This window comes from Cicer arietinum, chromosome 5 (genome assembly GCF_000331145.2).
Source record: "Cicer arietinum cultivar CDC Frontier isolate Library 1 chromosome 5, Cicar.CDCFrontier_v2.0, whole genome shotgun sequence".
Classification (NCBI taxonomy): Eukaryota; Viridiplantae; Streptophyta; class Magnoliopsida; order Fabales; family Fabaceae; genus Cicer; species Cicer arietinum.
Genome location: NC_021164.2, coordinates 57,174,709 through 57,240,589, shown reverse-complemented (window position 1 = coordinate 57,240,589; position 65,881 = coordinate 57,174,709). Strand labels below are relative to the sequence as shown.

Here is a 65,881-nt window from a genome sequence, read left to right as displayed (position 1 = left end):
CCAACTGTGGGGGGAAGGGTGGGGAAGGGGAATTGGAAAAAAAGTTTTTTTTTTTTTTTTTTTACATGTTTTCATATTTTTTTTTTAATTAATTAAAACTGATTTTTTGTATTTAATTAAATCTCAACCGTTGAAATTATAGTTGCCACATATCGTTTATCTAAAAAAACAAATTTGATAAGGAATGCAGACCGTAAAATGGAAGAGATATGAACTCATTTCATTTGGTATACACATTTAATTAATGAAAAATATCTTTGAAGTTAGAAACTATAATAAACATAGAGGTTACAAGTTTAATTAGTCATTAAGCTGTATGATTTATTTAGAGACGTAGTACAATGTGGTACAAAGATGATATTATTTTATTATTGAAGACATGTTATTTGAATGAGTGATAAAATGTATATACGAAATGGAACAATGTTAATAATATTTTTTTTAAATTATTTTTAAGTGATAATTACCCACTAATTGCATATAGTGTTAACTATTGTTAGAAAACAAGAATGCTTTTGGTTTTTAGTGTTAGAAAAACGTAAAATATTGAACGTTCTCCGTATTCAGTTATGTAATTCAAATTAAGTTTGACTGTATGTGATCACCAACTAACCACTTGTTTAGTTAGTTAAGTAAAATTTTGTTAGAAAGAATGTGATAAAAGCTATGTATAAATAGCATATTTATTTCTCAATAAAAAATAACACATTCATATCATTTATTTCTTTTGTGGTTTACTTCCATTGCAAACAGTTTAAAACACTAACAATTGGTATCCAGAGCAAGGTTTCGATATCATAGTGATAAACACGAGTGAAGTGTGAGGATAAACACGAGTGAAGTGTGAGGATCAAACACGAGTGAAGTGAGAATTGGTTCAAGTGCAAAAATTGAAATTTTTCCAGTCCACATGCCACATTTTGATGGAAAAGATTGAGATAGATGGAGAGTGAAGATTCGAGCATTGTTTGAGTTTCAAGAAGTGATGGAAATTATAGAGAAAGGTTTTGAAGATCTGAGAGTCAATCCAATAGAGGAGCATAGGTTGAATTTTAAAGAAACATAAATCATACAGTCTTGTTGACGACTAGCACAAATAGAAAATGTTTTCCGTTTTCAGCCACAAACGGATAACGTTCTCCATTTTCAGATAGTTTTGAGACATGTGTTGATTCAAACAAAGCAAGATTTGAGCATCCTAAATTGGAGGAGTCTTGTGATTCTGCTGAGCAAGACCAAGATATGAAATTTGATGTATCTGAAGAGGTTGCTGATTCGACTGAGGCTGAGATACAAGAGTTGAGGATGGAGCTCGATGAAAAATTCTCTTTACTTGAAAAGCTGAAGAATGTGGTGAGTCATTGCAGAGAATTAGAATCAAATGCTTTGAAAATAGTTGGAAAATGTCAAATGCAATTAAAAGCTGCAAATAAGACAGTGGAATCGCTTTGGTTAGAAGGCGTAGCATTTTTGAAGCTTATCAATCCTTAGTCTTAGAAATGCTCAAGTAAAATCATTGGAGGAACTTGTGAGTAAAGTTTAGGCTAATTTAATTAGTGTAGATAACAAGAATGCACTGGAAGTTGTCAAAAGCGATGAGGCTAATAGTGCAGTTAAAATCCGCATTGGATTTCCCCGAGGGAGATGAAGATGGTTATGGTAATGAAAATGGTGAAGATGCAGATATTCTTCCAGAGAATTCAGCGGCAAATCTGTCTTGGGATGTTCCTGAAGAGAAAAGGGAGAGGAAGTTTGAATTTGAAGTATATACATGTCGTTTGATTGGATGTGAGTTGTGTTCTCATTGGAATCACACAGATTGTGTTATTCGAGAGCAACTTATCTACATGGGTTATTTTGTAAAGAGTGGATCAGGGCCAAACGAAATGATTTTCATGTGTCAAGCATGCAATAGGACTTCAGAACTATTAGGCTGGGTTAAAGACGTCTTCCAACATTGTGCACCATCATGGTATGGGGAAACCTTGATGAGGGAGCTTGATTTTGTTAGTAGGATCTTTCATGGTAGTAAATACCAACGGGGGAGGAATCTTTTTTTAAAGTGTGGTGATCTCAAGAAAAAACTGAAAAGTCAAAAAATGGATTCTAAAGTAGCATGTTGGGCAATATTGATGGCTTTCCAAGAGCTTGACTTGGATTCTCCAAAGAACTCGGGAAATGCAGAAAGTGGAAGATTGATTGCTCCACATGTGGCGTGCAACAGAATTGTTGAAATGGTGCAGGAGGCTATAAGAAAGATGGAATTAGTAGTTGATAAGAAGATGAGAATGTTCAAAAAGGCTTGCTTGGCTTTTGAGGCTTGTGATCGCGAATTATTCGACAATGCCAGAAGAACAGGAGAACTCGGGATGGAGAGACTCCAACAAATGTCACTGATTGAAGCAACTTGAATTATGGGAGAGTGTTGGAAATCAAGAATGTTCTTGGTTTTGAGTGTTAGAAAAACGAAAAATGTTGAACGTTCTCCATATTCGGTTTTGTAATTCAAGTTAAGTCTGATTGTATGTAATCACTAACTAACTAACTACTTGTTTAATTAGTTAATTAGGTAGACTTTAGTTAGAAAAAAACGTGATAAAAGCTATGGATAAATAACATATTCATTTCTCTATAAAAAATAACACATTCATATCATTATTTTCTTTTCTAGTTTACTTTCATTGCAAACAGTTCAAAACACTAACAAGTACCCTAGTAAAGAGAAAGTAGTCTACACATTCTAACTCACTATATTAACAATTGTTCACTTTGAAGTAAAGATCCATTTGGACGTTCTCAATTTTTGTGTAATGGATATAATCTAATCTATATAAAAAGGAGTATAGACATATATTATGGTTTCTTAAATCTAAAGTCTTTTTCAGAAAATTTACATCATCTAAGTATCACCATATAAAGTTTAGAATAGTCTTAATAATATTTTTAATCAATTAACAAGTACTAGAGTTATGAGCTTCAATCACTTTTTCAATTATGAGATATCTCAATATATTTCCATTCTAGATCATTTAGAGTTTCTAACAATTTAGGTATGGCTAATCCTAGTTTTCTTCTTTGAGTTTCGTTGTTCGACTTTAGTATTGATGGTCTTCTTTTGACTTTGTTTTCACGGTGCCAACTTTGTAAACTTTTCCCTTGCCTTGCAATTTATTTTTGGCACACCTTGTATTTTAAATAACTTGTTTTTTTTTTATATATTGAATTGTTTTATATAGTTTGGCTTGTTAAAAAAGTGAAATCAATTTTGGAACGCGAGAAGACGTGTTAATATCTTCTCTATTTGAAGTGATAAGGATGTTTAATAGTTTAGAAAGAATAAAAAGTAAATTTAAGTGATAGAAACTCATACGATCTATTTCAAATTTTAAAATGGAGATAATTTCAATTTATAAGATATAAATTATGGAATGTGGAAATCGTTATAAACTATTTATTTCTTCGATTATTTAGTGATGTAAGATTTTTTTAGTGTAATTAGAATAATAATTATCAGTCGAGGTTAAGAGGATAAATGGTATGTTATTTGTGTGATATAGATTACGTGGATTTATTCCTTAGACTTTAGACACTATCAATGTTCTTTTTGTTTAGAACTCAAGTTAGTAATATTAGTTTCTCAGGTACTATTTTTGGATCTGTTGTGAACCCTTACAATTTTGTTATTTATAAAAAGGTACATCGGTGGTTTGAGTGTAGTTAATAAACTATTCATTCTATCTCACAATAAATATCTCTTTAATAAAATAAAAATATAATTATTCATACGGTTTATTAACTTAATTTCAGATAACACTTAGTTTTTTATCTTTTTTTCTTTTTTAATTTAGCTCTTTATTTAATTTTAAGTAAATAATTTGATATTTTATATTTTAAAATATTATCAATTTATTTTATTTTATATATTTATAAAAATTCATCAAAATTTTTAAAAAAAACTCATAAAATTAACTATCATCTTCAATATAATGCAAATTTCATCAAATTTATAACTCAAATTTTCAAATAAATACATATTTTAATTCTTTATATCTTCAAATTTTTATAATAAAATTAAATAAATGATCAAATAAAAAAATATATATATAAATAAATGAAGTATTATCTAAAATTAAGTTAAAGGGACTACTTGAGCAATTGTGTCTAAAATAAAATTGTTTTAAAATGATTATCATTTTAAATTTTCAATACAACATTAATTTTTTTTATACTACTCTTCAATAATTATTATACGCACAACTTACAAAATATTATTATTATATTTTATAATAATAATAATAATTTAATAAAATAATTTTTTTAACTATTAAATTTTTTAATACTGAACAAAAATCTTAAACAATTACGAAATAACTTTAATCACAAGTATAAAGCTCTGGGATATTTGTACGCAAATATTTAGTAAAATAGAGTCGTTGACGGGTTTTGTAAGATAAGAGTGGATCCATTCCATTCCATTCCTCCGAGTCCGAGGAGTTTATTGTATGATTATGATGAGATTGTGTTGTGTGCGAATGTAGATTGATGGTTCTTATGAAAGCTGCTCATTACCTGAACCCTGTTATACTATTGGTGTAGGCCCCATCACACACATTCAGACTGCCACCCTAGCTTCCATATCCAATACTAATACATGCTTAAAGCTGCTACTCTACCACACAGGCTACTCACTTTTCAATTTTTTTTTTTTTTAGTTTTATTTATTTATTCAAATTAATAGAGTACATACAAATATAAAACGATCTGTACGAGAACTAAGATCATGTAGCGATGCATCCATTTCATGGTTAATTAAGACTTGAACTTGAAATATTTCTTATAAGAAATTATTTCAAATCCACTCACACCGTACACAGTCTTGGTAATAATAGTTTTACCATTTTTGTGATATATTTTTAAAAATATTTGTAATTATTAACTTTGATCAACATCAAAAATTAAAGTATTAACTAGTAAAGGGCATGTGAATCCACACGGGTTCCAATTTTTAGTTTAAAATACATCTCGTGGATAAAATAACTATTTAATTATTATATGAATAATTATGATATATTATTTTAAATAGTTCATTTTATTCGATAATTACATACGCATAAAACAAAAAATAAACAACATTCACTTGACTTTATTATCCTCTAGTAAAAAGTAAAAATACAAAACTGCAATACAGTTTTCACAAAATAAATTAACCAATTCCTTAATTACACAGTTTTGTCATCAGAATCCTTACTAGCAGCATCGACTCCCCCTTTCTTGACAAAAAAAAAAAAAAACAATAGAAAATATAATGGACAAAATATAATTGATTATATAGCATAAAAAACACAAAATTGCAGAAAAAAATATACCTTGATTCAAGAGATTATAGGAGGTCGGTATCGTAAAGATTGTTGTTGATAAGATTTCTGGTCGGCAACGGGGAATGAAGGTTGCAGCAACGGCGGTCGGTGAGGTTGCTCGTTGAAGATTGGAGCGGCGTCAATGGCAAGGTTGCTCGTTTAAGGAAGATTGCTCATTGAAGATTGTAGTGACAACGGTGAGGTTGCGAATGAAGGTTTCGGATGGAGAGGAGGGCTTTCGAAGTAGCTCTTGTACAAATTGAGGGTTTGAGGAATTTTGCGATGAAAAGTTTTAGGACGGAACTATGAAATTTTTTATTTTGAGGAATAATTTTTTTTGGGGTGAGCTGATGTCTATGCTAACTATTCAACTCGTCACTAAATACCTATCTATACTTACAACTTCTTGTTTGATTTTTGTTGATATATTATACCTACGGCATTCGCAATTTTTTGTTTTGTTTAAGTGTTTTTCACAAATATTAAAATAAATTATAAAGTTCACAACTTATAATTGATATAATCAAAATATGATACTATGACGTTGAATCATACACAATCAAATGACTATGCAATAAAGACAAATGTTAAGTTAAATTTAAAAGGAAAGTTGATCAACAATACACAAATAGTTGAAGTCATAATTTTTAATGAAGTTATAAATTCATGGTATGACAAATTTTTTTGCGAATATTTTATCTATCAATAACAAATATTTTTTTTCGTATTTTTTTTAATATTTATCAGTGATAAAAATTTATCATGTATTTTTTTATGTATCAATAATATATATTTGTCATATTTTTTATATTTATTAGTGATAAATTTTTGTTTTGTGTTTTTTATATTTTCAGTGAATATTTGCAATGTGTTTTTTAAATTTTTTTGCATTGTGTTTTTTAAATTTATCTATTATAAATATTTGCCTCATGTTTTTTATATTTATCAGTTATAAGTATTTATCCCGTAATTTTTTTAAATTATCAGTGGCAATTATGTGTCAACTATTTTTTTAGTATTAGTGAAAAATATTGTCCATGTTGTTTTATGTTTATTAGTAGTAAATATTTGTTCAGTGTTTTTTATATTTATTGTTGTTAAATATATCTGCTTATTTTTTTATGTATCAATAATATATATATTTATCCAATTTTTTATATTTATCAATGATAAATATTTATCTCATATTTTTATATATACATATATGACAAATATTTATTTCATGTTGTTTTTATGTATTAATGAAAAATTTGTTCTGTGTATTTTATATTTATCAATTATAAATATTTTTTCTCATATTTTATTAATATCTATCGATGAAAAATAGATGTTCGGTATCTTTTTATGTATCAAAGATAAATAGTTCTTTTGTATTTTTATTTTATTTTTTTATGTTTATTAGTGATAAATATTTATCTCGTATTTCATTTATATTTATCAGTGACAAATATGTATCCCGTATTTTTATGTACCAATAACATATATTTGTCTCGTATTTTTTTATATATTTAACAATGATAAATATATGTGCTGTAATTTTTTAAATGTCAATAAAAAAATATTTGTCCAATTTTTTATATTTACCAATATTTTTATGCATCAATAACAAATCCTTTTATAATAATTTTTATGTATCAATGACAAATATTATTTTAGAATATTTTAATATTAACTTTTATTTTTACAATTTTAACATAGAATTCATGCTTGGTTTTTTCTGGAAGAAAAAACAAAATGATAGAAATATGATGTAGGGGAAAAGTTAATAAGATTTAAAATTTGTAATGGAGAAATGTAATGAAAAAGAGAGGGAGAAAAGACATAAAGCAAAAAAAACCATTGGTCAATTGATAGTGTGATGGATAAACAAGTGTGTCAAAGTGATTAATAGATATTATGATAAATAAAGAAATATGTGTGTCAAAATATATATTAAGGAACAAGTGAGTCATATTTGTCATGTATTTTGTATATATCAATAATCTACATGAGTCTCGTATTTTTGTATATATCAATAACATATATTTATCTTGTGTATTTATATTTATTATTGATAATATTTATGCTATAATTTCTTTTATATTTATCAGTGATAAATATTTATGTCATGTTTTATATATATATATATATATATATATATATATATATATATATATATATATATATTTGCGATAAATATTTTTTTCGTATTTTTTATATTTATCGGTTATAAAAATTTTTTCCAAATATTTTTTTATTTTATATTTAGCAGTAATAAATATATGTCCCGTGTTTTTTTATTTATATCTTTCAATGATAAATATTTACCCATTAGATTTTTGTATATTTATTCGTTATAAATATTTGCCTTGTGTTATTTTTATGTATCAACGACAAATATTAGTCAAATGTTTTTTATTTATTTATATTTATCTGTGATAAGTATTTACCCGTGATTTTTTTAATTTATCAATGACAAATATGTGTTATGATGTAACTAAATATCACTAGAAGGGGTTGAATAGGGATTTTACTGTTTAAAAATATTTTTCACGTGTTTGAAAAGCTATCCTCTCTGAGAGGAAGCAAACTCGAGGATAGTTATTTAAACCTTTGAATTTGTGCTGAGTAAAAGAAAGAGAAAATGAAGAGAATGACACACACAACTTTTATATTGGTTCACTCAATGAAGGTTACGTCAGTCCTTCCACACTTGTGAAATTTAACTAATGATAAAACTGATCAACCTCTCACAGAGGATGATTACACTTTGTGTATTCTTTAGCCTCACCAAACTTACAATCTTGTTTTTAACAAGTTCCAACTATTTCCAAGTGTAACTCACTTGGAAATTACAATGTAATATGAACAACATTGTTTCTCTTTACTTATACACTTTCTCAAAAGATATTTCAAAGATATAGTGTAGGATTATAGAAAGTATAAAGAGATGATGGATATTGCTCTTGATAGCTTTGAGATACTTGATCTTTTTATGCAATGTTGTTGTGTGTTTGATGATGAATAGCTTGCTGCCTTTTATAGAGGTCTTATGATGATCTTTCCATGTGGCAAGCTTTTCATGACCGTTGAAGACTTGATAAAAAAGTCCAAGGTCTTGCATCATATTTACAGAACTGCCATCCAGCTGTCTTTGGGCAGACTCAGTCCATCCTCGAGCACGAGGATCAACTCATTGGAACTTGATCTTGAGTTGTCCTTTTCTTTTCTCATTCTTCAAGATATGTAAAGCTATATCTTTTGACTTTGTGGGCTACAACCTTTTCTGAAGCTTGAAAGGCTAAGTCATTTTTACCTTCTGAGAGTGATGTTGACAAGAGAGAAATATCTTCTAGCACGTGGGTCAAGGCTCCTTCCTTCAAGACATGTGAATGCTTCTATTTTTGGCTTGTTTGTTGTTGCCTTTCTGTAGCTTGACTTCATATAGCTTTTTTCAATCATACAAGAATGATATATAGGTTTGCTAATAGCCTTTGCACATGATAGGATGAGTTGCTTTGAACATTTGTAAATGATGTGGACTTTATAGAACCATCCTCCAACCTAGTACTGCCATCCTCTTACGCAGTACTGGCTATCCTCGTACCTATTATTTTGCCTTCTGACTACTTTATTTCAAATGCTTTATTTATTCATTCTTTAATATTGTTTTACCTTTCTTTAATGAATAAAAAACATTTGTTCTGGTGAGGATGAGTAATATGCAGATTTGAATCTTCATGCTCTTACGAGGACATCCTCTTGAGTTCCAATCCTCCAGATTTAAATCAGATTTTTCTCCTTTTTGTCTTAATGATTAATAACTTGTTTTTTTTTTATATGAATTCACTCAAAAACACAGATTAGTCATTAAACACAATCATAATCTTTTAAACAATTTTGTTATCATTAAAACAATTAGAGATATTTTGTCTCAACATGTTACATATATTTGTATGTATTAATGACAAATATTTATCCTGTGTTGTTTTATGTTTATTCGCGGTAAATATTTGTTCCGTGTTGTTTGTTTATATTTACTATTATTAAATATGCATCCAATATTTTGTTTATATATATATATATGACTAATATATATCTCGTGTTATTTTTATGTATCAATGACAAATATTTGACATATATTTTTTTATATTCATCGATTATAAATATTTTCCCATGTTTTTTTTATATTTATAAGTGGTTAATATTTATCTTGTGAATTTTTTTAAAATTTATTTGTGAAAAGTATGTGTCGTGTATTTTTTTATGTATCAATGACAAATATTTGTCCGTATTTTTTTAAGTTTATTAATAATAAATATTTATCTTTTTATTTTATTTTATAATTATCGGTGATAAATATGTGTCTTGTATTTTTTATCTATCAATAACCTATATGCGCTCCATAACTTTTTTAATATTTATCAATAATAAATATAATTTTGTGTTGTTTTTATGTATCAATAACAAATATTTGTTTCGTGTTTTTTATATTTATCGATTATAAATATTTTTCTTTTTTTTAATTTATTTTTATCATTAAAAATGGATTTCATATTTTTTTATGTTTCAATAACAAATAGTTGTTTAATGGTTTTTTATGTGTATTAGTAATAAATATTTAACTTATGTATTTTTAATATGTATAAGTGATTAATACGTATTCTGTATTTTTTATATATATCATGTCAAACACAATATTGATAATACTGAATTCGTTTTACCATTTTTAAAAAATATTTGTAATTACTAATTTTGATCTACATCAAACGTTAATGGATCAACATATATAATTAATAAATTTTGATATATCAATATAATTTTTGGTCTATCTGTTTTACTGTAATAACGATTTTGATTCTACCATTTTTATTTCACAATTTTGATTTTAGGTTTCTCAATATTCAAATTATACGACTTTTTGACGATATTAACATTTGAGGTTGGATTTTAATAATATGACAAGTCAGATTCATACCACAAATGAGTTGATAATATGCATAACACCATTAAAGAGCATAAATCGTCTAAAATTAATTATTTCTTTATTAATATATCTCTAATCATGTAATTTTTTTTCTTCTGCAAATTGAAAAAAATATTATTCTATCTATCTCATGATAAATATTATTTTAGTAAAAAATTATTTTAAAATTTATGTTATTCACAATTTTTAATGCAACTTTAATTATATTTTTTAATACTACTATTCAGTAATTACTATAAACACAACTTTCAAAATATTATTATATTTGAGATTATTAATAGTAAAAAATTCACTAATAATTAAAATGAGTAGTATCTTAAAATAATTTATCTATTTCTTTTAATTATTGTATTTCTTAATATGTATGTGAAAAATTTAAATGACACTCATCGTAAAATAAGATAGTTGTACTATCTTATTTTACTATGAGTGTCATTTATATAAAAGCATAAACCAATTATTTCTTATCAAGAGTAAATTAATAAGACAGTTTAAATTACCAACAAATCTAATATAATTACCATTTTTCTTAATTTATCTAATTTAGTCGACCAAATTTTATATATAAAGAAATACTCCATTTAAAATAAAATATAAATAAAAATAATAGTTGAATATTAATGTATCTAGACTAATTTTTTAATATGATACATGAACATTTTAATAATTATTTTTGTTTATATTTTAATTTAAATAAAATAAACAATATTATTACTATTGTGATTGGATGGAGCTCTTGCACATTTTATTTTATTGAGTTTATTAAATATATAAAACAAAAAAATTTACATTAAAAAATAAGACATAATTGCTCATGCGGTTCCGTCATTTATTTATTTATTTTCTTAAATGGATCATTTTTTAATTTTAAATAAATAATTTAATCTTTTATATTTTAAAATGTTAACAATGTTATAATTTTTTACAAAAATTCATTAAAATTTTCAAACAAAACTCATAAAATTAATTATCATTTTCAATATAATACAAATTTCATCAAATAAACTCATATTTCATTCTTTATATTTTTAAATTTTTATAATAAAATTAAACAAATGACTAAATTAAAAAAAGTAAAATAAAATAATAAAATATTATCTAAAATTAAATTAAGAGATTGCATGTCAAATTATAACAATAAATATTAGTAATTCAAAAATTAAATTTGCAAATTTTAATATATTTAACAAGAAGGGCAACTTACATTTCCTTATTTTATGTTATATAAGTAGGAGAATTTGGATGTGTATTATGGCGGTGAGCGATGCGATGGTGTGCGTAGGTGCAAGTGCCGAGGCGTCTTTCTGATTCAGTAGCGATAAAAGTGAGGCACGGGAATGATCGGAACGCACCACATTGGCACATTTTCCTTTCCAAAGTTTTCTTAGATTGATTCATGATTAATTCCAAAGATAAAAGCTGCAAATGAAATCAAAAATAATTTAATATTTGCTCTTATACAATTTTAATACTCCTTTTTAGTTTGAATGTAAAGAATTTTGATAATAAAATTTAATATATTTAATTAAAAATTGGATTAAATATATTTATTTTTATTGATTTATTTTCTCTTATGTTTTCTTTGTTATTATAATATAAAAAAATGTCTTAAAATTTGATCATTATTATAAGAAAAATTAATGATTTTTTTTACTGCTATTATTTTTTATACATTTTTTATTTAGTTTAAAATATTTAATATTGATAGTTAAGTGTTTGATGTTTAAGAAAGACAATTTCATAAATTTAATTTGTATTTTATATAAAACTTAGAAAATTAATTTTACTTAACTACAATTATTTATATATGCGAAAGTAGTACTTTTTTTTACTTATAATAACTAATCTAATTATAACAATTATTTGTCTCAAACTGAATGATTAATTTCAATTTTCAAATGTAACATTATCTATTTTTTCTATTGTATCCTTTCCATTAACGATAATAATCGATACTTAATAAATATAATATAGTAAAAATATTAGTTTATCTCTTACTTTGTTTACTGCCCACTATTTATAAATATCTAATCTGATGTTCATCTGAAGGTCTCTCGAAACACATTACCACTATTTATATATTAAAATATTTAGTGATATTAATTAATGGTTTTATTTGAAAAAGAATGAATAAATGTACTATGTAGTAATTTGTTACCAAAAAAATGTACGTAGTAATTTGAAAATGAGCTTTTATTTAAGGATAACTTTTTTGTCAAATATATACTTATATATTTAGGAATAGAAGAAGTAATTTTCTCTTTTAAATAATAAAATTGTAAAGGTAATATCAATTTTTAATAAATTTAATATCAATATCAATTTTATTAATTTCTACAATTTGACCAAAAGACCTTATATTTAAGTACGTAAGTAATAGTTTCCTATTAAGACAACCAAACGGTTAATAGTAATATAACACGTATAGTCCTATAGTGCTATGATATTGAGTACTATAGGAAAAATAACTTACTTTATACTATTTATTATTACTCCATCAGTTCATTTTTAATTTTTATGTTTTTCTTTTTACTTTTACACATATCATTGACAATAAAGTTTAATAATTTAATGTCATTATTTTCTCTTTTCTATAATGTCCTTTATCATTTATTATATTATATATTTTATTTTCTACAATAAATAACTAAAAATACTATTGACATATCAATAATTAACTTTAAAAATAATAATTATATATATATATATATATTTTTCGAAAGTGTGATAATTAAAAAGAAATGGAAACAGTTATTTTTGTTAAATATAAATAATAATCATCTCATAAAAACAAAAAGCTCAGTATCAAAAGTATCCCCCATGGAAACTTGTTCCATGAAAACAAACGGTAATCGAAAAATAAAACTTAATTATATTTCATGATTAAATAGAGTGAACATTAGCTACTCCATTCACTACTAGAAAATTGCAATTTAGCTGCCGATTTTAGCGTCGGCCCCCGACTCCGACGCTAGGTAGCGTCGGTGTAGCGTCGGACTAGCCTACGCTAAGCTAATAAATGCTGATTTTTAATTTTGTTGACAAATAGCGTCGGTGTGGCCGACGCTAAGTAAAATAAATCAGACGCTAGTTTATTCATTTATTTTTTTATTTTTTGTTTTAATATGTAGCGTCAGATTGGCCGACGCTAGGTTATTTTTAAATTTTTTAATATTATTTGTAAAATCAGATTGTGCCCTTAGATTGTAAAATCAGATTGTGCCCTTCTTTTGTTTTGAACCCTTCTCCTATGTTTTGAACCCTTCTCTCACTGGTTCTCTCACTGTTTCTCATCGTTGCCGTCCCTCTCTCAGACTCGTCACCGTCCCTCTCTCAGACTCGTCACCGTCCCCCTCTCGAACCCGTCGTCGTTCAGTGTCGTCACCGTCACCGAACCCCTCTCGAACCCGTCGCCGTTCAATGTCGTCATCGTCATCGAACCCTTCTCGAACCGTCCCTCTCTCGAACCCGCGCTCTCATCTGTGGTCGCTGTCTCACTCTCAAGGTAGCCGTTCACGTTTTTTCCCAAGATTGGAATTTCTAGTTTGACGTTTTCTGTTATTTGTTTATGGTTTCAGATTTTTAGTTATGCTTTCTGATTTTTAGAACCAAGATTAGAAGTTCTGCTTTCTGATTTTAGTGATGATGTGGATGAATGTGTGATTTTTAGAACCAAGATTAGAAGTTATGCTTTCTGATTTTTAGTGATGATGTGGATGAATGTGTGATTTTTAGAACCAAGATTAGAAGTTCTGTTTTTGTGTGCTTTCTGTGTTTTGTGGCTTTTGTTTGGCTTTGATGGTCTGATTAATGTGTGGCTATGCCCAATTTTTTTTGATTAATGGTCTGATTAATGATGGTCTGATGTATGGTCTGATACTGGTTTCTGTAGTGCAAAATGAATGAATGACAATAGCAGGTTTGGTTACTTGATAGCTAGCATTGGTTTCTGTTTTCAATATGAAAAATGAAACACCTTTTCTATACATGGGACAGAGGATACCTTCTTTCTTATTTTATATCACCAAACTGCATGTGATGAGAGAACTCAATTATCAAACCTAGCTAGAATCTAATTCTCTCAAATAAAGTCCTTAATTAAATCTGTCTCACTTAACATAATATTTAAGGCTATAATAAAAGTGTTTGAATTTTGTGTAGCAGGCTATTTTTAGTACAGATGCGGTGCCTAGTTGGGATAATATTGTTATTGCATATGAACCTGTATGGGCCATTGGAACTGGCAAAGTAGCCTCTCCCGAGCAAGCTCAGGAAGTACATGTGGCTCTCCGTGATTGGCTTAAGAATAATGTCTCAGCTGAAGTCGCATCTAAAACACAAATAATTTATGGAGGTAAATATTTTATTTTAATTTTAGTTGTATTTACACTTGTCATGAAAATTTAAGATGGTGTATAATAAATTTGCACACATTTTATTCAATGTCATGCACTCTCGTGCTGAGAAAACAACTTCTTTGCCATTGCTCCCATTATTTTTCTGTCAATCCATTCCTAAGATGCGTTATTTATGTACCACGTGAGTTCATTCTTCATTCTGCTAGGTTCATTTATGGAGCATGAATGTAATGGAACAATAGATTAACCAAAGGAAAAGTGTATCGTTTCTATCAATTAACTGCCTGGCATTTGTTGATAGGCTATATACTTGATAGCTTTAAACTTGTACATGTATAAATCTCTCATTGATATTAGATTAGCCGATTGCAGAAAGTTTATTTAAATTGAGTATATTTGCAACTATGAGTGGATATAGTTTCTTTTGAATTTTTTAATAGTAATTTTTTCTATCACAGCAGTGTTCCAATTTGATATATTAACATTACAATAAAATGTTTTTAGGATCTGTAAATGGGGGCAATAGTGCTGAGCTTGCAAAGAAAGAAGACATTGATGGATTTCTTGTTGGAGGTGCTTCATTAAAGGTACATGGTTTCTTCAAAAAAAATCTGACCTTAGTGGCCATACCATTAATGTATCACTTACAAGTTGATCTTGTCGAGATGCAGGGTCCTGAATTTGCCACCATTGTTAATTCAGTCACATCCAAGAAAGTCGCAGCTTGATTACTTATTGTGGTTTTTGCAATATGAGAGCATTAACAAATATGACAGTAATGACATTATGTGTACTGTTATAATAGTGTGGTCATCAATCATCATAATCCCAATGTCACTAGCAAATTAGCACGATGGGTAGCAGTAAGCAAACTGCAGGCCTCAGCTCTAATTTCAGGTCAGTTACTTTCAATTCAAGACGCCTATCTAAATATATTTTCTCATTTTTCTTAATACTTTGTTTTTTTGTTGTGTAAGGTACTTTATAATGTTTTTATTTAGATTCATTCAATTTTGTGTAGCAGGCTATTTTTAGTCCCATCTCTAAGGCCTATATGGTTATTTGTGAGTTGAATTTATGGTAATGTACATATCCAAATTAAACCAATTTCCAATATATACTCTATATGGAGTACAAAAATGTCAGTTTACTGCATGACAGAGCTAAAGCTACTTGTGGTGTCACTGGAATGGGCAAAGAAGCATTGATGTGAACATTGAATAATGACATATAACACAAAGTGTTTGAGTTATTTTGAGCACCAATAAAGTTTAGACCACAACTGCATAACTTTCATTATTAGACATGGCTATATACATTTACATTGCTGCCTTATTCAATGAATCAAATCAGATAAGTTTAATAGTGACAAGCATAATAATATTTAGAAATGCAAATGGCAGTGATTTTGATATAAAAGTTAGTTAATTTCATTATTAGACAATATATGTCATTTGAATCAACTATATTATATATGAATTATATATTATCACTAAGTTTTCTTCCTCACCTCTAGTCTACGCAAGAAAGTGTCTAGGTCTGTTGCCAAGTCATAGAACATTATTTATATACATGCATTGTAAGTAAAAAATAAATGGTAATCCATCGAATACCAATTAGAAGTGTCGATGATAGTAAAAGCCAATAAGCAAAGAAATTAGTTTTCTGGACAGATTGCACTATCTGGACAGATTGCATAGTTTCTGGACATATTGCATGATTTCTTTTTAATTGCACTATCTGGACAGATTGCATGATTTCTCTTTAATTGCTTATATTAACTTAGACATGATTTCTGGTTCATTTTTCTGTGTTTTTCTGCATTTCTAGTTCATTTTTCTGCTTGGTTCTGTAAATTGTTGCTTTCTAACTATCCCAAATGCATTGATCAGAACCTGGTCCCCTGTATCCTGGTCAATTTCGATAAACAACAAATCGTAGTTTGGAGGGGAAGGATTATAAGCACTTGAAAGGTATGGATGTTGTTAATTTAATTATACTTAGTTATTAATATGGATGTTGTTGAGTTTGTTTGTTGGTGTACATGCTGAATTTGGAAAACCTCGCCGAACTCTGTTTGTTGATTTTTTAAATATGCAAGTGAGGATAAATTTATATACTTTTTTATATTTTTTTATATATACAAATAGATATGTCTTTCTACTTATTATGATGGATAATAAGTAGGGGCTATAAAATGAAATTCAACAAAGCAGGGGCTATAATAAGTACCTGTTTTGTTGACTACTGTTTGTTGAATTTAGCGTCGGCCATCCGACGCAATCTTTTCCAGCCCATCCGACGTGGCAACTAACATTTTAGCGTCGGATGTTTCAACTTCACAGCTAGCGTCGGCCTAGCGTCGGTCATGCCGACGCTAATATAGCGTCGGATGGTAATTGTCCGCCGCTAATGGTTAGCTTCGACCGTTTTAGCCTAGGCCCGACTCCGACGCTAATCGGACGCTAAATCAACGTTAGCGTCGGCTTTTGCTCTGTTAGCGTCGGTTTGGGGCCGACGCTAAAACCTGTTTTTCTAGTAGTGATTTATCTTATAATATATGTCTCATTTGTAATATTTATTTGTCATATTTATATTTTTATATTAGTAATAAAATGTTAATAATTTTGTTTTCTCTATTAATACATCTTAATTTATTGTATCTCAACTCATCTAACTACTTTAATAACTATAATTAATAAAAACATTTTAATAAATAAAATTTATTTTATTAATATAATTATAATACAACTAATTTTTTTTTTAATAATTGACTAGTTGTGAACAACTCAAATAAAACACATATAATAAGAGAGAATACATTTACTTATATTTTATACCAAAAAATATGATTATATTTTTGTTAATAATCAAGATGAGAGGGAGTAGTAGAGTACTAACTCTGTCTCTTTAATATAAAATCTCATTCACCAAATGACGAGAATTAAGAAAGAGAGTTATAATATTAAATTCGTTAATAATTTATATTATCTCTATAAGTTTATCTTTGTTTAAAAAGAGAATTATTCAATATTTCTATTATAATATTTATTATCGAATTTAGAAAAAAATATAAGTTAGATAAAGATGCTTTTTTTAAAAAAAAACAATATCAAAATAAAATTGATTAATTCATAATATAAAATTACATAAAAATTTAAAAAATTATAATTATATTTATTCAAATATAAATAAAATAAAATACACAAAAAATATTATACTAATATATAAAAAAATATTAATTTTATTTACAATAAATTAACCAACAAAATCAAAATATCCACGAGTTCGGTACAAGTACCGATATCAACTAAATATTTAATACAAATATTAGTACGAGTACACATGGTGAATAGACAAGAAGGCCATGTATGAATTATTTAGAGACGGATATAGTATTTTATTAAGTGTACCGTCAATTCCATTTAATAATTTAATTTTGGTACTACCATTGGCTAGTAGTACCAGGCCCATGTTTGGAAAACAGAAGTTTTATGGTAGCCCCCTTTCAAGCCCTCTTTTGTGCTTCCAAGTGTTACATATTTTACAAATTAAGCTCACTGCATTCTTACTATTCCCATTGTCAGACTCCATCTCCTTTTTTCTTCATCTTAATTATATGTACGAAATTTTCTTCCTCATCTCCTTGTTCTATAAAAGCACATAGCATGCTCTACCTATGGCTACCTAGCACCAAATTGATTGAAATGTGGTATGCTTGAATAGCATGCAATGCATTATTGTCTGACACTTGTATATTAAATGAAAAAATACATTAAAATTAATTTAATTTAAATAAATATACTAAAGAAAAAAACGTCAGATTATAATAAAATATAGACTAAATTACATTTGTGGTCCTTTAACTTAACTTCAGGTAACGTTTTAGTCCTTTATCTTTTTTTTTTTTTTCGACTTGGTCTTTTATTTTAATTTTAAGTGACAATTTGATATTTTATGTTTTAAAATTTCAACAATGATATCCTTTTTCATACAAAAATTCAAAAAAAAATTCAATCAAAACTCATAAAATTAATTATATTCTTCAATATAATACAAATTTCATCAAATTCGTAACGCAAATCTTCAAATAAACTCATATTTTCATACTTTATTTGATATTTTTAGGAATAAAGGACAAAGTCGGAAAAAAAAAAGATAAATGACTAAAACGTTACCTGAAATTAAGTTAAAGGACCACAAATATAATTTAGCCTAAAATATAATGAAATTGTTAAAATATTATAATATATTCTTTTATTTAATACATCTATTCAATTATATTAATTTTAATATATTTTAATTTTTTATTTAATAAATTTTATTTAATTTTATTAATATAATAATCTCACATTATTTTAAAGGTCAAAAATATTTTTGTATATAAATTTTAATCTCAAATATATTAATTTTTTAAAAGAGAATATAATAGAAAAATATCCGTAAAATGGACCTCATAATTGGAAGTGTCTACGATAATATCATAGTGCTTTTGATCTTATATAATTTTATTTTTTAATTTACTATTTGTAATTTAAAAATTTTCGATTTTTATTCACATATGTAGTATGTACTCATCAAAAAACGAGTATGTGTCAATTAATATTGTGTCAATTTTTATTATTTGACTCATCTTTTATTTTTTATTTAATAATAATTTATAAGCAAAAATAAAATAAAAATATTCTACCTTTTTCATTTTATTTCCATCTCCTACACAACTCACCTCACCATGACTATTTAATCCTCAAGCGTATCCTTAATTAAAATAATTGCTATATATTAAATCAGAAGTTGATTTTTACAAAGTTAAACTAAAATAGAGATTCAGGGTTTATGAAAACACTTTATTTCATCTCTTTATCTAACCTTGTTGCAACAACTCTTCGCCTCCACACTAACACTCTTGGATTGCTCACTCTTTGAATCATTAGACCAAGAAGGTGACTTTAATTTCCACTTAGTATCTCTAAACATGCACCCTCGAAGAAGAATTTGTGTTTTTCTTTTTTTTTAATGAAAACTTAAATATATACACACACATATTTGACTTGAAATATTGCTTTTATAAATAATAATCTTTATACTTTGTGTGATGTCAATCCATATATTGTCGAAGATAAATCCTTTTGTATATGTTAGTATAGAATAAATGAAAACATCTAAAGATACGTTAAATACTCAGAAGAAAAAACAGTGATGTGGGGTGAGTTGGGTAAGTAGGAAGAAGATGAAGAAACTAAAGTGTTTTTATATTTTTGTTTAAAAGTTATTATTAAATAAAAAAGAAATGATGATTCAAATAATAAAAATTGACACAGCATTGAAAAATAAAAAGAAAGTTTTTTGTATGTCACATCACTTTGTTCATAATAGTTTTTGATGAATAGACACCACTAAAAATTAAAAAGAAGAAATATAAAATTACATAGACTAAGTTAAAAAATAAAATTTTACAAAAACTAAAACTAGATTAAACCTATATTACACGAATGAAAAGCACTATTAACCTTAATCTCATTGAACATGTCATAACCATGTTTAGTTAGCATATACTCCGTGAAATATCAATTATTTAGTAAAACCATTTCGCAATGAACCTTCAAAATTAAAACCATTTTTAAAATATTTGATTTTAGACGATCCAATATTTCTTTTACTAGTGGGAGATTGAAACCAGTAAACCGTAGCTTACTGAACCACATGACCTGATTTTTACTCAAAATTTGCAAAATTTTCATGATATTTAAATTTCGTACATATGCAATAAAAACGTTTATCATAATTACTTTAATATAATTTTATTTTTGTGTGAAATAAAATTGAATTAGAAATCGAAGTTAAATCATATTATGAGTTGTAAACGTCATTTGAAAGTTGTCATTTAAGACTATAAATCTCGTGAAGGCATCAAGACCTAATTCTAACTTATATTGACAAAAAAAAACATTAATATATAAGTCAAATGCAAAAACGGACAACACACTCTATTGAGAATGCTCAGAGAAAATATCATATCATGAGTAATACTGGTCCAAATAAGAAGCTCTCTATAATATTGAAAATATGATAAAACATTGCAACTATATCGTTTAAAGAAAAATAAAAAATAATATTCGACCACTAACATAGTAAAACTTCCACTACAAGTTTAAGGCGTGATACTACATTTATGGCTTAAATTAATTACTTTCGGTGACGATATAATGAGTGATAAAATATGTGTTACTTTAAAGTTAGAACATAAGTAAGGTTAAAAAAAGTTAATATATCTCTTTCAAAATTTTGATTAGATAAGTCAATTTTCTTTAACTTAATTTTGTTTATATTTGAAGCAGGAGGAAATATATAATTAGAAAATATAAGATCGGTTGGATGAGAGAGTTAGCGAGTAGAGTGATAAAGAAATTGCAAGTTTGATCGACACCCTTAACAAAATACTAACAATATTAATGATACTAATTATCAACAAAAATAAAAGTAAACAATATATATAATTCTTATGAATATCATAAAGGTAAATAAAATTATTTTGAATATCTTATTATTTCTCAAACTTGTTTAATGTTTATTTAGTTTGTTCAATGCAAATAAATTTCTCATTAAGAAACTTTCCTCAACTTTACTATTTACTATTGGAGTTCCACTTAGAAAAATTTACTATTAGAGGTTTTCTTTCAAATGTGGTAATTTTTTTGAGATAAAAGAAATACAATATAATGGTTTTGTTGGTTGAGAAAGCAGGGGAGAAACAATTAATATGTACTATGTCACATTTATAAATTGAAGTTTTTTTTTTCTCCTATAAATAAGGAGTCATGAAATCATTTGCATCATCTACGACACTTGTTCTATGATCTTATAAGTAGGGGTATGCAAAAATATAGTTAATTGAATTATATTGATAAATTAAATTGCATTGTAGCATAAAAAATCAAACTATTTAAATGATTCATGAATTGAACCACATATTTAAAATAATTCAGGTAACCAAATTTAATTCAAAAACTAGTTTAACAATTAATTCTATTTTTAACTTCAATTAAGATTTTTTTACAATATTTTTGATTATTTTATTAGAAAAAAATATAGAAAATATTGATTTTTTTTTGAAAAAAATAAAAAAAGTTAAAACATTATTTTCCTGAAAAATTTTTAGATTTTTTTTTTGAAAAAATATCGAAACTTTTGCTAAAAGAATTTTGAATTTTTTTTTCGAATTTTTTTTTATCAATAATTTTTTATATTTATTTTTTGAAAAAATAATTTTAAAATTCTTTTTTCAAATAATTATTTTGAAATCGATTCTAACTTAAAAGTTGTTCAAAATATTAAATTAGTTTATATTTATAAATCAATTTTAAACCGGTTAGAATTGCACTAAACTTAATTTGAAAGTGGTTTTTAATAACTGAACTTAGGGGTGTACATGGGTGCGGGTCGACCCGCCAACCCGATCACACAACCCAACTCGATTTTTATCCGTACCTGGTCACTTTCGGGTCCGACCTAACACAACTCATTGAAACCCGCTTATATTTGGTTCGGGTAATAAGTTTAACAATTTGAACCTTTCGACCCGACTCGATAACTAGTTATATATATTTTTTAAAATTTTGTTTGTCAGTCCCAGTAGTCCAATATTATTAATAACTAATTTTTATATGTATTCATGCGTCTATGCTAAATACTGAATTTTTCTCGCAGCATTTAATTTGTTTTGGCCTTATATTCTCGTATATCCCTACTCATAAAATTCGTATCTAATTTTTGTTATAGTTTTACATAATAAATGTAAGAACGAAAAGCTTATGGTTATGTTTATAATGAATTTAGTTTAAATTTTTTACATTTGTTAAATACAATTTTTTTTAGTTAAATACAATTTTTTTTAGTTAAATACAATATATTTGAGTTAAATACTGTTGTTGAATTTATTTATGTATTCGAAGATTGTTGGATTTATTTTTGTGTTGAGAAATTGATGATTTTTCTAAAGAATTGAATGATTTGATTGAAATCTTATAGTTTTTAAGACATTCAAGTATTAAATATATTTTCATTTAATATATTTTTCTGTAAAATAAAAAAAATAAATTATTATTTATGTATAAATTGTCTACCCAATCCAACCCAATCTGTTCTTGATTGGGTCGTTCGGTTCGAGTTAAAGAAAAAAATACGGGATTAGAACTTAACCCAACCCAAAGATAATTGATTGGGTTGGGTATCGAGTTTTGTCAAAACTGACCTAACTCAACCCAGGTACACCCCTAAACCAAACCATTAATATGTGTAATGCAATTCGATTTTTGCACCACGCACACCCTCCTTATAAAAGACAAATGATGTGAAGACATAACATATAATTGTTGCAGAGAAGAATCCTTCGTGGCTCATTGCAGACAAATGGAGTATGAAAGACCCACTAGAATCTGCAACCGCCTTGGTGCCATTGAAAATGAGAGAAACGAATTGATGGGTTTGTTCTTTGACTTTATTTAGTTTTCTTTACTTTTGGTTTGTCTGTCTTCAAGAAATTACTTTTTGCGTTTACTTTACTTTTTATTTTTCAGTATTGTTATTTAGTATTTTTAGCAATATTAAACTTTGTTATGCAACTAGATTGCTTCTCTTTGAGATTTGTTGACTTTGTTCAATCAAACTTTTATTTTTTTTATATAAAAAGTATTAACAACACAATTCTCTAAACATACATTTCAACACACTTCTTCTATTGTCCACTAAATTATGTGGGTCTCATTTAAAGTTGTTGGAACAAATATAAATTTTTAATCAATAAAAAAAAGTATATTAAAAAGTGTGTTAAAATAATGTGTTGGTAAATAGTGTTTCTATTCTCTCTGCCTTTGTTTTAAACAAGGAACTATTGTGTTTTCTTTTCCTTTTACTTGCTTTTGACATATATGGTAAGAAATAATCATTTTTGTATTACAAATGTTATAATACTCCCTCATATCCTAATTATAAGAATAAAAAACAAAAAAATTTAAAACCAATGAATTCATTAATTAGTGTAACCTTTTTAATATTTTCACAAATATATCCTTATAGGAAGTTATGAGATATTAAATGCTTTTACTACTATTAAATAGACAAACACTTTACATGAGGGTAAACATGTCATTTAAGAAATAAATAAATCTTAAAATTTGTAACTTTTTCTTTTAAATTAGACAAAAAATGTTCCAAAAATTATTTTATAATAAGGAACAAATTGGATGTTTGCAGAATAAAATTCTTAAAAGAACTAAAAGTTGTGAGCAAATGAAGAATGAAGGTAAACCAGAAAAATATTATTTGAATGTATAGTGGTAGTTTTTTCACTGCTTCCTTTATTTGGTAGTCACTCCTACCGATTTCAAATATGTTTATTAACTAATCAGAAACTTTCCATTCAATAAAGTCACCCCTAGACAATGGATTTGTATGATATAAACCATTTCAGTCCATTGCTAACACATGGTTGCCAAATAGGCCATAAACTTTTCAAAGTCTTGGTGCATTAAAATAACAAAATAGGCCTTTATTTTATATTATTTTTCTACATAAATTGTGTAATATAGTATCTAAATAACATTAATTTTTATGTAAGAAAATATTTTAGTTCTGCAGAGAATGTGTTAGGATAATTTAGTTGTGCATATGAAACTATATTCATGGTTCAATTTTGTTGTTTGAGATGTGTTTTCACTTTCTGTTAAAAAAACAATGTGTTTTCACTTTTGTGGTCGTATTGTAACATGGGTGGTTCCGTGGTGCTAATTTGATGTATATCGAAGGCCAACTATGAGTTTGGTAAACATTTTTACGACAGTTGGGTTTGTTTTCCTTGCAACCTAGTTCATGCTATAATACTGGCCAATCTTTAGAAAAAAAAAATACGGGCCAATTGGACCAGTCTATCTGGTTAGGTCCATTTTGACAGCTCTAATGGAAGCTATGATAATGAGCCAAGACCCTGATTGCTAGAGGTGGAATAATGCTTCATCCATGCTTATGATACAATTTTGAAAGCTTCTCTTCAGATGTGTGGTGGAACTGTGTGGAGGCGGTACTTATCCCCTAGGTACCGGGCTCGAATCCCACGGAAGACAAAAACTCGTCAAATTTCCAAACGGTGGGAAAGGGGGGGCGAGAAGGTCCTGAGGTAGCATCCCTGGCCGGGGTGTTACAATTGGGGTGGGAGAAGAAACACCCTACAATTTTAGATGCGGTATTGACAAACTAGTGTGGATTTTTCTTTGCTTTTGAGAACGTGGTATATGGAGAACATTTGTTTTACCCTATCATGATCTATTCAATCTAGAGGTTATATTGTTCTCAATGTTTTATCAAGTGTCATTGTTTCTCTAGTGTTGTCAGACGGAACGACAACACACTCGAGTAAGATTCCAATGGATATAAGCGAGGAATCTACGGGGCAACATCAAGCAAGGCATTCCCATTCAAAACTATTATCTAGGGTAAATGAATCATTTGGGATGAGACTGTGAGGATGACTAAGTGGTGTTTTGAAGCCTTAGATAAATGTCTGAAAGACATTATGTGATTTGCAGAATCATATAACTCTGATATACCATTTGAAGGAAAAATTGTGTCGTTAGGTAGTGACTTCAGGCAAATCCTACCAAGATATTGTGAATGATACAGTTAACTCATCATACCTATGGACTTCCTATAAAATTATTCTTTTTTCACAAAGAACATCAGACTTGAAAGTGGATCATCATGCTCAAACGGATTAGATGTATTGCAAGTTCCAAAATGGTTGTTGGATATAGGTGATGGTAAAATTGGAGTCAAAGGATAGAGATGCAGAAATACAACTACCAGATGCTATGCTAATCAATAACACCACAAGTGGATTTGATGACTTGATCAATTTTTCTTGAAATAAGATATCAAGTATATATTACTTTCAATCAAATTAAGCTCATCAGAGTCATATCACACTAATCAACAGTTAGTTATGTATTGTCAATTTGTTCTATTGTACACACACTCAAAACCAACAAGCTGATTTTAATGGCTTGTACGTACCTTTAGATTTCAATAACCTATATTATTGCTCCTGCTTCCCATTTTTTTTATCAGGATCTGATTTAGCAACAATTTAAGCTCCACTAACAATGTAACAAAGAGATCCACGGGATGGTTTGTCCTATTCAGATATTCATGACCAATTAAATAAAGAATTTTCTTTGTTTTTTGATAGGTCATGAAAGGAGAAGGAAGGTTGGCAACCTGAACAATTAGGAGAGGATAGAGTGAATTTAGAGAACCATAGAACTTCATAAAAACAATGGAAATGCCGAATACTAATATCACAGTTCCAATGATTTTTGCAATTTTGTATAGCACAAGGTATGAGCAAAAACATATATAAAAATACGAGAGGAGGAGTTTAAATGTCATATCAACCAGATACCTGTATTTGGTATTTTATATTAAGCGTGTGGATTTAAATTGGATGCAGTGGAATTGCATGCAGTCACACGCATCTGGTCGCCCAATCAAGATTTGATGGTTAAGATTTTAAAGCAGATTTTGATTCTTTTTTAAAACTAAAATATCATACTTAAAATCTAGTCTATTCAATCTTGACTGGACGGTCGAGATGCGAGTGACTGAGTGCGGTCGTAGGATTGTGACCGCACCCAACCCGAATTTGAAGCGTGCATGCTCCTGCAATTGTTGCAGCTCAACAATGGTTTTCCTAGCAAGGTACAACAATGTAAATAATTGCGCTTAAAATTGCAACGAAGTCCCAACAGAAATAGAATGATCAAAGACTTGCCTCTGGATGCAGATTGCAACAGTCAAACATCATCCAAGAAGGTGCTTAAACCATGAAGCAAGTCACATGGTCCTCATCTTTAACATCTGAGTTTGTAATTCATTTTGAAGCACAAAAAGCATCATGCCACCAAATGCCACGTTCAAGACCGGTGAACGATTGCAGCCATCCGTGGAGTTGTCGAACACTAATACTTTCTTGGACACAAGCAAGAAAACCGTTTGAATGACTGTAATCCTTTCGTCACAGATACTTCAAATCATCCACTTCTTAAATATCAATCATAAATATCTACAAAACTATTCTGTCACGCGTCTCTTGCCTCTTGATTCACATTTGATGTATATGATGTATCACAACATGTTAAAAGAGTATTATGTAATTTTGTGTATATATAAAAGAAGCATAATTCTCGCCATTATCTAAACACTACAAGTTTTTGCTTTCCACTGTTTCTGTTTTTCTACTCACCATCATAATTCTCCGCCATATCAAAGACAAATTTTATGTATGACATTTAATAAACAAGAAACTAACTTTCAATAAATATTTTATACAGCTTCTTTTCTCTATGCACGAAGCACTACAAGCTTCATGGCAAAGCATGAGTACTTCCATTAAAAAATCATAATTTTTTCTAAGAGCATCACCAAAATTTATTGCCACTATATACTTAAGGCAACTCCTGGTCTGGTGATCTCATCAATCAGGACCTTGGTTTTCTTTAAGCATAATCAATCATTGAGATTAGTAAATCTCATGAACTTACAACCTGACCAACAATTACAGTAATATCATCAAGCTTTCCTCCTGTTTACAATAGAAAAAGTAAAGTCAGCAACATATAGGTAGAAAATAAAAGTAGTTTTAGAATTTTCTATGTCATACCTGTCAGCTTCATTCCAAGAATTTTCTTCCACAATGGAGCTTCAAAACCCTGGAAAATTGTTCACAGTGCATAAGAAAAGAAAAATACGGTTAATACAATTTTTTTGCCTTTTTATTTGTCCATCTATTTTATGCAAAATAACTTTCTAGAATGTGTATTCTACTTTTTTGGTATTTATTGCAGACAATATCTTTTTAGTCATGTTCATAAGGTGTCACCTTAGTGGTAAGAGTTTGATCGTGTAACCTAAGGGACGGAGTTCAAATTGCCTTAGAGACAGTTATAAAATAACTATTAGTGTCACATTATTTTCCTTTCACCTATCTAAAAAGTTTATATTTTTTATCATTGATGTAACTGTGAACTTGGTGAATGACTGCAACTCTTTTAAAACTGAGAATGTGACTTCCCTATTAAGAAGTTATTTTCCAAAACAAATCAAATATGTAATAAAAAAAACGCATCATTTTCAATAATATTATTTTTTGTAAAGAAAATGAAGTCTGGTTATAAATTTATTTCTTAACCTTGGACCTGGCCTCCAATGAATAGGGAGAGTCAAAATTTGAATCCATTGCATGACTGCTTGCCAAGTTAGCTAATGCCTTTGCTAGCAACAAAATGAATTGTGAATCAGTGAAAAGTCCAATGGTTTAATCTAAATTCCTCTAACTGATCAATCAAGAAGGAAGACAATACCAGCCTCAGAAACATCTTTATATCCAGCAATGGTTTGAACAATTTCATGGTCAAAAACATTATCAAAAAGTCCATCAGATCCCATGACAATTGTGTCTCCTTCCATCAACTCCACATTGCTTACCTATTTTTCTTGTCAAGGTTAGTAACAGAACTACATTTATCTCAGCTGTGAAATGAAACTATATCCCCTTTGGAAAGTTGTGTATTTTGTTCTGACTCAAAATGATAACACATAACTTGGCCTTCACCCAAGCCAAGAAACAAAGCTTTTTTTAACATAAATACAGGGAAGAGCTTAGAGGGAACTAAAGTATAATAACTATGAAAAATAATAACCGCGGCAATGAACCCCCTACACCGAAGCCAACATTTTGATTGACACATGAGCTCAAAAAACACACTATACAATTATTGTTGTGTAGCATCGGATTATTCAAAGAAGTACTAATATTATTATTAGTTATTTAGTTATCTGTCTCAATCTGAGCAAGAATGCTTAGGTGGTTTCTTTCTGCAGTTTTTTTCGGCGTTCTCTTCATTGACTATGACACATATACAAGTTTGTATCTGATTTACTTGCATTAGTTATTTCTGTTATTCTTTTTTATGGGGTTAGTTAGGTTGCTGAAGCTTGTATGTATAATACATGTGAGATGTGTCAGCTTGAATCAATAAATAGGAGTGTTGTGTTCACTTGATTCTTTTTTGTTCCATGTTTGATATTAGGGCAGGTTTAGAAATCTTGCTTATTTTGAAGAGTGAAGTAAGATAGATAGTGAAGTGGGAGGAGGAAAGAAAGGTAATAATAATAATTATAATATAAAAGTAGTGACAATTGCTAAATATTACTTACTACTTACCGCTGCATCAAGGTATGTTTGGCCAACCCTCTCAGAGCTCAGTTGGAATGGACAGTCAAAGTAATGTTCTTGTGGAGATGTGGAAAAGATTTGACGACCTTGAAAAAAAAAAATCAAGAGTTTTTAACATTCGACTGTTTTGGATAAGAAAAGAAAGGAAAACCAGAAAAACAAAAACAAAAATATATAGGGCAGATTGAATTAGATCTTTTTTAATTGGGAAGAGGAAATTATTATTTAATAAAGCGGTACTAATGACTATTGTACAACTGTCTCTTGAGATGATTTAAAAAGTGTTCCTTAAATTACAAGGTCAAATTCTTACTATTAAACTAACAACTCATGGACTAATTAGAACGTTTAGATAAGACCAAGATTAGACAAAAATATAGCACAAGATATTACCATTCCGGATAACTCTTAATCCACAATCTCCAACATTGGCAATCTTCAGATTCCCATTCTTTTCCAACATAGCAATGATGCTTCACAGAATCACAGAAAAAAATTTAATGAGGTATATATATTTTGGTTCAATAGTTTAAAATGCATATTAATGTTTGATCTTTTATGTCCAAATTGACAACCTAAATAAAATATGATACACTTACACAGTAGCTGAGCCTGTAGAGAAAGTAGCAGCATGTGCTTTCCTCATAAGAATCTGAGGATCATTGTTCACCTGCTAAAACCATCAGTATTCAACATGTTTGTTACTTGGTTAGCAAACAACGTGCATAGAAGCATTCTTATTGATATACAGTTCAAAATGCAAAGAAAAAAAGCAGATATTATTCTGAATTTCAAAAAAATTGGTGTACTTGGAATGAAAATATAATGTTAGTTTAGCAACATTCATCATTGGTACGTGTGTTTAGGTTATGGTACCTCCTCATCTCCTACAAAATTGTAAGCATTGGCCATCAATTCACGTGGGAACAATGAAGGATCTACATCCTCTTCAGCCCAGCTGAGAAGCATGACAGAAAACATGTCAAGACAAATTACCATAAGTCAGAGGTTATACTATATCATTAAAGACAAGATCTTAATATGATATAAAACAACACTATTAAAATTAATAAATAATTAATACAAAATTGAAGTTTTTATTTGGGGTGTTGTGTTGTGTTTGTTTGATGATAGTGAAAGTAGCATACCCTGAGACACCATCAGCTACAGAAATAACTCCCCCATTATAGTTGCTCACAAAGAAAGCATCTTCCCCACCTCTGTCCACCTTCAGAAACACCATGACTTGAGAGCAAGTGATAGATATACCAAATGTAAAAAATTATAAAAATTTGTGGCACATTAAGTACGAACACTAGGCACGATACTGACACATAAACATCGATACATCGATAAATGATAACAATTTAAGAAAACAAAAAGTGATTGAATGTAATAACATGTATAAGTATCATGTGAGACACCAAATATGCCTTTAATCTGAAGTTGTCGGTGCTACTTGTGTTAACTATGGTATTACTCACTCCGTAAGAACAAAGAATGAAAGTTGCTTTCTTTGTTTGTGTTGAGTTTAGTGGAATTACTGTTACCTTTTTTGGATGTGGAATAAGGTAAGTCCCAACAGAAAATGATACCTCTGACCTATAACATCAGCAACAACAAAATACCAAACCAAAACCCATGTTTAATAAAGGCCTAAAAAAACATTCAGAACCATACAAATGAAGAGCTTGCTCACCTAATTACAGGATTAAGTTCTGAAGAATGAGAAGAAGAGAACACTACCCTTTTCCTCCTCTTAGCAGTTTCATCAATAGCAGATATAGAATGAATGAGTGGTTGAGATTGAAATTGAGAATGAGAATGAGAAATCATTGCAGCCTTCATTATGGGAATTGCCATTCCTTCCCGCTTCAACTTCAACGTCCTCTATCCTTCACACACTGCCATGATAATCAACCGTTTATCAAGATTTTTCTTTTCAAAGCAAACCAAATATGATAAATACCGTTAAATTCGTAAATGAAACAAGAAGCACCAGTGGTCTAGTGGTAGAATAGTACCCTGCCACGGTACAGACCCGGGTTCGATTCCCGGCTGGTGCAATTTTTATTCATTTTTTTATTCAAACTGATTTTATTTAAAATTAAAATATTATTTTTTGTGAAAACAAATAGTATTTATTTCTTCATGTTCTTTCGTTGTTTCCTTCTTCATTCTTCACTTTCAAATACCAGCAATGAATAGTGCCGCCATTGATTCAATCGAAGGTATAGTTTTCTCTTTTATTTTCTCTAAAAAAATACCATTAACTTTCATGAATTGATTGTTTTTTTTTCTTTATTGATGTGCGCGCTTAGAAAACGGACAAGGAAGCGATTCGGATACGAACTCGGACGACACGCCTGAATACTACCAGCCGATATCCGCGGTCGACGACGATGGAAGCTCGGATGGAGAACACGGCATGGAGTTCCAGCAACTTCCGAACGGGTACCGTGTGCACAGTGGATCGGAGAACGGGATCTCGATGCTGGATCTAAACGACGGCGTAGAGCAGAAGAGCAGCGATGAGGAAGAAGAGGAGGAAAGAAGCAGAGAGGAATTTGAAGATGAGATTCGGAGAGCGTTAAGGGAAGATGAGAATCGAAGGAACGCGCCGTTGACGGCGGAGAACGCGACGAGGGTGATGGAAGCGATGCGTGACGTGTCGTTTGTTGGAGAGGTTCCTCAATGGGTTTCACAAGTTTCTGAGGATCGTTGGATTGATCAAATTCGCAGACGGAGACAATCACCAAACACTTGAACTTAAATGCAAAAATTGAATATGCAGAAATGCTATTTTTTCCTTCTTTTTAGTTGAGTTTGTCTCCGTTTTACTTGTTACTCATTTCAATATTTTTATGTTTGGGAAGAAAATGATGCAAATCGTAATTTCTCATTTCTGTTTTGGTAATTTACTAGCACAAATTACACATCCATTAAACCATCCTTAAATGTCATTGAAATATAAAACTTTTAACACAAAATGAAATACAATTACACTAAAAAATATGTTGGATATTGCCAAAATATTGTATTAACAATATTCTTCATTATTCATGATAAAGTAATATTAAGAAAAATCCGAGTCTCTCATTCATAATAAATGGAGCTCTATAATAATTGAAAAAAGAGACCCCTCAATACAAGTTGGATTTGTGGAGTTCGTTAGACTCAAATCAAATTAATTTGACTAAATTGTATATAAAATAATTATCCTCGAATGCCATTTCAAAATTTAATTGTTTCTTCTAATTTTTATTGGTAGAAACATTAATGTAGATCAGGTGTACAACATTCTATAAAATTACATAAACAGATGAACTCAGAAATTCTAAGCAACGATAACAAACACTAATCTAACTTGTTCAGAGTGGTATGCATTGGTTGATTAAATATTTAAACTTCAAAACTGGCATTCAAATCTGACTGAAGCTGCTTTTTACTCACAGAAACTTCAAGTTCCATGTGTTCTCTCTTGGATTTCGCTCACGCACATTTTCTAAGGAAAAATGATATGCAATATTCTAGTTGTTTGTATTGGAAGCCACATGACATAGGGAGCAATGTTCTGTAGCCTTCTTAAGCTACTATGTTTTCAATATCAGCACCTTTGTCCATTCTTTTGACAATTCCAGCAATAACCTGAAGAGTCCAAAGAAATAAAAATTAGCAGATTTATAAAACTAGAAGACTCAATCGAGGACGCTGATAGTTTAGACTGTGTAAATTTTATACCTTTCCGGGTCCCAGTTCATAGCTTTTCTTCAGCCCCTTGGATAGAAGAGTCTTCACTGTTGTTTCCCATTGAACAGGGGAAGTAACCTGCCAATTGTTGCATTAGAAGTGCAATTATTTCCCATTCATGTCTTTGTATTGGATAGAAACAAGTATCACCAGCATACCTGTCGTGCCAATATCTTCTTTATTGTGTCAGGGTCTGTATGCGGTTGAGCATTGACATTGGAAATGACCGGTATTCTTGGGGTTCTAATGTCTGTTGATGCCAATGCTGCTTCTAATCTTGACACAGCAGGTTCCATAAAACTAGTATGGAAAGCACCTGCAACAGCTAGGCGCACCTGCACCGTGAGGAAAAGGCATTATTACATTGCAAAAGGTAGAGTCGGAAAGAGAAGTTTAGGGGCGAAAGTCATACAGTCATTCGAGCCTTGAAAGACTTTGCTTTGGCTTCCACCGCTTCTATTCCTTTTATGCCTCCAGAGACAGCATAGTTTCCCTACCAAAATTTAACACAATTAATTCCAATGAAGCAATTTATCATCAATTTTAGAAACAGAATTTTTCCTAAGTTTGCTAAAAGCCAGATCCACAAGAACCTTACTGGACAAAGGTAATTGGCAATCTGAACCTTCTCAGCTTCAGACACTTCCTGATTGGCTGCATCACACAACTGCTGGACCTTCTCTGAGTCCAGTCCTACCACACTAACCATAGCACCACTGGTAGCATCGGCAGCATCCTGGATGAAAAAAGAATAGTTATTCAAGTGAATGCAAATTACTATCTGAAGAAGGTGGTGTGTAACAGTGCAAGTTAGACAAGAAACTAAACCAGCTTCCACAAATTACCTGCATGGCTTCACCCCGCAGTTTCACCAATTTCAGTCCATCTTCAAAGCTTACAAATCAAATTAAATTAACGGGTCAAGAGCATGTAAATCAAGAAAAAAATTGAACTTAAAGAAAAGCCACCCAAATGACATTTCTATGAAGCAATTTATATGTGCAAAATCACTTGCTAAGACACTTCTTCATTCGCGATACACTACAAGCTGGAAAGCAGAAAACAAACAGTCCTAAACTTATCTCATAGATGGTATACTAGCAACAATAAAATCATAAACTAGATTGCGATGACTGATGTGATTTAAAATATAATCCTTAAATTATTCACATACAGAAAAACCCATTGTTGGGTAACTCACATATCCCCTTGGTTTTCCTAATGACACTTCCATCATCAAAGAAAAGGTATAACTTGACTATACGGTACACAAATGTCATGGCAAAAGAAAAGCCACATACATCATAATTACATTTTGCTCTTTTTCCAAATATTTCTTGATACGTGGGGTAAAATATGAAAAATGGAGGCAATGAAAAGGAAAGCAATAGAAAATACACGGTAATTAATAATAATTACTGTTGTCAACTCACCTAAAAGCCCCAGCAAATGCCAGAGCAGTATATTCTCCGAGGCTCAAACCACATGTAACATCAACGGAATCAATAATCTGCTCACCTCCCTCACGCGCACGAAGCAGCTCAACAGCAGCAAGACTTGTGACATAAAGGGCAGGCTGAAGAAGCAGAAAATAAGATGGTAATATTACATCTATGTCATTTTTATACAACAACAACCAAGCCTAATCCCACTAAGTGGAATCGGCTACAAGGAATCTATGGCATTTTTATAAACAACAAAATTTCATAGAGAACAGTGTGATGTATGCATTCTAGTGTACAAAAGATCTATATATATCATACAGATGTTTGCCTCTTTATTCTCTTTCAATTTATTAGAATCTTGATTACAGAGGAGGTCTAAGGTCTGATGAGGAGGGAACGGAATGCTCAAGTGCAGGAAATGTGGTCTAGGCAGGGCTGTGACTCTGGTAATAGCTCTTAGAATCCTATTTCCTCTTTAACTTTAACAGCAAAAAGTGAAAAATCCTTAAGAAAGATTTAGAGATAAATGTTCTATTGAGGAACTTGAAACATCATTCATCATGTATGCAACCCCACCTAATATGAAAACACTTGGCTGCTGACTGCTGTGTTGATATAATATATCTAATTGGGTGGAATATAATAGCTAAAGGCAAAAAATCAATGTTTTAATTAGATTCTGAAGTGATCCACCAGAGGTGATTTCTGTCGATTCAACTTTTAATCATTAATCTTAAATTTTCTTAATCAGTTATTCAAAATACAAACCATCTCATAGTGCAGTCATGGAAATTGACCTATAGTTTTAAATTATTCATGGCAATGGATTGGGATATAGTATAATAGATACTAGAGTAGTTAATAGTTAGTTATTTAATGAGGTAATTAGGACTATTGTGTATAAATAAGGGAGTTATGGAGTTACAATAGGGTATCTTTTTAACATTGAAAAGTTGTGAATAGAGTAGTAACTCTATTGTGTAAGGGAAACCCTCAGAGGAGAGATTATCTCCTATTATTTTTTATCCTTTTTCTAATTAATAGTGTTCTTCCTCTAATTTCCTGGAATTCAATTCTTGGGTTCCTAACACAATGGCTCACGTATTGCGTGCAAATTTCTGGCATACTATGTTATCTATAATTTATGCACATAAAAAAGATACTTGCTGTCAGCTTTAATGTAACAGCAGTCTAAGGAATCTTTAGTAACTAAAAATAGACTATCTTAAAATGTAAATAATTAGTACATAATCATAAAATACACAGTATTCTTAGTTAAGTAAAAGCCAATAGTAGAAGGTTCTTTGTTAAATAGAGTAATAGACTAAATCATCACTACAAGTTTATAACATTATTGAACTACTTTTGTATGTCCTTCATGGAACACTGTGGCCATGTCTAGAATATTTGTGATGGGTCGAATGCAATAGAATTATCGCACATTGCTTAAAACTTTTATGATGGACTGAAAAAAAAAATCACTTTCTATTGTCTGGGAAGTGAACAGCATGGTAAAGAAATCAGTAAATAATATGTTGATTCCATCTCAATCTTCCAATACTTGGGCGAACAAAAATCACAATTGGATGAAATGTGATGAAATAGATTCCATCTAATTTCATGCATTTCCTTTATAAATAAAGGATCTAAACAAAGACACCTAATGTCTTTCCATTCAATTTCATTCTATTCCACCCTCCCACCTCAAATAACGACCTTGATTGATAACAAAAGCTTTGAAACATATACCTGACTAATAACTGTTGAATTCAGCTTTTCCTTTGGTCCATTAATGCATACATCAAGAAGATCAAACCTGAATCAGAATAAATAAATAAACAAATATGTAATACAAAACATTAAAACTTAACAAATAAAAAATAAACTTCTTGTACAAAATTAAAGTCGTAACTACTAACTAGTAACTACCCCAATATTTCATTTGCCTTCTTGTACAAAATTGCAGCAGAAGGAACATTCTGAGCTTCTTTTCCCATTCCAATAGCTTGTGCACCCTGAAATCAATTAAAATCAATTTCTCCAGACATTTTCCCTTTCAATTTCAATCAAAATTTAAAAACGACGTCGTTTTGAGTGTACCTGGCCGGGGAAGAGAAAGGCATTGGAGACCTTATAATCTAAGAAAGAAGCGTCATGGATGGAAGGCTGAGATCCAGTGGAGAGGGTGGCGAAAACCCTAGATCGAGGGAAATGATGGTTTTTAAGAGAGAGTGATGAAGGTGTGAGATGGGGGAAGATTGGGGAAATAGAGGGAAGAGTGAGAGAGGAAGACATTGCAGAGAGAGAAAAAGGATTGTGAAGAATGCGAGAATGAGAATTGTGAATGAAAGCTTGCATTCAGCTATATGGTTTGTTTGTGTTTAGTGAAGGCGGAGGTCCCAAGAAGCGTTGTTAGTTAGAAGTGTCAATTGTTTGTCACTTGTCTTCGAAACCAAAGAAACCGGCCAACTACTTTCACTAACAATGGGAATATCATCCTTCATAATGACAATAGATCGATTTTATACACCGTCACGTTTATTCAAGTTTTTTTTTTCTTTCTAGTTACATTCCAAGTATTTTTGTCCTCGAATTAACAAATAAATATCCCTAATCTCTATTTAAATTGGAGTAAAAATTGTAGTAGGATATGACGTTAAATTTGTATATCGTAAAAATCTCATTTATATTAAAATTTATCTGTCAAAGTGAAATATTTATCTAGTTACTATGTTAAGTGACATTATAGTTATATCACATCATAGGGAGACATTTACATTATATAAAATTGAGGTCTCATTTTGTTCTAATTTTTTTTTCAAAAGTTGTAATTTTAGAGTTTTTTTATTTATTTTCTTCTCTAATTTATAAAATCTCTAATTATGAAGATCTCAAATATGTGAGTACTGTCTCTTTATTTTTAAATTCATTTTTCTTCTTTTTATTTTGCAAATCTTAAAAATGACAGGTGGTGACATATTCACCAAAGGCATATGAACATATTTTTAATAAAGGAATAAAGTTATTTGTTTCCTTTATGGCTAATTGCATAATCAATTACTATTTGACTCATTCTCTCCCTACAAATCATGACATTTGACACCACTCACATTGTACTTATAATCAAACCTCTGTAGTGACACCACCTTGATAATGACATTGTTTACTCACCATAATAAAGTCTCAATTTTCTTCATAGATATTAATCGGGAAATGCTTGCAATACACGGTTGAGAGAACCAATCACTACAAATCATATTTAATTGACTCATCCTCCTTCTATAGATCGGATAAATCTAAAGCAAATTGAGGATTTAAGTGTCTAAAATTATTTTTTTGAAAGGATTTGTACAAAACATAATTGGAGCTCCTAGAAAGAGACCAAACTATACATGATGTCAAATTAATGCAACCATGTGATGTGGCATAACCATAGTGTCACTTAACGTGACATCTCATCACTTTTAACAAAATAACTGAATAGATATCTTACTTTGGCCGACAAATTTCAATATTAGTGAGGTTTTTTCTATTATGCAAATTTAAGGTATTATTTTGCCTGAAGTTGACAATTTCAGTCCCAAATTTATAGTTTACTCTTCAAATTTTTAGTTCATCTCTCTCTTATTTGGTTTGCGAAGTAACAAATTGATTGCGATTACTTGTTGCCAAAACTTTCAAAGCATTTATGTCTAAAAAATAATATGAATTGTTAGTCAAAAAATAGAAAACCAATCGAGCTTAATATTATCTAAATTATGAATAAATGATCATGGAACAAATAGGTATCAATTGATGATGAAGGAGTTTGAAACTTGCTCAGCCATAGAAAATATTATTTGGCATACTCAAAATTATGGTATGATGACCACTCAAAAATCTGAAGGGACGATGTTTAATTCGGTAAAGGGATACAACTAAATGGGTAGTGGGAAATGATGTGTTGATTATTATGACCTCGTAATTACAAAATATAACAGTAGTTATCAAATTAAACCAATATAGAAAATCGAATACGTCTAGCATACAATTAAGATCGAACATACAATCATACGATGCAAGATTTATTCAGATTCATACACAGCGGAATTATAATGCGGCATACAAGATTAACAATTAAAAGTAAAAGGATAAGGGATAGAATGCACCAAGGTTTATCCTGGTTCAGTTGTCAATAAGACAACCTACATCCAGTCCTGACAATCCAACTGGATTTCAGCTTTTTCTCCAATAGAAAGAATTGAGACTTGTTTACAGATTGTCCAGTTTCCTCGAAACCTATCTATCTAACTCAATCTCTTTCCTATTGCTTAACCCCTTGATCCTTGCAGTCACTCGACAGACTCACACAAGATCAAGTCCGACTCCTTCTTGATGAGGCCTCTCACCCAAGAAGATCGCCACCAGTTTCTAGCTGGATTTTTCGCAGTCGTTTCTTTACAAAGTATTTGTTACAAACAAAATAAAAGAAGTACAAAATGTGTCTTCAATCTTGATCAATGTATCTCACAAGAATCTGGTTGTTCAATGACTGTTTAGGAGATCATTGTCTGTTCTCTCAAGAATACTTTTTCAGCTCTCTTAATGATTATGGATAATCTTTTGGTCTTGATCTGAAAAAGGCAATATCAGAATGTTAACAAAGTGTTCTTAAGAGTTCTTCAGTGTTCTGAAGTATATTCAAGTGTTTTGATCAGTGTCAGGTGTTTTGTTCCAATAAAGAGTCACACCAATCGATTACTTAATCGATTTACTAAGTCACATAATCGATTCACAAATACACATAATCGATTTGGCCACAAACTGAGAGTTCACTGTGGTTTCAAAAAATTTGTTTCAATCGATTTGCCAATCGATTAAGTTTAAAACAGTGACTCAGTTAATTTCATGTTAATCGGAGTGCCAATCGATTTGGTAGTATTTTCCTGAAAAGTTCTTACCAGTTGTTTAGTTCAATCGATTTCCCAATCGATTGATGCCAAACTTAACATGATTGAAATTCTCACAATAGATTGTCCAATCGATTGTGTTTGTCACATGTTATGTTACTTTTGAAATATTATTTAAGCAATCGATTTGCCAATCGATTAGCCTGTAAATGGATTGTCCCTATGACTTGTTCAATCGATTTCCCAATCGATTTGTTTCAATCAGTTTTTACTTTGTGATGTGCTCAATCGATTTGCCAATCGATTAGTCTGTAAATCAGGTTGCCACTGACTTGCGCAATTTTTATTTCTAATTGTGCCAGTCGATTGTCTAATCGATTGTGTAACCACAAACAGTATGTTTCCTTACAACCCTTTTACGAAATCGATTTCCCAATCGATTTGCTCAGTAGATTTTCAACTTTTGTTGATTTCTTGAGTTCCAAGCAATTTGTCTCAAGTATGTAGGGTTGATCTGTTGTTCCTGAAATCTTGCTCAATTAAAATGTTAGATTTATCATATGATGTATGAACATTGTATGTTTGTTAATTATGTCAAAATTAGGATTAAGAGGACTAAAGTCCAACAGGATGGACAACAATACTTATCCCCAAGTACCGGCTTCGATTCCCACAAAAGGTAAAGTGCATGAAGACTCGGTCAAATAGTAACAGATGTAGGGACATACTTAAAATGTGTCACCTACTTCTTATAAATACTACTAATGTGTGATATTTCTTATATGTAGAACTTCTTTATTATTATTTTTTTTTAATGAATACTAACTTTTAAATTTTAACACTTTAGTGTATAATCTCCAACATAATTTCCAACCCATACAACCCAAACTTTTAATCATAGTGTTATTGTCGTATTTAAATTCTATACTATCATAAGTTCAACAATAACATTTATAATTCGCCATATAAAAAATATTAACTGATACACAGATTCACATCTCACATTCCAATTAGTTGTTTTTGAATATGATTTGGTAAAGTTAAAATATGAAACATCCTTCGTCCAATGATTGAAATTAATGACTCCTAAATTCATAGGGTTTGATGATTGAAATCTATTGAGTACAAGCTTGATCTTTATTAAATCATGAAATACAAATCAACCGAACAAACTCTGCCTTTATAAAATCACTAAACATTGGTATACAAGAGAATCAAGGCACAACAATTTAATGGAAATTCTCAATAACAACTTGAGATTGCACTCCATTAGACCCATCTTGTTTCCAATCACTCTGCATTATATTCTTCAAAAAGGCTTTAATATTAGTCTCAGATGACCCACCTTTTTTTATTGCAAGTTGACATATATGTTGAATCTCTTTGGCCCTTTTTCTCATATCTCTTCCAATATCATAATCCAAATCCATGAATTTCCTAAGCAACACAACAATCTCCTCTTTTCTCACCAAAGTGTCTAACTTATCATCTTTCTTCACTCTTAACCCAACTTTCCAATCTTCAACTATAATCTTACTAATAAGTGGTTGATCCATAGCAATTGGAAATGTCAAAAAAGGAACACCAGCAAAAACACCTTCAATAACAGAATTCCAACCACAATGTGTCCAATAACCACCTATAGCAGGGTGTAACAATACCCTCAATTGGTCACACCATGTTACAACAAAACCCATTTTTCCACACTTCTCTTTTAATCTATTAGTCTCGTCGCGCGTTACCCACAAGTATCGAATGTTGCTGTCGTGCAAAGCACCGATAATTTCATCCATTTGTGATCTTGAAACAGATAGAAAACTTCCAAATGAAATGTACAAAACAGAACCACAGGGTTGGAGATTTAGCCAATCTATGTAATTTTGGGCAGCATCATTAGTAGCATTTAAATAATGTGACTTGTATCCAAGATTAAAATAAGGTATGTTTGGGCCTATGGTGTAAATTGGTATTGTAAGATTTGATTTTAAGGCATCAATTACTTGAGGTTCAAGCTCATAAATTGAAGGCAATAACACATATTGGGCTTTGAGAATCCATTGATAACTTTTCATAGCCCATTGCAAAATTTGATGGTTGTTCTTATCAAGAAGAGGAATATCTGCTAGGTGAATCCAAGAATTTGATGGAATATAATCTATGAGTTTTTCGGCATCATTTTCTGCATGATAAAAACCAAATTGTGTTTCATCTGTTATGATTGAAAAGATAGTAAAATATTACAAATTATTGATGTAACTTGAATATTCAATAAAGTAGATTATACTAAACTAGTTTCTTAGTACTACTGTTTTATGAAGAAAAAAAATTCAAACATGAAATATAAATACTATCTAACATATAGGTAACAGATAGGTACTTGAATATTCCATTTTTCAAAATTTGGTGATAATAACGATCTAACATATAGGTAACACTAATTGGATAAAAGTTCCTTTTTTTTTTAAAAAAAAAAAAAAAAAAAAAGAGTGAAGGGAGGAATCTTCAATTCAACACATAGAAAACCTTTAAACTTCGTTAACATTTACAAGAAGATAAAAATGCATATTACTGAAAAAAATAAACAATTATTTGATTCTGAATGAAATATAAATAAAAACGAACTAAAATAAATTGATGTATTTAGTTAAAAGTTCAAACTAAATATATTAAATTTTTTACTTATATTCTATTTTAAATGGAGTATTATTTTGATTAGAATTTAATGAAGATTTAATCATTTACGTGTATTATATATTATTGAACCATTTCTGGAAAGAAAAATTAATAATTAACATTTATACCATACAACTTGCAAAAAATATATATATACCATACAAACATTAAATTATAATTCTAAAAAACTGCATTTCTCATAAAAAAAATCCTTAACCAAACCACCACCCATTTCATGTGTGTGTATTTTAACACTTATCAATAAGAAAATATGAATCAAGTTATTAATTAGTTAAAAGTAATATGTGAATTCCGTCGTAAATCATCTATTGGGAGGTAGTTCTTCCTAAAATTTAATGTAGATGCGTCTCTCATAATTATTTTTTCCCTTATAACAAATAAGAAAAAACAGAGTAAGCAGTATTTATTATGCATAATTTTGTCATTACTTTAAACTTATAAATAAAATATAAAACAAAATAACTTTAAAATAATATTGCAGAAATAAATTACAAATAATTTTTTTTAAATAAAAATATTCTAAAAAATTGAAATGTTCTATATATATACTTTGTATTTATAAATTAACAGAAAAGGCACTTATTAATTATTAAATTCTACATTATGTTTTGGAAATAAAATTTAACTATAAATAAATAAATTTAAAATTTAGAATTAATCTACATAGAATTCATTTAATTGTAATCTCAATTTAAGAATTATTACCAAAGCGTCATAAAATTATGCAATTAATTATAATGTAGATGTTGATGAATGATGAGGGCCAAACATGAAAAATCTAGTTTACCTAGCCATGAAATATCTTTTTGAAGTTGTATTTTCCTCCATGTTTATTAGTTTGTTGTCATGGAATAAATCTTCTCCCATGTTACTAGTTTGTTGTCATAGGTAAACATGAAAAATCTTCTTTCCATTGATTGGTTATAGTAGAAAACTAAAAAGAAAGAAGAATAAAATTATGAGACCCACAAAAAACTTTCCTCGCACAAATGAGAAGAAATGTGAAAGGGTGAACTTACGATTTTTTTACATCAATATCTTATTTTTTTTAAATTTTAACCAAAATATCTTACTTTCAAATCTATATATCAAAATGTCTTACTTTTTTTATTTGATTGGAAATTGCTTTATGGGGGTACGACCTGCTGAAGTGTTTATTTTTTTTCACTCAATAGGAGGTTGTTGGCCGGGGATGCGACCTCCAAAAGGATTTTTCAAATTTTTTTTTTTTTCGTTTTAAAGTTATTTAATTGTTAAATTAATTAATAATTATATTAAATAATACATTAATAACTAATAATAACATATTAATAAATAATAATAACAATAATAATTATTATTATTGTTATTATTAATAAAGATTGTTATAATTAACAATAATTAAAATTAAAAACAGTAAATTATATTATAAATTTAAAAAAAAATACATTAAACAAAATTAAATTAATAACACGAAACAAAATACATTAAATTAACGGGAAAAAAAATACATTCTATTGATGTCCACCTAAATGACCTCCAGTACCACATTTGAGATTTCGTCCAACTCGTCTAGCTCTTTGAACGAGTTGAGGTACTTCTTATTGATGAACCGGAAGAACCTCAACTCATTCAAAGAGGAGTTGGACGAAATCTCAAATGTGGTACTGGAGGTCATTTAGGTGTGGACATCAATAGGATGTATTTTTTTTCGTTAATTTAGTGTATTTTGTTTCGTGCTATTAATATAATTTTGTTTAATGTATTTTCTTTTAAATTTATAATATAATTTACTATTTTTAAGTTTAATTTTTTTTAATAATAACAAAATTAATTTACTATTTTAATTTTAATTATAACAATATTTACTAATAATAACAATAATAATAATAATTAATAATAATAATTATTGTTATTATTATTTATTAATATGTTATTATTAGTTATTAATGTATTATTATTATTATTTATTAATGTATTATTTATTATTATTATTTATTAATGTATTATTTATTAATGTATTATTTAATATAATTATTAATTAATTTAATTAATTTAATAATTAAATAACTCTAAATCGAAAAAAAAATTGAAAAACACTTTGGGAGGTCAGCGACCTCCTACTTGGTGAAAAAAATAAACACTCTAATTGCATCCTCAGGAAGCGATATTTTACTGTGCCAAAAAAGTAGGGCATTTTAGTATATAGATTTGAAAGTAGAGTATTTTAATTAAAAATTAAAAAAAAAAGGATATTGATGTAAAAAATCCGTGAACTTATGTTTTTTTCTCTCCAAAATATGCTTCCTTTATATGGCTTGCATTATTGCATATACGTGTGAAGGCTTGTACCTTTTTCCCCCCTGTAAAATGTGTCGATATTTATGACATAAATGTTTTAATATAATAATAATAATATTGTGTGGTTTGTATTAATGTATTAATAATTATAAATTAATATGTGTAAACATTTTTATACATTTTTAATTTCATAAAAGAATATTTTTGTTATTTTATTAAATTTACATTTTTTTTCTTTCACTTTCTTTTCATTTTCAATCATATCAAACAGTAACATATTCATATAATTTTCTATTTGTTTTTGTTTTTATTCACTTTCATTTCTTTAACATTCTTTCCTCCCTTTAAACAACCCACAAAGCATAAGCTTGTTATTCACATCATTTTCTATTTACCTTTGATTCACTTTAATTTCTTTAACATTATTTCCTCCCTTTTAACAACCCACAATGCATAAGCTCAGTATTGGATTTGAGTTCATCCAATCGGTTTGGTCGGAGTGACTTTCGATAAGATAATGTCTTACACGTTGGGGCCATGCACGGATATTGTGGTATTAATTTTGTCTGGTTCTTGTTTTTTGTATTGACGAACTCTAGGTGAGGTGGTTGTCATATTACTAATAGTACCATTTTTGCATAAACTCATAGATGACAACCTATAAATAAAATTAGTGAATAAAAATTAACGTATTAAGTCTAAATAATTTATTTAAACATACTCATTTTTCTTATATTTTGCATCTAGAGATTGTTACTTGTTAAGAGTAAACAACTTTGAAAATAAAATTTGAGTTTTTTCAAAGTCACAACGTTTTAGACTTTCAAAAATTAAAAAGGTTTAGTGGATTTAGAACCTCACCTAAGTGGTTGCGTTGTAGGAAAATATGGAAGAACTGCACCCAAAATTCCGAAGTCGACGTAGTCCAAAACGCAGCCACCGGAATATTCCTCCGATTTCCAACACCAACAACCCAAAAGAGAAAAGCATCATAAATAATGAATGTCGGCGGCGGTTGAATAAAAGAATCAAGTAACCGCTCCAACGGCGCTTCCATTTCGGTCATAACAGCTTCAACAACGTTCAAAAAGTTGTCTTTTGAACCACCAAAGTTAGGGATTGTTCCAAATCTTATGTTGTCGGGTTTAGGTTCGGAGTTTATTAAGGTTAACCATTCTTGGGTGACAACGAATGTGACGAGGATGTTGGGGTTATTAGACACAATTAATTTTGAGAGATTCATCATGGGGTTGATGTGTCCTCGAGATGGGTATGGCACCACTAACACGTGGCTTGTGGCGGTGGTAGTGGTGGTGATGGTGATGTGTGTGGGTGGATTTTGAACTTGATACTCCATCGTAATTTCCCTAAATGATAACTAGCTTGTGTTGCGAGAGTGACATAGGGAAAAGTATATATTTTGTCTTAATTAAAAAGAAAATGTTATGTATTTGTTGAATTGCGAGAAGAGTGACATAGGGAAAGTATATATTTTGTCTTATAGTTAAAAAAAAATTGTTTTGTATTTGTTGAATAGGGTTAATAGAATTGCACGTGTAAAACTATTCTATTCATGAAACGATTATGATTTCGGTTATAAAAATAAAATAATATATCAAAGTTAGTGGTTTTGTTAGTATAAAATTAATTTAAACTATAAAAATTTAATAGTAAAATTTAATTTTTTTTCTATTGTTGGATTTAAATAAAAGTAAATTTCATCTAATTTATTTACAGAATAATTACAAAAGAATTTAGATACATTAGAGTGTACACAAAAAATAATATTTTTTAAATTATATTAAAATTATTAATTAAATAATTTCCTTTTTACTTTTTTCTTTTTATGTGTGTTTTTAAATAAGTTTTCATATTCATATGTAACCATACAAGAATTATTATTTTTTAGATTAATTGTTTTATTCTAAAATTAAATTAATTTATAAGATATAAAAAATGATAATTATATTTATGTTTATAATTAACAGTAAAATAGTAAATATATTTTACGTTTTACCAGAAATAAAAAGATATATGTATACTTAATTATTATTTTTTAATATGTATACTTAATTATTATTTTTTAATAAGTATAAAATTAATATTTTTATTTATAAATACAGTAAAAAAATATTATAAATTCTAGTTCAACTAATCAATGTTAATATTATTAAATTAAACGTCATGTTTTGAATATGAGTAAATCTTATTATGAGTTTATTATAGTAAAATTTATTATTTTTTCTTTTAAAATAAAATAAAAATTCTTTTTAAAAAAAATTATATAACGTCTGTGGACGGTGTGATTATGATATGACAAAGGTTTTCTAGTGCAAATGAATGTGAATGGTAACATAATTATTTTGTCTTGTCTACATCTTGTGGATGAATCACAAAATTGGAAAGGTTTATTTCTATATAATGACAATAAAAAATTATACTTTTTTTAGACGGATGTTGATACAGTCTCTTGTAAAAAGTTTATATTGTTAATTAATTATAAATTTTAAAATAAAAATATTTAAAACAATTTTTGTTATTTAATGGTTATGATTAATTAATTGTATAAAATATTTATATATTATTAGAATATATTAACTAAAATTTATTTTTTTTAAAGAATTTTCTTTTATATTGTAGCTTTAAATTAGTTTTGGAAAATTATGTCTCGTACTTTTTTTTATCTTATTTAATTATAATAAATTGATTTTTATTTTCATATCGATCATTTTTATGGACATGCTCGGGTTAATCCTTTGTTTCATTTTTTACTTGAAAAATATTGAGGCATGACAAGCCATATAGATACTTTTATATTTTTTGACATTTTTGTAAATGAAAGTTAATAAATAAAAAAACTACGACATGAACATCCATCATCTTTTTGTTCATCTTCATTAATTAAGTTCATTATCTTCTTGCCAAACCCAGAAAAAAAAATCCTCAAATTCAACTTTTAAGATATTGGGGAAAACCCCAATCCAAACGACCAAAAAAGGAGAAGAAATACAAACCAAACCTTAAAAAGAAAAAGAAATTCAAACTTTTCAAACAAGTAACACTGCAAAAACCTCACATTCAGCTAACCTCATAATTCTCGTAATAATTGTACTCATACATATTCGGTACATGCAAAAAAATATTCACAATAGGATAAAACCTGCTTTACATATATAGGTGTGAGTACATATAATTACTCACAAAAATAAATAGATATAAATGCGGGTGCAAGTATTTTAATATTCACTCTACTCTGCACTCGCATGTCACAAATTATTATTATTATTATAGAATATAATTATATATATTTTATAATAATAATATTTAGACTATTAATTTAAAATATAAATATAATCACAATAAAAGTTTATCAAACTTCTCTCGATTCTTTTAGTGGAATAAAAATATTTCATAACTTCCACGTATATAAAGTTAACAATTAATTATTTTTTAAATTTTATTTTATTTTTTATTAAAATAAATTTGTATTTAATTTAATAATTAATTTTATTTTTGGTTTTATTTATATTAATATGATTAAATAAAATAAATATTTACACAATTTAATATAATTTTAAATGAATAAAAAATTAAATAATTTAAATATTTTAATTTATTATTTTAATGATTTAATATTAAAAAACTTTGATTTTTTTTTACAAGAGAACTTTTTATTTTTGAATAAAAAACAAATATATTAATATGGATTGCCATGTCCAAATAAATATGGACCTTTAGTGCAATAAGTATATCCCCCAACCAAATCTGATTTGGGTTAGAAAGCAAACTGAAACATATAAGGCTTTCTGTTCTCGAGGTGCTGCAATTTTCCAAACTATCTTCCATAGCTTAGTATTCTGTTGGTTATTTGATATACTAGCATTTTCTTGTCGTTATGGCGGTTGCGCGTTGAAATTGATACCCCGTTTTTACACTATAATTTCCTTATGGAGTACCCATCCACATGAGTTGGTCTTCATTAATATTAGACAGAGGAATATCCTTTATTTGAACGAGTGGTTACAATTTTTTTCCAATGGCAAAATGATTTTTGGATTTTTATTTGGGGAAGAATTTAATTTTTTTTTTTATCTCAAATTTACAAGAAACTAAGAGTAGTGTGCAAAAAAGAAAGAAGATGCATAAGTGAGACTTGTGTTTTTAATCCTCTCTTAACAATTGAATTTGGGAATTTTTTCTGTGTTTGGTAAAAAGATTCGATGAAGAAAGATGATAAACATGATGAATGTTCATATGTTTTTTAGTTTTTTTCTTTAATTTTTAATAAAAAATGTTTAAAAATTAAAATTATCCTATGTGGTTTGACACTCATTAAGGATCATTGTTCTTCAAATCTGATTGGGATCATTGTTCTTCAAATCTGATTGGTTATAACATTGTTACCACTAGTTTTAGCCTTTTGAGTGTTGAAAATCCTAGCTGTCTGTTGCTGGTTATGATATTGGGCAAGATCAGTGCGAGAGACCAGATTGGATTCGAGTCAATCTGGAACAAATACTTAATACACTAAAAATAAAATTATATGAAAAAGGGAAAGATTTATTGTGTCTCCATAATGTTTTGATTTTTTTTTTAAATAAATGTGTGAGTGTTTTATAATAGTCTTTGTATATATTTAAATATATTTTTTATTAATGATTTTGGTCTTTAAATATGTGTAGTCATTTTGGTCTATAGAATTACTAACAAATTTTCTTTAAAAAATTTATGTGTAATTTTAATAAATTCAACAAGTAAACTATTATATTTCGATAACAGTTAAAATAAATTTAAGGTGTTCATTTTATTCAAAATTTATGCATCTATCTTTACATATAATAAAAATGAGTTTGAGAATTTGATAGAAAAAATAATTAGAGTTCATATTATTTAGTGAGATTCTCATAACTAGCTAGTATTTATGAACTACCATTAACAAGTGGTAACGGTTAAGAAATTTGTAACTAACTCCTATTAGTGATGATATTTGTAATTTAATTCGTGAATACTATCAAGTATGATGCTGATTGACTTTGCAGCCTCTCAACAACTTGACTCATGCTTGGTCTCATGTCTCTCTCTTCAGCCACACAATCCAAAGCCACATTTGCCAAAGTCTCCATTTTCTTTACATCATAATTTGATCCCAATGCAGGGTCAACAATTTGTTCCACCCAACAACCAACTTCAATACCCTTTCTCCTTTTCTCCCTAACCCATGTTACCAATCTCTCATGACACAACTCTTCTCCATCTTTGATTTGAATACCTGTTGTTGGACTCTTTCCGGTAATCATCTCCAACACAACAACACCATAGCTATAAACATCAACCTTAGAAGTGATTTGTGAGTTGAAAACCCATTCAGGTGCCATGTAACCTCTTGTCCCTCTTATCCTTGAAAAGTTTGAATTGTTGAGATCATCTCTATTCAACAGCTTAGACAAACCAAAATCTGCTACTTTAGGTTGGTAATCAGAGTCAACAAGTATGTTTTGAGGCTTTATATCACAATGCAAAACCCATTCCAAACACTCTTCATGTAAATAAGCAAGACCCTTTGCAGTTCCTAAAGCAATGTTATACCTTTTACCCCAATCAAGTTCATTTGATGAGAGATTATCAGCTAAAGTACCTTTTTCCATGTACTCATAAACCAATAATCTATGTTTCCCTTCTGCACAATAACCCCACATACCAATTAAGTTCATGTGATTAAGCCTTCCAATGATGTTAACTTCAGCAAGAAACTCACTCTCACTCTCTCCATGATGCGCTTCATGCAAACGCTTTATTGCAGCAATTCTATTATCAGATAAAACACCTTTATAAACTTTTCCACCAGCACCACATCCAATCTCTTGGCTAAAACCTTTTGTAGCTTGTTTCAATTCTGAGTAATTAAATCTCCTAAACCCTGTTGCTGCTGCAAGAACATAACCATTGTTGTCTTCATTAGAATTTTTGCTACTCCTAAACAAGAAACACCAAACAAGAAAAAATCCCAAAAGCTCAACTCCTCCTAAACCACCAGCAAACCGAAGCATAAACTTCAGAGAACCATTTTCTTTTGCATTGACGTATGATCTACCCAGTTGTTTTACTCCTTCATTTCTCAAACAAACCAAGCTATTGACATCTTCTTCGACAGAGTTTTCATGGGAAAAAAGAGAATTATTTTTGGGCAATCTCAAAAAGAGTGAACCTCCGAACTTTGTCGAACTACGACCGTTTAGTAACCGTGTCTTCGGGTAACAATTAAACAAACCTTTGTTTTTCACATACCGAAATTGGAAGGCTATGCATTCGCACAATCGCAAACACAAATGCTTACAATGTTTATAGGTATAGTTTTTCTGGAATCCATAGTCATAGTCATAAAACTCAACATGTGGTAACAATTTGAAGCGAGACTCTAACTTGTTGTTGTTGTTGCATGAAACTTGAAAGCTTGGTTTGCATCCTTGAGACCAATCTTGGTTATTGATTATACTATAACCAGGAAGACAATAACATTTTCTACCAGTTATTGGATCATAACTACAAGTGCTATTAGGTCCACAAATCCCATGTATTTTACAAGGTTGTTGATTGAATTGACCTGACATTGACCATTTTTCTTGTCCATTTTCTCTACTATAAACACGGACATTACCATCAAAATCAAGTTTCAATCTTCGTTGTAGCACTGTCCCATAATCACTTGTTCTGAATGTGAAACCATCTGAAGAACTGAAATTTCCAAAACGATTTAATGTTGCTACCCTGTTACTATTGTACGTGGACCTTGAAGTTTGCCAATCTAGAATCAAAGGATCCGGCCAATAAACGCTTGAAACTTCAAGACCGTCGTAAACAAGACAGAGAAGATTGTAGTTGTCAAAAAATAGTTTGTAGAAGCCAGAGGAATAGTTTGTTTCGCTTCTTGAGGATATGAGTTTTGTGAATGTTGTGAGGGTTTGTTGTGGAAGAAGTGTGTCTGTTGGGAAATCGAAACTTTGCCATAAAATGATGGAATTGGAATTATTGTGTTCTTGGAGAATTAGGTTTCCGGTGTCGCGGAGGGATAATTGGAGTGGTTTTGATGAGGCGGTGTTTGTGGACCAAACGATGGATTGAGCTGCGTCGGTTAATATAAGGTTACCGGTTTTGAGAAGGGAAAGTGTTGACTTTTTTCCGTTGACTGGTTGGTCACGGTTTGCCATCCAAACAATGGTGGCGTCGTTAAGGTGTTTGTGTTTTTGCGTGAACCATATTGCGAAGGAATAAGCGTTTTCACCAACGGGGTAGAAGCCTGCAGTGAAAATGCGTTTGGGTGATACTATGATGTCTTGTTCGAGGTTTTCTACGGAGAGGGAGAATGAAGAAGATGAATAATGAAAATGGAAAAGTAAAATGAGAAGAGCAAATAAGATAGGTGAAGAGTTCATCGTTAGTATCATGCAAATGCAATGCTTTTGTTAGTTTCTTGTGTTGCCTTGGCCACGAGTTGTTTTATTACTCTGTCATTGTACCTATAAATATAGCATGGCCACGAAGAAAATATTGGCGAGTACATGGAAAAATAGCATCATGTTCGTCCCCTTTCACAAGGCATGACCATAATTCGGTAGTGTAGTTTTTGTCCCTTTTCACAAGGCATGACCATAATTCAGGTTGACCCCACCTTTTGATGCGGGACCAAGGTTCACTCCAGTCGGAACTGTCTAAGAAGGTGCACATTTCAAACTCGAATTTGTTATTTAAAAATACACAAAATGGGGCTTGCAAGACAAATGGAGCATGTGAGGCCCAAAATAAGAATGTGGATAAGGATAAAGAAGGCCTACTTGAACAAAATCAAAACATAGGGGCAGATGGTGAACTGTCATTACAACCAAACTTGGCCTTGCAAAATGACCCAGATACAAACGGTGAAAGAGATCATCTCTTCAGGAAAGGGAAAACGGTTCACCTTGTTTAATATTGAAAGTGGATTTTGAATGAGCTTACCAGTTGGTCAATTGGAAGTTTTTGATATTTAGAAGTTCAATGTCCATTTTAGTTAATGAGAGTCCAATAATTGATTTCGCTGATATCAATATAAGCTTTTCAATCATTTTGAGATGTAATTAGTGTCTTTATTTCATTTGGTGGGGAAACTACTTACAATGTAAAAAGGTACTGGATTTGTATTCTTTAGCATGTTATGCACATCTTGTGCTGATAAAAAAGCAAGTAATAAAATACCAATACTCACAATAAGATCTGAACCAAAATAAATTAAATTGTTTTAATGTTATCAACCAAAATTCTTATGAATACTTATGAATACTATCAACCAAAATAAATTCAATTGTTTTAATGTTATTTATTGTTCAAATTTAGTTTTACTTATGTTGAACAATTAAGATATTCCACAGTTAATAAACTCTCTTCTATTTTACTATTCATGTCTCATGTTTTTTTAAAAAAACTATTCCATGTCAACCTCCTTTTACTCTATATACAAGGACTCACCGTTAAGCATCAAACGTGTCTAAGATTAATAATATTATTTTTTATTTATAAATAGATCAATTGTAGGTTTGCTTTTTCGCCCTTCATAACACTAAGGAGGCTAGGTTTTCTTGTTTCTCGTTTCAGAATCTAAAAAATGACAATGTTTTGATCTTTTAAAATATGAAACATGAAAACACGTTTGAACTAGATAAAACACAGTCGAACATATGTCTAGTTCCCGCTCTAATCGATTGAACTGATTAATACAGTCCGATTTTTGTATAAATTGAGAACTTTAGTGTTGAATATTTTTTTAAATGACGTTTTTTAAAGATGAAGATATTTTGAAAGCAATTTAGATGCAAGCAAAAAGGCACTATGAACTAGGGCCATGATGTGTCAGTTAACACACTTATGTTTCTCGTTTGTTGAGCTTAAGAAGAAATACGAACAATGTGGGTCAACTGATATGATTGTGTTATGTGATAAGATTAGTGTTTTCACGTGTGATTATGAAACACAACAATAATTTTTTAATTGACGTGATCGTGTTTTGTGACATGATTGGTGTTTTTTTTTATGTAATTATTTTTCTGTTTGATTTGTATTAGAATTGGATTACTTTAACTCCTAAGTATAACTAAGACTTTAGAAAAATATTTTAAGGTTTCAAACTTCTAATTTTAGAATAACTTTGGAGGTTATAATTTAGGCTCTTCTTTTTTCCTCTTTATCTAATTTACCGATTTGAAGGTTCTTAATCTATTTCACGAATTATTTTTCTAGTATATTTGATTAGATTTTCCATTATTTTGAAAGTGAATAGAATGTAATAAGTTATATCTCATATTGACTTATTTGAATATGATCGTGCATTTAACAGTATACTCTATTAAGAGGCCTATAAATATTACTCTCATTTTGTGAAAAGGGCAAATATCATCTAGTACACCTATGTCTCTCAGCATAATTTGTTGAATGTCTAGTTAACAGACTTTATAATCGTCATGTTATAGACAATGTTTGACAGCAATAAAACAATCAACTCATCATATAGAGATCATAGTGGATTCAGTTCTAAGGGTGACATACATAACTATCACTATGAGAATAACTTATAGCATTTACATAAGACACTATGTATTATTCTCATGGCGGGTCAAGTCAGTATACATTTGTCCTAATGTATACATAAGTTGTTACTTGATATCTCATATTAATAACTTGTGAGATAGAGTTATCAGTTGACACACATGATAATCTCAATTGTATTATTATTGTCCTATATAATAGAAATCAACTAAATATTGTTTTAGAGTGAAATTCTATAGTATATCACAATCGAGTTATCCACTCGATATCTTATCAAAATGAATTTCACTTAAATTTTTTATTATTTTAGATAAACATAATAATTGAAATGTTTCAGATTATAAATAAATAGCATGATACAAATTATAAATTCAAAAGTAAAACATTAGTTTTTATGGCTTACACCAACATATATGTCAATATGAACCAAATAACACTGCAATAAGACGGAAAATCAAAGTGTTGCACCAAGACAACAAGCAAACACAATGTCACACATAGACGACTAAACCACGAAAAAAAAACACGAGAGAAAACTAAATATGTGTATAAAATCACTTATTTAAATAAAAAAGAATAAAAACTTATTTAGAATGTGATTTCATACACATACAAAAAAATAACCCTAAACCACCGTTATTTTGTAAAAAAGTGAAAAGTTGGTCAAAAGGAAGAGAAGTGAATCAAAAGTCGACATACAACTTTATAAACAAAATAATATAGTCTTAATAATTTACGGATTGAATTTAGCCATTATTTCTTTAAGAAATCAAGTCATTTTTATATGGGAGAGATATAGGTAATTTTAGAAGACACATAATCCAAATTGGTAAAAAGTTAATACTTATATCCATATAGATAAATAAGACTTAGTTTCCAACTTTTTTTTCTCCATATGCACATTGTTGGTTATCGTATGTTCTTTTGATAGTAAATTAGTTAGTGTATTAAGATATTTATTATAATATTAAAACCTTATTACAAAATATCATCAAAGTTTAAGTAAATTATTTAAATTTTATTTTTATTTTCAAGTAAAATATTCATACATATGTTATTCAATCATAACCATTATATTATTATAGATATTTGATTTTTATCTTAGTTTTCAGTAAAATCATACCCGTGAGTAGTTATATATATAGGATTTGATATATATAGACGGTCATCGTAAATAATTTTTACACTTTTAATCAATTAGAATTACTAGATAATTAAAAATGTTTAACTTTTATTATAACTATCAATAAAGTCGTGTCCATAAATAATTATGATTTAACGTATAAATTTTCATATTAATAATGCATAATAATTAATATATTATATATATATATATAAAAGAATATAAATAAATCAATTTTATTTAGTATAAAATGTTCTGTAAAATTAAAGATACTTAACCATTGACAAATATAATACTAATTTACGGTTTACAAATATGTTAAGTAATTTAGAATGTTCTATAATAAAAGATATCTTTGTAAAATTATTATTTCTTTAAAATTTCTTTATATATAATTACGAACACCTTATTTTAGTGATATAGTAATAATATTTTGCGAGATTGAATTTGTTTAACTAACTATTTTTTATATATCATATGTTATCCTAAATTGTTTTTTGGTTTCAAAATATAAAGCATTTATTTTATTTGGACTCAACACATCAATTGTGACTTACATTATTTTTATCTCAATATCATATTATAAATGAAATTTGAACTTTTTACCATTCATAATATGATTATTAAGTTGTAATCTTTTTTTATGAATAGTTATTATTTAAATTATCAATTATTATATTTTATTTAATTATTAAACTTATCTAAAATATCTCACATAATTTGAGTAAATTTTTTATCTTTAGTATTTGCAAGTTTAACTTTAAATTTTATTTAGTTTAATTGCAGTTTTGGTCATTCTATTCTACTAATTATTAAAGTTGGTTCTCCTATTTTAAAATCCAACAGTTTCAGTCTCTCTCTGAAAATTTTCAACTAAAAAATAGTGATGTCGCATATTCTAAACGACGTAACATATGATATATAATGTTAAATGATTAATATGCATAAAATTATTATAAAAAAGAACTCTAAAAAATTAGTTTTAACTTAAAAAATGATTCATTTGTATAATTTAATTTATAACATATAAATAATTATTCCATCCATATGGTTCTAATTAATGAAATCGTATATCGCATCATTTAAAATATATTAAACCACACCTTTTAGTTAATAAATGTGAAGGAGGGACAAAAACTGTTAGATTATAACATAAGGGGACCATTTATAAATATTGGTTAAAATAGAGAGGAAAAAAATGCAATTAAGCCATTTTATTTTTAACATTACAATGACAAATGCAAATAATATGTTTCTTCAACCACTAATGGTGATATATAATAATAATTTAAATTTTTAATATTATTTGTATTATATATTTTTATTGATTCAATTTGATAATAATTTTGTTTTAAATAATATATATCTTATTTATAAAATAAAATCTAATTTCTAATATAAGATTTTATTTGTAATTATAAGAATATTTAAACTTTATAGTTTACATATAAATAATACTTTTCCACCTTAGACTCAACAACTAGTAATAAATTATATTCCTTCCACTATTTTGACTCATTTTGTTGTAGTTTCACGGCAATTACTATTAATATTAAATAGACTAAATTATATATGTTGTCCTTTAATTTAATTTTAGGTAATGTTTTAGTCCTTTATCTTTTTTTTTTTTTCGATTTAGTCCTTTATTTCTAACAATATCAAATAAAGTATGAAAATATGAGTTTATTTGAAGATTTGCGTTACGAATTTGATGAAATTTGTATTATATTGAAGAATATAATTAATTTTATGAGTTTTGATTGAATTTTTTTTTGAATTTTTGTATAAAAAAGGATATCATTGTTGAAATTTTACAACATAAAATATCAAATTGTCACTTAAAATTAAAATAAAGGACCAAGTCAGAAAAAAAAAAAAAAAAAAAAAAAAAAAAAAAAAAAAAAAAAAAAAAAAAAAAAAAAAAAAAAAAAAAAAAAAAAAAAAAAAAAAAAAAAAAAAAAAAAAAAAAAAAAAAAAAAAAAAAAAAAAAAAAAAAAAAAAAAAAAAAAAAAAAAAAAAAAAAAAAAAAAAAAAAAAAAAAAAAAAAAAAAAAAAAAAAAAAAAAGAACTAAAACATTACCTAAAATTAAGTTAAGGGACCTAATTTAGCCTATTAAATATAACGAAAGAACAAATCAAAATTAAAACACAAGCTGCTAATATATCAACAACAAAAACTAGTGTTGCGAATTAATCTCTTAAATAAATGTATGAATTTCGGAGCAAGTTGCTGATGTAATCTACAGCAATTCGATGCAATGAAGCAAAGGTTGACGAGGAAAAACTTGATAAAGAGGATCGGAGATTGTTTTATTGCACACCAATAGAAATGATAAAAGAGATAAATTAGTAATTTGATAATTTTGATATTATAAGTGTATATTCAATATCATGGTAGAGTTGTTCTGTATGATTTTTAAAAACTAAAGTGATAACTTTTGCAAAACTATAATGTTTCTAAATCTTTTAAATATTTTAGAGGTCATTTTCTAATTTTTAAAATTAAATTTTTAATAAAAAATGTAATTTTAATCAATAAATAAAATAATAAAATAAATTTTAGTCACTATAAAATTTTAAATTTTTATTTTAGTCTCTATTTTGAAATTGTTTTTACAAAAAAAAAAATATTTTTTTAGTCATTATAAAATAATAATAAGATTAGAAGTGAATAAATTTTTTTGTGCACTAAATTTAAAATATCGTAATTTGATAGAAATTAAAAATATATTTCACTCAAAATCAATTTCATTTTATTATATGATAAAAATAAAATAAAAAATAAAGACTCACCAATTGAAAACATATGCTACTAAGTGTGAATTTAAAAATATGTTGAAGTCCCACATTGGAAAGAAATATTTTTTGTAAATTTAAGTGGGAAAAAACTTGTTTTTTAAAATTCAAGTCACACATTGGAAAGAATTTTTTTTGAAATCTCACTTTGGTAATATTTTGTAGTTTCAACTCTATACATACTAAAGTCCTACATTGTTTAGAAAACAAATGTGAGTTTGCTTCCATCACTATATAATGAGTTTCAAACTATCGTGAAAAGTACATCAAAGTTGAATGTTTTTCCCAACTTTCTCTTTTCTCCCTTTTAAATTATGCTCGCCATTTTCGAGCCACTTCTCCCCTTTCTTTATGTCCCTTCAGTTTTTAGAGCGGTTGTTATGTCGCAATCCCTTCGGTTTTTAGAGCGGTTGTTATGCCGTAGTCACTTTGGTTTTTAGAGCGGTTGTTATGCCGCAGTCCCTTCGGTTTTTAGAGCGGTTTTTATGTCGTAGTCCTTTCGATTTTTAGAGCAGTTATTATGTCGTAGTCCTTTTGTTTTTGAGCAGTTGTTATGTTGTAGTCACTTTGTTTTTAGAGCAGTTATTATGTCGTATTCCATTCATTTTTGTCTTGTTGAGCGGTTATTATGCCGTAGTTATGAATGGTCATAGTACCATATTGAGAGTGACTTTAATTGTCATATTGAGAGTGGCTTTAACTGCCATATAGAGGGTGTAATTCTAGAACGGTTTTCTACGGTGCAATGGAACTCCGATACAGTGAATTTGGGCTGTTTTATCCTAGGGACTTCGTGATTGATAGTCTGCCTTGCACAATTTGGGCAATGCCGCGAAACGTCTTAAAGAGAGCGACCTAGTCCGCAACTCAACCCATTAATATCTTCGGTGGCATAAATTGTGATTTTTAAATAGTTTTCAAAAACTCAAAATCAACAATTTTAAGACTATTTGTTCTGCCATGTCAACCGAAGAGATTACTGGATTTGGTTATGTTGCCTCTAATTTCGATAAACTGTTTCAATTTGAAGCAAATAGAAAAGGATAAAACAGTTGGAGAATTAACTCATATGAGAATAATGATAAGAATTATATTCTTAATCGACTTGCTGATGATCTGTAGAACTATTACAGTTCCAGCAATATTGTGAGATATGTTTGAGATACTCTAAATAAGTAAGTTGTGACTGATACCTAGAGTATCAAATCTCCGATGACAGATACGTGGAGGCTGACAGATCCGTGGAGGCACACTCCCGTAAAATTCATAAGATAACTCATGATATCATCTATTAAGGTACGTCACTCATGGCATATTTAAATTAAATGTTGAAATTTAATATGTCTCATTTTATTTGGATGTTGAAATCAATAAAATGTCTGCTTACATGTTATGTGATTTTAATTTTTTACATGTTATACTATGTGATGTGAACACATCTGATTTCAAAATTTAGTAACTTAGGTTTAATTCTAAAGTTATTGTTAAATAATTTTGAAAAATGTAATTTTTATAGTCAAGATAAAATAACAAAGAGTTCACATAAATATGTAGTTAGAGAATTTGAGTCTTTATATTTATTACACTTTGATGTATGTAAACTTGATGAGAAGTTAACAAGAAATGAAAGTGAAACACTTGACATGTTAAGGATCTTTATAGCTGAAATTGAAAATCAATTTAGTATAAAGATTAAGAGGTTCCAAGTATGATTCTATTTTATTTAATGAGCTTTATAAATTGTCTGAAATTATACTTGGAACAAGTGCACCATAATTCTTTAAAGTGAATGGTAAATTTGAAAGAAAAAGAATTCTTATTGAACTAGTTGTTGCTAGTATGTTTAACTCTAGTACTACATCTCATTGGTGTGAAGAAAATATATTGTTTATTTGCTATGTTTTGAATAAAGTTCTTAAATCTAAAAACAAAACATCTCCTTATAAGATAGTGAAGAAAAGACAATTAAACTTGTCTTATTTTCAAACATTGGGTGGTCTGGCTTATGTCAGAATCCCCGATCTTGAGCGAATTAAACTCGCCAGTAGAGCCTATGAATGAGAATTCATTGGGTATGCAGTAAAGAACAAACGTATAGATTTTATGACCTAAATGCAAAAGTGATCATAAAGTCAAATGAAGTTGACTTCTATGAAAATAAATTCCCTTTCAAATGGAGAAATAGTGGGGGCAGCGAACCAAGTCACGTTTCTGTAACTAGAAGCAGCAAACAATGCGAAACAGAAACTCGAAGAAGTAAGAGAGTCAGACTTGCTAAAGATTATACACCTCATTATACGGCTTATACTTTAGAAGAGGATATTGCAAATCCTTAAGAAGTTTTGTCATCTTTAGATGCAGATTTATTGCAAGAAGCAATAAATAATGAAATTGATTCTCTAGAGTCTAACTGGACCTGACATTTAGTAGACTTGCCTCTTGTTGCAAATCAACAGGCTGTAAATGAATATTGAAAAAGAAACTAAAATCCAATGGAATGATTGATAAATACAAGGCACACCTTGTAGCCAAAGGTTTTAGACAAAGAGAAAATATAGATTTCTTCGACACTTTTCCACCGATCACTAGAATAACATCCATTAGAATACTCATATCACTAGAAACTATTCTTAACCTGGTGATACACCAAATGGATGTTAAAACAACTTTTTTAAAAGGTGATTCAGAAGAAGAAATCTATTATGGAACAACCTGATGGTTTTGTAATTAAAGGACAAGAATACAAGGTATGTATGTTAGATAAATCCATATATGGTCTTAAATAAGCTCCAAAGAAATGGCATGAAAAGTTTGATAACTTTATTATATCGAATGAGTTTAAAGTGAATGAAAGTGACAAATGTATTTACTACAAATTTGAAAATGACATTTGCACTACCATATGTCTTTATATAGACGACTTACTCATATTTGATTCAAACATTCATGCTGTTAATATTGTGAAATCATTGTTGTGTAACAACTTTGATATGAAAGATCTCGGAGAAGCGAATGTAATCCTCGAAATCAAGATTACTAGGTCAGAAAAGAGAATTTCTTTGGATCAATCTCACTATGTTGAAAAGATCCTAAAGAAATATAATTACTTTGACAGAAAACCTGCTTGCACACTATACGATTCAAGTGTGAAACTTTTCAAGAACACTGGTGAAGGTGTTAGACAAACTGAATATGCGAGCATCATTGGCAGCCTCGTGTATGCCACTGATTGTACTAGACCCGACATTGCCTATGTCGTGGGACTGTTGTGCAGGTTTACTAGTAGACCTAGTATGGAGCATTGACACGCTATGGAAAGAATCATGAGATACCTGAAAATGACCATGAGTCTCGGATTACATTATCAAAGATTTCCTATAGTCCTTGAAGGATACGATGTTGCTGATTGGAATGTCTTATCAGATGACTTCAAAGCAATCGATGACTATATTTTAATATAGTGAGTGGTGTTGTATATTGCGAAGATTGAGAATCGTTATTACAACGATAAGAGACGACAAATTCGTCGTAAGCACAACACTGTTAGAAAGTTATTTTCTAAATGAGTTGTTATAATGGATCATGTATGCACTGATGAGAATTTAGCAAATCCTTTGACGAAAGGATTAGCTACAGAGAAAGTTATAAATACATCCAAAAGGATGAGACTAATGCCTATAGAGTCACTCATGATGGTAACACTGTTAGAAAGTTATTTTCTAAATGAGTTGTTATAGTGGATCATGTATGCACTGATGAAAATTTAGCAAATCCTTTGACGAAAGGATTAGCTAAGATAAAGTCATAAATACATCCAAAAGGATGAGACTAATGCCTATAGAGTCACTCATGATGGTAACCCGACCTAAAAGACTGGAGATCCCAAGAATTAGGTTCAATGGGTAATAACAAGTCGTGAAGTGATATGAGATCAACATGCTATTATAAATAAGAGAAGCATGATTCCTGAAGCGATGATAGAATGAGGTAATAGAAAGTCTTAATGAGATATATACTCTATATGGAGGGAGTACCTAGCTACATGAGTACTCTTGATAGACTCACCTATGTGAATGTGGAAGTGGGGCTGCTTCCTATGGAATTTCAAGGCAGAATTCCTAGAGCGTTCACTATACTAGGATACACGTGCAGGGCCATTAATGCACGAGCTTTTGAGGATATACCCTATGAAAAGGTTGTGTGTGAGTTTGACGTCAGAGATAGAGTTCAAGACTACGAGTCACTATTGTTGAATATGAATCTTACTATGCAAAGGTTCAAGTCAAGAGACACATTTGTTTATGCACGATCATATAGAAGCATTTGATGCTATTTCAGAAATATTTTTTAAAATTCAAGTAGGGGATTGTTAGAACATAAGTATGTTATAGTGTGAATTTAAAAATGTGTTGAAGTCCCACATTGGAAAGAAATATTTTTTGTAAATTTAAGTGGAAAGAAACTTGTTTTTAAAAATTCAAGTCCCACATTGGAAAGAATTTTTTTTGAAATCTCACTTTGGTAATATTTTCTAGTTTCAACTCTATACATAGTTATGAATGGTCATAGTACCATATTGAGAGTGACTTTAATTGTCATATTGAGAGTGACTTTAACTGCCAGATAGATGGTGTAATTCTAGAACGGTTCTCTACGGTGCAGTGGAACTCCGATACAGTGAATCTGAGCTGTTTTATCCTAGGGACTTCGTGGTTGATAGTCTGTCTTGCACAATTTGGGCAGTGCCGCGAAACGTCTTAAAAAGAGCAACCTAGTCCGCGACTCAACCTAGTAATATCTTATGCGACATAAATTGTGATTTTTAAATAGTTTTTAAAAACTCAAAATCTAACGGTTTCTTTATCCCAAATATAAGTTAAGTGATTCCATGTTATTATGTCCAAATTGAGACGTAAGAAAAATTGAAGTAAATAATGCAATAAAAAGAAATTCTTGCATGGTCACTTATATAACATATCACCCCTAGGCACAACTAATAAAAAGTGGACACATGTTGGTAAATAAGAAAAAAATATGCAAATGGAAAGTCCCTTTTCTCGACCATGATTTTTCCGTTGCCCTGCAAAGAATAATTGACTCTTTATTTATTTTTTATTGAATCCTTTAATTAATTCTAATTGTATATTTTTAATATAATATTTCTTTTATCTATTTATAAAATTGGTAGTACACTAATATTTATCAATAATAATTTAATAAAAATAATAATTTTGTTTTATTATAAATTTTTTAATATATATAAAATTATTAAATAACTCAGTTATTGAAATCTGTTTGTCTTTAGCAACTTAGATTCGGACTTACTATTCTCATCTTAGAAGAAACAAAACAAACAAATTAAAATAAACGAAGCAGTCTTTGAGAAGAAAGAAAAATAATGAGTATTTAATTAGAACAAGGGAGGAATGGAAGTATGGAAGAAAGCAAAGGTTCACAAATCTGAAAATTGAGGGTGGTATGTGTCGTTGGTGAACTCTTGAAAGTGGAATCATGGTTGAAAGAGGGAGAGAAAATAGACCCTCTGGTTTCCATTAAATTGGTACAAACATGTCAGTTGAAGGAGACAAAGAAGGAGACTTTCCATTTGTATTTTTTTATTTGTTTTTTTTCATTAACTAACATGTGTCACATTTTTATTAATTGTGCCTAATAGTGATGTGTTATATAGGTAACCATGCTAGAATTTCTCTGAAATACGATAGCATTAGGTGTGATTGTACTCCATTCCATTTTATTCATGTTTTGAATCCAAACAAGAGAATATTATGCCATTTCATTCTACGGTATTCTATCAATTCAAACAAAAAAATATATGTCAAACAATCAAATATCAGAAATTTGTGCTTTTTTTTCTTTTAAATTTAAATTTTTAAAGAACTTTTTTTTAAATTATTTAAAATGTTTTCTAAGACACTTGTTAGTCAGATAAAACATAAAATATACTTAGAAGGAAGAATAAAACTCTTTTTTTAAATGGGCACGAGTTTCCACATAGGGTTGGTAGAACAGTAGAAGATAGCGGCGAAAGTTGACCAAGTTGAAAGAGACTGACTGAAAATAAACAAAACCAATCCAGAATAATTATTTTTCTTTTATTTCTTTGACAAAAGAATACCGGTACTTCTAATCTAGACACACTTTACTAATACTCTATCTGTCTTAAGTATTAGATATGTTAGTTATTATAATTAGTTACCTAAATTAAGTACAATAATTATTTAGTTAGATTAATTAGCTATTATATTTAAGATTAATTAATTATTGTATTTAATTTGTATAATTATGGTGGTGGATGAGATGAGAGAGATTAAGAGTAAAATAATAAAAAGATTGTCACATCACTCACTATAAAAATTAACAAATATTATTAATTATTAATATTGATCGTGTAACGCTTAAATTTTAACTATGAATGTAACATCCCTCTTTAACATAAATAATTGATAGTAATTTTTTATATTTTAATTATTAATATATAATAATAATAATAATAATAATAATAATAATAATAATAATAATAATAATAATAATAATAATAATAAAGAAAAAGGAGGGATTAATAAACTATAGGAAAAAGAGAAGAAAATAAAACAAAAACAAAAAAAATGAAAGAAGGGAGGAAGAGGGAAACGTAGAAAGAGAAAGAGAGAGAGGAAAAAAGGTAAGACAGAGAAGAAGAAAAGAGAGAAGAGAAAGGAAGAAAAAAAAACAACAAAAACTTTGGCAGAACAAGAAAAGAGAAAGGAAAAGTACAATTCTTGCAAGAAGTCAAAGTAGAAAGATTTGAGAGTACCATTATCTTTTTTATTCTTTTGGAAGTCAAGAGGTGAGTTTCCTTTTTTTTCTTTTCTCATTCATATATGAGTTAATATGTTCCATATATTAGGGATTTGGGGTTTAAGGGTTTGAAATGAAGAAAATAATTTTTTTTTTAAAATTTTATTCTTGATTGGATTTAGGGATTTTAAAATGATGGTTAAAATTATTTATGCATGTGAAGTTCTACGAATGAAATTGAGAGTAGATTATTGTAGTATTGAGTTTCCTTGATGACATGAAATTGTGCTCTTTTGATGGGTTTGAAATTAAAGATCTTGAGTTTCACCTTTGTGACCAATTAAATTTAGTAAATTGAAAATTGTGATGGTGTTTTGATGTGTTCATTACTGATTTACTCATAATTTGTAGCATTATTATTCCAAAGAATTGTTAGGAAATTAGTGTGATTGAAGGAAAGTTATTAACTTGAATTTCGCAGGACATATGTGTGATGTTTTGATCATAACTTTTTCTATAGACCTTCGTTTTGAATTATTTTTACTTTTCTAGAAACTAGACTCAATTACCTTCAAATTAAGTACAAAATTTGTGATGTTTGATTGAGTATTGATGCTGAAAAATGGGTTACAAGTTAGACCAAAGTTGCTGTTATGTTTGTTTTCTGTCATTGTGTTTTATTTTGATAAACTGCAAGAATTAGAGGCTTAATAAAAATAAAATAAAATTTTATCTATAATGTAGACATCATAAGCTTTTCAAAGAGTACTCATTCACTCAACTATAATACTTATAAGTTCCTTTCAGTTGACTATGTAGTTAAATCCAATTTTGAGTTGTTATAACATAAATTTAGGGCTGTTTTGAGAAAAATATATCTTAAACATATTAACATGCAAATGAAACTAAAATTTTTAATTAAAAAATATCTAACTATCTGCAAATAAATAACTTTTTTTTTTTTGTAAATTCTCGAAATAACTTAGAATACTAAAATATTTATAAACTTTAAAACAACTTTCAAGTGAGACTTAATTAAACTATTACTTTAATCTAGACTCAAGATGTAACATGACTCCTACTAATGACATTGAAGGACTAATGAACAATCCGAATACTACTCAGACTTTCAATGTTTACATGTTACTTGAAAAACATCACTCTCAACATAGTGAACATAAAACTCAGTAACATATATTTAATAAAAATAATTATATATGTTTTTCATTCATGCTAGTGTGCTAAACATGGAAAATTATCTCGACAAAATGTATCTCAATTTAGTAAAATATTATTTCATTGTAAGCTATACTCAAGTACTTCTTTTGCCTTTAGCCTCAATTCTTTCAAACAATTTAAGCAATTATACATGAGTAATCTAATTACTTAAACTCTACATAAAAAGTAAGTCAAAAAGACTACATTGGTTTCACTCAATGTCTTCTACTTGAATAATCTCTTTTGATAAAGTTGGACATAATTAAGTCTGATAGTGGTATCCGACTTATCTTGCTTCCATTGTATATAGACAAAAAATTCATTTAACTAAAATAAAATATATATATATA

At 28.8% G+C, this 65,881-nt stretch overlaps 6 protein-coding genes, 1 long non-coding RNA gene and 1 other non-coding gene across 11 annotated transcripts; 3 read left to right on the top strand and 5 right to left on the bottom strand.

Moving 5' to 3' along the window:
* Positions 1-1,595: 1,595 nt before the first annotated feature.
* LOC101505451 (OBERON-like protein) lies at positions 1,596-2,411 on the top strand. The gene has a single exon (XM_004500387.1). It carries the CDS (start codon positions 1,596-1,598, stop codon positions 2,409-2,411), a length of 816 nt encoding a protein of 271 aa, XP_004500444.1.
* Positions 2,412-5,068: 2,657 nt separating this feature from the next.
* On the bottom strand, positions 5,069-5,766 carry LOC140920620 (uncharacterized). The gene is made up of 2 exons (XR_012163355.1): positions 5,367-5,766; positions 5,069-5,270 (listed from the first exon to the last, which is right to left on the bottom strand). It is a non-coding gene; the product is annotated as an uncharacterized lncRNA (long non-coding RNA).
* Positions 5,767-26,993: 21,227 nt separating this feature from the next.
* Positions 26,994-30,884, bottom strand: LOC101489635 (probable protein phosphatase 2C 26). Of its 3 annotated transcripts, none has more exons than XM_004500261.4 (11): positions 30,665-30,883; positions 30,516-30,567; positions 30,114-30,193; positions 29,842-29,923; positions 29,565-29,638; positions 29,359-29,438; positions 28,954-29,051; positions 28,091-28,214; positions 27,919-28,001; positions 27,391-27,439; positions 26,994-27,312 (listed from the first exon to the last, which is right to left on the bottom strand). In XM_004500261.4, the coding sequence occupies exons 1-11, from the start codon at positions 30,826-30,828 to the stop codon at positions 27,260-27,262; spliced, it is 939 nt and encodes a 312-aa protein (XP_004500318.1). In that variant the 5' UTR covers positions 30,829-30,883; the 3' UTR covers positions 26,994-27,259. The 3 variants fall into 3 exon arrangements, 2 of the variants coding, with proteins under 2 accessions (XP_004500318.1, XP_004500319.1); XM_004500262.4 differs by having other exon boundaries at positions 29,565-29,635; XR_001143914.3 differs by having other exon boundaries at positions 27,290-27,312; positions 27,919-27,996; positions 30,665-30,884.
* A 76-nt stretch (positions 30,885-30,960) lies between these two features.
* TRNAG-GCC (transfer RNA glycine (anticodon GCC)) lies at positions 30,961-31,031 on the top strand. Its single transcript has one exon. It is a non-coding gene; the product is annotated as a tRNA-Gly (tRNA).
* Positions 31,032-31,082: 51 nt separating this feature from the next.
* On the top strand, positions 31,083-31,867 carry LOC101489310 (uncharacterized). Its single transcript, XM_004500260.4, has 2 exons — positions 31,083-31,196; positions 31,287-31,867. The coding sequence occupies exons 1-2, from the start codon at positions 31,166-31,168 to the stop codon at positions 31,730-31,732; spliced, it is 477 nt and encodes a 158-aa protein (XP_004500317.1). The 5' UTR covers positions 31,083-31,165; the 3' UTR covers positions 31,733-31,867.
* Positions 31,868-32,192: 325 nt separating this feature from the next.
* LOC101488982 (uncharacterized) lies at positions 32,193-36,653 on the bottom strand. Its single transcript, XM_004500259.4, has 10 exons — positions 36,261-36,653; positions 36,090-36,175; positions 35,910-35,976; positions 34,149-34,291; positions 33,561-33,609; positions 33,314-33,451; positions 33,128-33,208; positions 32,874-33,050; positions 32,707-32,793; positions 32,193-32,613 (listed from the first exon to the last, which is right to left on the bottom strand). Exons 1-10 carry the CDS (start codon positions 36,516-36,518, stop codon positions 32,551-32,553), a joined length of 1,149 nt encoding a protein of 382 aa, XP_004500316.1. The 5' UTR covers positions 36,519-36,653; the 3' UTR covers positions 32,193-32,550.
* Positions 36,654-40,097: 3,444 nt separating this feature from the next.
* On the bottom strand, positions 40,098-45,483 carry LOC101488643 (UDP-glycosyltransferase 87A1-like). 2 transcript variants are annotated; one of them, XM_027334439.2, is made up of 2 exons: positions 44,885-45,483; positions 40,098-41,258 (listed from the first exon to the last, which is right to left on the bottom strand). In XM_027334439.2, exons 1-2 carry the CDS (start codon positions 45,378-45,380, stop codon positions 40,279-40,281), a joined length of 1,476 nt encoding a protein of 491 aa, XP_027190240.1. In that variant the 5' UTR covers positions 45,381-45,483; the 3' UTR covers positions 40,098-40,278. The 2 variants fall into 2 exon arrangements, with proteins under 2 accessions (XP_027190240.1, XP_004500315.1); XM_004500258.4 differs by having other exon boundaries at positions 40,098-41,228; positions 44,885-45,482.
* Positions 45,484-48,894: 3,411 nt separating this feature from the next.
* LOC101488320 (putative receptor protein kinase ZmPK1) lies at positions 48,895-51,693 on the bottom strand. The gene has a single exon (XM_004500257.4). It carries the CDS (start codon positions 51,463-51,465, stop codon positions 49,018-49,020), a length of 2,448 nt encoding a protein of 815 aa, XP_004500314.1. The 5' UTR covers positions 51,466-51,693; the 3' UTR covers positions 48,895-49,017.
* Between the last annotated feature and the right edge of the window lie 14,188 nt (positions 51,694-65,881).

Excerpts from the sequence above, each read along its gene's own strand:
- LOC101489310 (XM_004500260.4), top strand. The coding sequence starts at position 31,166 with ATGAATAGTGCCGCCATTGATTCAATCGAAG. Across the intron at positions 31,197-31,286 it reads CGCCATTGATTCAATCGAAG|AAAACGGACAAGGAAGCGAT; the intron begins GTATAGTTTTCT and ends GTGCGCGCTTAG.
- LOC101488320 (XM_004500257.4), bottom strand. The coding sequence starts at position 51,465 with ATGATACTAACGATGAACTCTTCACCTATCTTATTTGCTCTTCTCATT.
- LOC101489635 (XM_004500261.4), bottom strand. The coding sequence starts at position 30,828 with ATGGCAATTCCCATAATGAAGGCTGCAATGATTTCTCATTCTCATTCT. Across the intron at positions 30,194-30,515 it reads TTATTCCACATCCAAAAAAG|GTGGACAGAGGTGGGGAAGA; the intron begins GTAACAGTAATT and ends GTGTTTCTGAAG. Across the intron at positions 27,440-27,918 it reads CATTGGAGGCCAGGTCCAAG|GGTTTTGAAGCTCCATTGTG; the intron begins GTTAAGAAATAA and ends ACAATTTTCCAG.
- LOC101488982 (XM_004500259.4), bottom strand. The coding sequence starts at position 36,518 with ATGCAAGCTTTCATTCACAATTCTCATTCTCGCATTCTTCACAATCCT. Across the intron at positions 35,977-36,089 it reads AAGGCAAATGAAATATTGGG|GTTTGATCTTCTTGATGTAT; the intron begins GTAGTTACTAGT and ends ATTCTGATTCAG. Across the intron at positions 32,614-32,706 it reads ATGAACTGGGACCCGGAAAG|GTTATTGCTGGAATTGTCAA; the intron begins GTATAAAATTTA and ends TGGACTCTTCAG.
- LOC101488643 (XM_027334439.2), bottom strand. The coding sequence starts at position 45,380 with ATGGAGTATCAAGTTCAAAATCCACCCACACACATCACCATCACCACC. Across the intron at positions 41,259-44,884 it reads CCTACAACGCAACCACTTAG|ATGAAACACAATTTGGTTTT; the intron begins GTGAGGTTCTAA and ends CAATCATAACAG.
- LOC101505451 (XM_004500387.1), top strand. The coding sequence starts at position 1,596 with ATGAGGCTAATAGTGCAGTTAAAATCCGCATTGGATTTCCCCGAGGGA.